The sequence below is a fragment of the Nelumbo lutea genome, chromosome 3, assembly GCF_056320005.1.
Source record: "Nelumbo lutea isolate HS-2025 chromosome 3, American lotus-T2T, whole genome shotgun sequence".
In the NCBI taxonomy this organism is placed as follows: Eukaryota; Viridiplantae; Streptophyta; class Magnoliopsida; order Proteales; family Nelumbonaceae; genus Nelumbo; species Nelumbo lutea.
This window is the reverse complement of record NC_142686.1, coordinates 3490473-3562273: the sequence shown is the minus strand read 5'-3', so window position 1 is coordinate 3562273 and position 71801 is coordinate 3490473. Positions and strand designations below refer to the sequence as shown.

Genomic DNA, 71801 nt, shown 5'->3' with positions numbered 1-71801 from the left:
CCTTGTACAGGTATCTGGGTACCATGGTATCTTACATTAAAATTCACATGAAAAGCTGTCGTATGGATAGAAGGAGCACAGTGCAGGTGCAGAATCCGAGTCACATGTTGTTGACACTGAAAAGAGCTTGAAAGATGCTCCAGTGATGGTATTACATAGAAAAGGGGTGAGGGTGGGAGAGAGAGTGAGAGAGAGAGTCTAATTAGTATTTTTTTTTTGATAAATAAATCTAATTAGTAATTACCCAACCCACATTGACATTGGAGTCTCACTAAAATATATTTATTTTGCAGCAGTGAAGTATGGAATTCTATTAAGCCAAAAAAGAATAAATAAACTGAAAGAAATAGACCAAAATAATTTAAAATAAACTGAAGTCATTGGAGTCTCACCAATATTAGGATGGGGACAATGGACTCCCACCATCAGAGGCAAAGAATCCCTTTTTACAGCAAAAGTTGCAGAGTAGTACTTCAATATTTCATTCACTAAAATGGAAATGGAAGTACAATGCCTCTCATCAATGTTTATCAACTCAAACCAAACTACAAGGTAAAACTTTGAAAACCGGGAACTGGTTGCAATTCTGGTTTCTTAGATCATCAGTTTTTAAATAAAAAATAGGTTGATCAATTAGAAACCCATGAGAACTGTAGAAAACCATTTGGATTTGAACAACCCAACCACTTTTCAACGACCCACCTGGGTTACTATTTTAATACAACTCATAAAATGACAATGGTAAAATTTGAACATGTAACCTCTACTTTATGAAAAATAAAGTATTACCATTGATCCATCATGCCACTTGTGTTAGTTTTTGGTTTTTCATCTATATTGATTAAATATGAATATATATTTTTTATCAATATGATTAAATATGAATATAGTATATATATTTTTGACAAAATATTATTTAAAAAACTTGAACTCTAGTCACTTGAATTAAAACCGGTGGTTTAAAAGGTGTGGGAGGCATAGCCAGAGGCATTAATGCCTCTGAGGCGTACACCTCAGGTGCAAGAGGCATATGCTTCATACAACTTTTGCATGAGGTGTGCTAGAGAAGTATGCCTCATGCACGACTCATACAAAAAGACAGAAAGGAAGCTTATGCCTCCTTCCTCCTCATCCCCCTCCTCTTAAGGAGGCTTACACCTCTTACATTCAGAACTATGCCTCATGCCTCCAAGTAGTGGAATGCCTCGCATCACACCTCTGGATTTTAAAACACCTAACAACTTACACATATAATACAACATACATAATATTTTATATTTTCTATATATGATGTCACAAGTCACTAGGTTGACCCAATTGTCAAACCATATATCTACAATGTATATACTTCAAACAGTAGTTTACTACTAGTTAAGGAGGCTTACACCTGTCACATTCTGAACTATGACTCATGCCTCCAGGTAGAGGAACGCCTCACATCACACATTTGCATTTTAAAACATCTAACAACTTACACATATAATACGACATACATAATATCTTATATTTTATATATATGATGGCATGAATCACTAGGTTGACCCAATAGTTGAACCATATCTCTACAATGTACTTAATACAATAGTTTATCACAATTATCAGAAAAATACAATAGTTTACCACTAGTTAAGGGAGATCATTTCTAGCCTGGCCCAACCAGGCCCGCAATATATGTATATATTATATTATTATATGTAGTATACTATATTATATATGTGTGTGCATTATTGTATAAAGTAATAACATATATTATCTTCACCAGTTTTTTTTTATCAATTACAGAATTCACCAGTTCTATTTTGTTCACTCTCAAGTCTTAATCACTTTTTGTTCAGGTAACCTCTGAATCTGAAACAAAATATCAAATTTTTGAAGTCTGCATGAAATTTAAAAACTCAGTAGGTGTCCTTCCTCAAACACTATTGTAGAGTTAAGGTAGATGTGTGCGTGGCTCCATGCATGCAAGTTAATGAAAAATAAAAGGAAAAGACTGTATTCTACAGTAATTGTGAAGTGACAACTGACAAATTGTTCAAATCCAATGAAAGATTTTATATACAGCTTCTGATGCATGCATCTTAATGAAACAAAGCTCACAAGTTTGGTAACTCCATTTTCTTCTTTTGATGGTCAGTGTTAAACAATGGTGATGAATCATATCCTTTGAGTTTAAAATGCTGAAATTTTAATTGAAAAATACAAAGAGAAATGAAGTTCCACAATTTCCTTATACATGTCAAAATGAGTATTCAAACTGAAATAAGAGTCCAACCAAACAATTCATATGGAAATTCTATTCTTCTTCCCCAAAGTGCCACTACAGAATACTTGATGCAGCAGAAGCATGATAAATTGGCTTTAAAAACTGGCATTGTCATGGCTTCTTCCCTCATGAAAATGAACTAGAAATATGTGTGCAGCCTCTTCAAAACAAAGTAATCTTTGGGTCCCTTAATTAGGGTTGCAACTTGGGCAGGCCCAAACCAACCCAGCCCGCAATTTTACATGGGCTGGACTTGGATTTTTAGTCCTCGAGTTGGGCCTGGCCCAAAAGTTTGGGTTTTTCAATTTTTCAGGCTGGGCTTGGTCCTATCCCTTAGGTAGCCTGAACCCGGCCCAACTTTATCCCAACCTGAGTCTAGCCCAATTATATACATGTATATATGCATATAGAGACACATATTTGCACACATACATGCATATAGCCCAAGCACAACCCAAGTGCACCAAATTTTAGTGCAGGCGAGGCTCAGGTGGACAGTTCGGGCTTGACCTTGGGCTTGAGGTCAAGTACAAATACAAATGTTCCCAATTAAATATATTGTTATATTCCTTTTGTCCATCTTCATGCTTCCATTTATTTAATTTTTTCTGGCCATTCTTTTTCCTTTTCATATAGTCTTGCATAAGAAAAATAACTTGTAAAAATAAGAAACTTGAAAAGAGCATATACATTTCCTTTATCGAAGTCTCCTCCTTGAATCATGAAATCCTTGATGACACGATGGAAAGTGGAACCTTTATACCCAAAGCCCTTCTCTCCTGTGTAATATCAAGTGCAATCAAAATCAAAACCATAGTGTCTTGAAGAACTCTTTGAATTAAACAAAACAAAAATTATGTTCTATATAAGTATGAATAAAGAAGTTCAATAACAAAACCTGTGCATAGTGCTCGAAAGTTCTCTGCTGTTTGAGGCACATCATCACCAAACAAACCTATTACTATCCTCCCAGCTAGCTTTCCGACAGGATTCCCAATGCTTATATCAAAATAAACTTTGTTGGTGACTTTAGATTGCAATGGAGCTTCCTGCAACACCATTAAACACATAGAAAAGCATAAGTCAGAAATCCAAAACCCACAAACATGCAAACTACTGCATTTACCACTAATAACTGCTTATCAGATGACCAAACAAATCTAAGCTTTTGAGAAACCATCAATACAGCATCTGTAATTGCATCAATTATAAGTATAATTCCGCATATGCAGCCCCAAACAATGCAACTCAATAACTCAAATGTGGATGCATAAATGGAGCACTGGAAGACAAACAAACACGCAAGCTACTGCATTTACCACTAATAACTGCTTATCAGCTGACCAAACAAATCTAAGCTTTTGTGAAACCATCAATGCAGCATCTGTAATTGCATCAATTACAAGTATAATTCCGCATAATGCAGCCCCAAACAATGCAACTCAATAACTCAAATGTGGATGCATAAATGGAGCACTGGAAGAAAAACAAGCATATTAAGCTACTAGTGCTTAACCTTAAAGAACTATAATAATCAGAGCATTTCCTAATGAACAAGAGATATGGAGAAAATTAAGCAAAATAACATAAATAAATACTAGATTAATTAGTACTTCATATAATTAACTAAATCATGATAGTTTGAAAGACGAATTACTCACTGACCTGGGCTGAGGCTCGAGTGGAGCTAAAGAAAGCATTTCTCCTTTGAGAAGAAGGAAATGAAGAAGATCTGAGAGGGGGACAAAGAAGCGAACCGGATAAGAAGGTCGACAGCGACGAGATATCGGACGGCGAAGTACATTTTTGAAGTCTAAGGGTATTACAAGAAGGGCTGATGACCTTGCGCTGTGAAATAGTTCTTGGGCCTGAAACCCTAGTGCCTATGTTCGCCTGCGCGAGCAAATTAACCCCAATTGTCATCTACGTAAAGACATGCTGAAAGAGGAATTGCGAAGAAATGGAAAAATAAATGTATATAAATAAAAGTTCTTACGATGGAAGGAAAGGAAGTCGCCATTGATGAAGGTATCGACACTCTTCAGTGTGAGGGATGGAAGCTGATGAGAGCACTCCAACTTGCCGATAACTGATAAGGGTTTATGTATGGGTTCAAGTTGAATGCTTGAAGTCTTGAAGGGACGGTTAGGGCCTAAGGGGAAATCGCTTCCGTGCTCAAAAGACAGTGCACACACCGTCCGCACAGTCCCTTCAGCCTTACATTCAGAATATCTACTCATCAAACAAACATATAACTACGGAGATATTCGCAATGCACGAATGTTAAAGGCAGTGCGAACGGTCTGAGCACTGAAGCCGATCCTAAGAAAGGTATGATAACTCTCCCCGCGCCTATCCACAATACACCATCCCCGGGTGGATTTAACTGTAAAAATCTCTAAATTTTATTACTGGCGTGGAATCTTATGGTTCAACCAAACCTTGTTCTTGAGAAAAACATAAAATTACGAGAATTTGCTTTGCTCTCGCTTAAATGATGGCTGTCTCCTTAGAATATGAGAAATATAAGAAGAAAAGAATCGGAATATCCGAAAATCGAACTAAAAATTACTTTGGGTAAATTACAAAGATTCCCTTATATTATAGGGTTAGTGACAAAGATATTGTAACAAGACCCCTGAACTTTTATGTTGCAACAAATACTCTTTAGCCGTTAAATCAAATAACGGAAGGCATTAAATTATCAAAATACCTCACTAAATTTAGGTCTTATTTGGCACGTCTTTCGGTTGCTTACAAGGTGGGAATACCGAAAATCGGTCTATTTTTGTTTGGCACGCAAAAGATCCCGCCACCAAAAGATGGGGCACCGAAAACATGCGAAAAGCCCATTTTGGGCTAATTTCAGGAATCTGCGTCTTCCGCATTTTAATCTCATGCATAAAGACTTAAAATGACATGCGAAAAGATGTGCATCTCCCAAATAATCTTTGGGCTGCTCAGATCTTATGTCAAAAGCTCAATGCACCTTTTGACCGTCAAAGCTACGAAAAAATCTTTTCAAAAAGAATTACCAAACGGGCCCTTACTCTATTTTCTTCTTCTTGTCATTCTTCTCGTCCAAAGTCCAAGCCGAACGAACGTTGCTGAGAAAGCAAGTACCCAACCTTAGCAAGCGTTAAAATAAAATAAATAAATAAACAAAAGAACTGAGAAAAAGGAAAGAAATCTGAAATCAAATGTGAGCGATTTGAAGGGGAGGATTCACCATTGCAATTATCGAATTTATCGTTTCGTGCTCTGAATTAAAATTGTATGGTTTTATTATTAATATTTATTAAATAAGAAAAATAAATACCCTTCATCAGCTCTTTGCCAGATGTCCACTGTGTATATTTTTCAAAATCCCCCTACTAAATAAAATTCTTCCCATCTCTGATGAATATTTCTTACGGAGTTTTAATGGCGGAAACGTAGTGCTGCAATCAGATAAAAGAAACAATCAATCTTCTTTTTTTTTTCTGAATTTATGCCTCCCCAAGACAAACTCCCTGCTAGCCCAATTTTAATTGAAGAAAATTTATTCAAATGCAGATGTCAATGGAGCATTTCTCCTAGCAAATGGAGCCCACCTACGACCAAGATCCCATCTTAAATCAAGTCCGTCGGTTCTTACCCAAGGAATACGATACTTTTAATCACGACCTTACAGTCTTTTTTTTTTTCCACTGTTAATTGATTCTTGCCGAAGGAATAGGCTGCTTTTAGTCGTTGGAGGAAAGTAAGAACCGCAGAACACCCATATGCTAGGACCGAGCCATACGTGGACATGTTCGAAACAAACTAGACTACGATTGGTCAAAACTGCAAAATACTTAAGGAAGGCAAAAGATTCTTTTTGTTTATCATCATATTCTCATTAATTCTTGATGGTGCGCCATCTAAATACTCTTAGTTGGAGGGCAACTCGGATGCCAGTTTCGCCGGCCGGTCGAATTGCAAAAGAAGAAGGTTCAGAGAACCCAAGGTGATTTATCCGGTGTGAGTACTTTAATGCTTAAGTTAATACTTTGTTGAGCGAGCTGAATGCTTGTATGTTAGTAGGCTAGTGAGCAGTAAATCACGCATAGTTTAAGACATTGGGGTTGGTGCCCTTATATAGATGAACTATTGTGGGTTTCACGAAACACCCCTGAGATCTTCGGCCCATGCTGTTAGGAGTCCGTTCCACGCCAAGAGGTGGACTTCGTGTTAGCCAATAAGGCTTATCGAGTTCATCCAGTTTAGGCGGAATAAGGATAAGGCTTGCAGACGTGCATCATGATCCCAAAGAGGTCAGAAATAGCTGGCTAGCTACTAGAAGTTTGTTACGTGTCACCTCGGTAGGTCAGGCCATCATGAGCTACTTGGACCTCAGTCCTGGCCGAGGTGCCCGAGGTACCCAAGGTGACCTAGCTCGCTGAGGTGACAGGGAATGCCAAGTTAATGTCCAATCAGCAGGTTGCTTCCACGTGTCCGTGCATGAATTGGTCGGGCCAAATCACCTTCAAAACTCTTCACAATAAGTATTGACCATAACTGTAGAATAGGTGGTGCAAGCACATAACTTTAGAAGATTTTCCTTTTCTTTTGCAATTCTAGAACTACATAATTGAAAAAAAAAACAAAAGATAAAAAATGACCAAAATGAAACAAGAAAAGATCGAAACAGAAGCTAGAAGGATCAGAAATAAGAAATGGAACATATTTTTCGTCTATATTCTTTAATTCCATAACCCAAGTTAGTGCTTCAATCGAGTTGAACTTTGGCATGTCTTGGCTCATCTTGACTAAAATACTACTAGGTTTGAATTCAACTCAAACTATATTTTTTGGCTCGAGCTCAATTTGATTAAATATTCAATGAGTTCAAATTTAACTCTAAAGCTCAAAAATAAATATATATTTGTAGATTTTATATGTATGATATTTTTTATAATATATAGTATATTCTTATATTATATACAATATAAGCATATATTTCCATGTATAAAATTAAAATATATTTTATAATAAAATATATATGATATGTTTTAAAATATATAATATACATTTTTATGTATGTATATACATATTAATCGAGCCAAGCTTGCAAGCTTTCAAGCCAAAAAAGTAGTTTAGACATTTAAAAAACTTATATGAGATTTTTTGAAATTAACTAATGAAACACTAACGGAGGGGAGTCTTTGTCTAACGGCCAAAGTTTAGGGGGTCTTCATTAAAAAAAATATAGAGGTCTTTGTTATTGAACCCATAGTACAAGGGCCTTTGTAATTTACCCAATAATATTTGTTGGTGGCTCATGAAATTAATCCCAATATTTATGTATTTTGCAATTTTTACCGGTTGAGTGCGCTGAAAAGGTGAAAACTGAAGTAGAAGTAGAAGATCCAACCAAAAGAAAATTGGAAATAGATGGTGCATATTCTAGATTTCCAGCTGTAATTAGACATGTTCATGGGTCGGGTCAGGCTTTTATTCTTCATAAACAAGATTTTGTTAGGCCCGAGCCCGAGCCCGAGCCCGGCCTGACCAACGGGCCTACAACTTGGGCCCGTGCCCGGTCCTAATAAAAAATCCAAAGCCCGACCCTAACAAAAAGCTCGAAGCCCGACCTAACAAAAAGATAGATCGATGCTTGTGTCTGTGTTCGCCGCCGACCAAACAATAAGAGAGGAATAGAACAAAAGGGCAAAGAGAATGGACTCGTTGCCGGTACCTCTGTTCGCCAATGCTTGAGTTCACGTCTGATAAATGAAGTGAGCTGAGATTCTGAGAGTGTGAAGGAGAAATAAGAAGAGGAACAATCGAACAATGAAAAGAGAGAGAGAGAGAGAGAGAGAGAGAGGATTCATAGCTGGTGCCTGAGCTTGCATGACTAGCATCTGATAAATGAGCTTCTGAGATCGATTATGAGAGAGAGAGAGAGAGAGAGAGAGAGAGAGAGAGAGAGAGAGGGAGGACTCACCAATCACTGCTGGAGTTCACTGGTTGTGCTGGTTTTGTCTTCTTGAGAATGTTTGGCTATGTGAGACTATGACTGAGAAGGGAGTTTGTTCGACTAAGAAAAAGAGATGAGTGATAATAGAGGGGTTGAGAAGAGAGGGATTAATATTTAGGGTTAGGGTTTAACTTATACAAAAGTTGGGCCGGGCTCGGGTCGGGCTTTTTCAACAAATCTCGAGCCCGGCCCGTAAAATAGTCGGGCTCGGGCTTTTAGGCTCGAGGTCAAGCTCGCGGGCTAAAATACATGCTTAAGCCCATTCGGGGGCCGGGTCGGCCCGTCGGTGGGCTACTCGGCCCATGAACAGGTCTAGCTGTAATTTGTAAACTAGTGGGCCAGGCCCAGGAGATGAGGCGAATCCCTATGTGATGGGCTTTGGGCCCAGACCACTACAAACATCAGCATTCCTGGTTGCTGCTGCCCCCTCCTATCAGATTGAAGTGTGAAAGCACAGATGTACGTCTAAGTAGAGACCGAATTCAATCAAAGCAAAGTCCATTCGAACAGCCATCATAGCTTTGCATTGGGAATATCTCTCCATGAAATAAAGTACAGAAATATGGAGATATTCCCGATGAAAGGTTTTAAAGGCTGTTCGAACGGGCCTTGCTCTGACTGAAGCCGATCTAGTCTAAGTAAATGAAAGAAAATAACCCATCAGTCATGGTGATAGATTGTAATGGATCACTTTGCAACAATGGAACCACTCTATTCGGGAATAGGGGTTTGGAATCAGAATCAGAATAATTTGTTTTAATTTTAACTGTTTGGTTGAGTGGAATGAAAATCTCATTTTCAGTCATACTGAAATGGCATTTTTCCATTTAAGAAAATGACCATTCCCTTTCCCTTCATTGAGAATGAAATTCTATTCTGGGATTTTAATTCTCATTCTAATTTATGCTTGAATCAAATAAACTATGAGAATAGATCTTTTCAATTTCAATTCTAATTACAAACCAAACAGATCCTTACGTTGTGCAACAATTCGTTAATCTAAACAAGTTTACTTCGCTTCTCTTCTGATGAGTGATGACGCTTATCCTCTAATTCTTGCTGCCAGAGCCTTCAATTGTTACTTGGTTATCTTTCACGTGCCCAATGGGCAGTATGTAACTATGCTAGCCCAGGCCCATTTTGGTTGTTAGTTTGTTATTTTTGCTAGTTGATGATCTCAAAGTTGAGCCCATGTTGGACATTCTAACCTTGGCCCAGCCTGATCTATACAAGAGTAACAAATCAAGACTACCTCAGCAGTCAGCACCATCACACCGACGCACGCACAGAAACAAAATACGGATAAAAGAGGTTGTGAATTTGTATCGGCACCAAAATGGAAAAACCTGCTGATCTAACCCAGGCGGATCCCTTTTTTTTTTGTCTTACGGTCTTACCACATTTTCGCTCTTTGATTAGTTGATTAGCTGAACTTGAGCTGTTTTATGGGATCTGAGATCAATCGTTTTGGCTGTGTTTGGTTGTAATGCAGTTTTATTTGCATTAGTGCAAATACATAAGAATGCAGATGAAAGAAAACGTAAATTTACGTTTAATTTTATTTTGGGATTTATTTTATTCTCTTTCATGTTTTAATTTACTTTATTTGTATTGTAATCAAACAAAATAAACTAAAATTTAAAATAAAAATTGGTCAGAATTTACACTCAAATAATTTGCATTACAACCAAACAGAGCCAAATTCCAAACCCTCTGTGAAGTGCATATGATCCATAATTACTCAATCTCTAGTTGCTTTTATGATCGATCTAGAGCAAAATAATTGGCCCTGCAGCCCCTAAAACAGCTATCAAACTCTGCAAATCCTTAATTCATTTTTGTTTGGTATTATATAGCACACAATACAGGTGGAACAGAGTAGGGAGCATACAAGGTCTACCAACCTTAGCACACAGAACCTGCGGTTCTATTTCTATGGGCTTGGTCCCACACCTCCAAATGTAATATGATGGGTTTTCTATTTCTATCGGCTTGGTCCCACACCTCCAAATGTGATAATGATGGGTTTTGTGAGATTGGACGGCTTAGGGCCTATTACTTATTTGGGCTGAGTGTGCACTCATGACCCACCGACATTTAAGGCCAAAACACGTACCCATAGATGATGGGTAGTTTTAAATTCATATATATTCAAAATTTTTTATAAATTTTATGTATTTCTTTATTTTTTATTATTAATCAATTACAAATTGTAAAAATTCAAATATGATTAGATAAATACCTCATCTAAATATATGATAGTCAGATCGAATTGTGAATTTTCAAGTATCATTGACATGCTTATCTATTTGGTTAGACTATTCTTTTTGTAATGTTTTATCTTTTAGATACATCTTTTTTTTTTTATACATTTGCCAAAAAATGTAAGATTTAAATAGAAAGAATTGAATGATATGAAAAGTAGTAGTTCAATTTACAATTTAAACCTTACGATTAAATAGGGATTAAATTCAAAAATAAGTATTTTACTCACTATTTTAAAAACCAGACCAGATCGAATGGTTGAACCATTTGACCTAGGAACCAGTTAGGTCATTGGTTCCATTTTGGCCTTGAACCGCTACTTTATAAAAATACCGTTAAAATAGTTAAAGAATCGCTGACCCAAATGGTTTACCATAAAATGTTCGACCCAATTAACGGTTTTTGGGTTATTTTCATACTAATTCCAATATATTTTCATTTTAAAATAGAAATTAGAAACAAAAAAAAATGTAAAAAGAAACTTTCATATATCATAATTTTATTCAGTTATTCCCAATGGCCAAAATTAGTTAGCGTTTTTTGTTTTTCCATTTTGATTTTGAGTTTTCTCATTTATGTGATTCTTTTTAAGTTGTAATAACTAGCAAAAAAAATGCAACTCCAATAAAAAAAATCAAAAAATCAATGCAAGATATGAGAAATTAAACATTGATATTATATTAGAAATCTGACATACACCAATGAAGCAAACAATTTGGGATCTAAGAGAGATTTAGACAAATGAGATAGATGTAAGAAAATGGCAAATGGTGTTGTAGCGGCAGTTATGGTGAACATGGAGATAGTTGCCACTGACAGTTCCTTCTTATTCTTCTCTTTCTTTTTTGTCACTTCTCAACTTTAAGCAACTAACTCCTTTTCAAAGCCTCACACTCCCCTCTTATAATAATGTATATATATGTTGGACATTAACCTAATAATAATGTAATGATCAAAATAAAAAGTTACATTATATTTTACATCTTATTGGTTTGACACGCTTAAATTAGAGACGATTGAAACACTAACCTAGAAACTAAAAGCCAAAGCAATTTCATTTTCAAGTCAGTTTTAAAAATCTTGATTTTAGTCAAAATAATGTTCCACAATCTTATTCATATTTTTAGTAGTATTGTAAATATAGAATTATATATGTGCTCATTTTTTCTATATATATATATATATATATTGTATTTTTGTGTGTAAAACTAATTTTGATATGCCACACTTACTTTTTGTTTAATATGATAAATATATGATATTATACACGTGCTTGAATGCTTTGTTTTTTGCAAAATTTATGTACTGTTTTTATTTTTGTATTTTAAATGTTATTATTTATTTGTGACATTAAAGGTTAACCCCCCATTTAACCCAAAAGTTGAACTATATATTATTAATTTTTATATTTCATTTTGGTTAGTTCTAAATTATGTATTTCATTTTCATTATAAATAAAAATAATTCTTGTTTATTACACTTATTTTTTATTTTGATTAATAAAAATATTATAAATGTGCCTAAATTTTCTACATTTTTTATATTTATTTATATTTTAAAATTTTTATTACCTAAATACTACTTCATAGGTTGATCAATTTGATTTGGATGTTTGAATTGCTTAGCCACCACTTGGATAAAGAATGGTTTTGCTTTTGAGTCAGTTTTAAAATATATGAGCTTATATTGTTAAAAATATTGATATAGATCTAATTAGTTGCATTTATTAATGAAAAATAACTTAAAAATATATGATTTAATAAGAGAAAGTGGGATTTAATACCTTAAGTATAATAATTAATTAGAGGGGATTAAATGATGTGAAAAGTAATAATTGAAGTTACATTTCAACCATTACAATTAGAGATTGATTAAATACATAAATATGGCCATTTTAGCAGCCATTAAAGATAACAATAAAGATATAATAATATGACTTTTATACCCTTTTTCAAACAAAGAAATAAATGATAATTTTTATTAATAAAATTCTCATAAATTAACATTAATAAAACAAACAAGGGGGATATTGAAGTTGAAGGCTTGAAGCCAAGAGGAGCGCTCACAGCTCAGAGGAAACGTCAAATTGATTGATGTGGTTGGCCAAAATCCACTAAAAAGTTACAATTATCTCCTTCTCTAGTATAGGCCATAGAATATGCTTATGGGAAGAGCACCACTTCCAGCATTCCTCACAGTGGAAGTGGAAGGGGCACCAACTTACCGACTATTTTGCAACAAGTTGTTGGTTTCGACCCTAACTTAAGGATGTGGTGGCCTGGTGGGTCCATGAATTATAATAAATCAGGCATGGTGCAACAAGGTTCAAAGTATTGATACGATACGAGTTTCGGCCGTATTGTATTGGTACTTAGAAACAGCCGAAATATTTATTTTTTTAGTTTTTTTTCAAACTTTGTTTTTTTGGAAAGATTATAAGCTGTTTTTTATTATTAAAAAAATGGGAATCCAAAACACTTGGGAACAGACATTTCGAATTGTATCATTTATAAAAGATACAATACCATACGGGGCAAGGGACATATCATATCGATACTTTGAATCATAGGTGCAATTGCAATCTAGTTTATAGCTTCTTGTTGTAGCCAGGATCTGTTGCAATCTAATTTGTGATCAAAGAAGAAAGGATAATGCAACATGGAAGGGGGAACGAATCTTCTTTTCTTTCTCTTATGATCTTACAAAAAAGAACCATAATCCAATTCAATAATGTTATCCCTCCACAATCCACATTCCACAAATGGTTCAACTTGCATCCTAGAATCAGATACTTTTCTTTACAAGCATTCTTTTGTTTATGACATACCACTGCTTTTATTGATTGGTTTAGTTTGGTGTTTGGATTTAGGAGGCTGTTTCCTGTTTTTACTTGGAGATGGTCCATCGTATTTCGTGTGCATAAGAGAGAGATGGTGGCCGTGGCCCCTGGCCCAGCGGCCTGAGGCCCTGAACCTTCTAAGCCCATAACTTGTGTTGTAGCCTTGTAGGTCCCAGCAAGTGTCACATTGATAAGATAATTGATGGGAGTTATCAGCTGCGCTTTCCGGGCTATGAGGAGCCATGATTCAATTAATACAATTAGCCGACTTAATCCGTCGTTCCAAGAAAAGAGATTATGTCTCAATCTAACCAACATGGTAAACATTTTTGTCCACTCAATTCATTTCGTTACCTCTTACATTAAAAATTCAAACTATTATTTGTTAAGATTGGGGTTACGTGTAGTTCACACCATTCAGTTTCATCTCATCTCCTTCTCCTGTGCGACAAATTATATTATTAAAAATAAACGAAAGAAAAGAAAACGAAGTCATCAAATTCGCATCTTGGACTTCATTCACTCATTTATTAGGGAATCGATCAGGTTGCAACTAGGGAGGCCGGATCACCAGATTCACCACGGCTCATTAACCGACTTTGGTTGGGAACAAGTTAGTTGGTTAGAATTACATTAGCTTAATTAGTGTTACTGACTTCAAAAATAATTGTAGCAGTAGAATTTGGGTATGTTGGAACATGGGAAACCAAACCTTCCTGACTTCAAAGATAACCATTGTCAATTGGAGAAGGGAAGAAATAAGGCTGTCTTAATTAGTACCTTCTGTTTTTTTTTATAGCTTTACATGGTCTAACGATGGGCAAAATGTTCCTGATTAACTAAAACGAATTCATCATCATTAATTTGCTGGAGATCATAGATTTTATATAATTGAAAGAAACCAAAAGTTACGGGATCGATCAGATGATATCAAGCTTAATACGGATATTTATAGTCTTTTAATTCTTTTATGCTGTATTTGGTTTGAAGGAAAAAGTAGGAAAAAGAAGGATAAGACAGGAAAACCTTTACAAACCCTATCTTTTCCTTCAAACCAAACATAACGGCCCCAATCCCCATGCATCCAGTTGAGACTTGAGAAGATGCTCTCCAACTGCTATCAATCGATGCCTTGAGAGACTGGTATACGTATACCTAGCAAATAATGCCATGGTGCAAGTGCAAGTTGTGTCATTAATAGATTTATAATTAAGCCGTATTGGTAGCGATTAGCGACTGGGTAATCGATCATCCAGTCGCTAATGGACTCCCAGCAAGTTTACATCTGGGACTAGATGGACCCCTTCACACCACACGTCGAAGCTATATTTGATTTGCGACAATTAATACGGGTTTGAAATAGGTATCGGAATAGTATATTTCAATTACAACTGTTTGATTGAATGGAATCAGTATCCCATTTTCATTTCTGATAGAATAGTCATACCTTTTTCTTTTCATAAATATGAGAATCCATTTCGATCAATTCTAATTTTAATTCAATCAATTGTCAAAATCAGTCATAATCTGATGATTAAACACATTCAAGTAGAGATTCAGAAATGGGGCCTGCATCTCCTTGGGTTCCTTCTCCCCTCTTCCTTAATTACTTTGTTTACTTTTGGAATTTCGCTTCCCATATGGATAATATCTTATGATATTTTTGGATACACACATCAGGTAGCGATGTAACATATCGACAAGTTTGAACATACGCGCCCAATGCTATGGCCTAGTGTTTTAACCGTAGTTGATTTCGGACTGTTTGAACCATGATTATTCGTTCAAACAACTGATTCTGTATCACCCTTAATCTGGTGTTTGGTTAAAAATCGTTAACTTGATAGTGATTTGGATAATTGAACCATGAATTTAACCTGGATAATTGTTTTAGTCATTTTTTTTATTTTAATTATTATTATTTTTTAATTTTTAAGTCGGTATAGATTATCTGTTTGAACTGAATGGTCGAACCAGTGACCTGAAAATCCTTGGTCGAACAGTCTGAGCATCTGATTCGGACAGACAGCCTATTCTGACTCAAAAAATATATATACAATAATAAAACAATAAAAAATGGTCAAAACTATTGTCGGGATCAACAGTTCGACCACCTGTCAACAGGTCATTGACCAAACCAACAGTTCTATGGCCAAAAATTGATTTTAAGGTGAAATGGAACCGATTACTTGATCGGTTCCCGGGTTTTTTTAAACCATGGCCTATACTACATACAATTCCTTGTGACTTGTGAGTATACATAAAGCAACAAGTCCCTCTTATCTCACAAGTCACAAGCAAAACTAAAAGCACGCGAGAATATATTATTAAAGAAAAGAAAAGAAAAGAAAAGAAAAGCACACTCAGCGTCTCTTTCACACCGCCCACGTCAAATTAAGCCTTGGTCCTCTCCCGGATAGGCCCAATGCCCCAATAGGCATTTATTTTTACTTGGAAAATTGAGTACTGTATGGGCCCAGGATTGGTTCGGTTCGGGTAGTATAGTTGGTAGAAGTAGCACCCTCAATTTAAATATCCATCTTTTTTGGTGGGCCCCACTGAATAAGTGAGCATGGTCCTCTCATGCTAACCACACCAGTTCTTACACAGTTACACCCTATCTTTTTTCTTTTTTTTAAATCCATGCTTCTTAAGTTGCCGACGCATTACGCTTACTCTTTTATTCCCTGTCAACCCTTTTCCCTCTAGCTTTTGGGAAGTTATGTAGTACAAGGACAAATGACAGCTGGAAGGGTGACGTGGATCAACTTTGGTGCTTCATATTGGATAGCATCAGATACGAAGACAACAACAATAACAACGACAGTTAGATTTACAGGGAGGTCACTCTCATCATTGTAACAGTTATGATCAGGTGCCCCACCTCCTCTTCTTCTTCTTGTATGAGAGGGGATCCTCAACAACCGTTAGATTATCATATGTCAGATCAGGACACGCAACCAACTCACAAAACAGATTCTTTGTTTGCACTCTACTCTGCTTTGCCTGCATTACAATTACAAGCCGCTCCCTCGTGGTTGTTAAATTTATCGGTGCTGTGCGGCCCATTAATGGCCAGGCCGTTCAGCCGTTGCAATCATGGACTTGGGCTTAAGCTTGGGACTTGGGTTATCAACTTACCATCGCAGGAATCAGATCCCCTGAAAGGCTGAACTGCCCTAGTCCCTCCCCTAGTCTACTCCAACCCTCGCTAATAGTCCAACACAGTGTACAACCACCGAGTACTATCAACTTGGATTACTTAAAGTATCTAGGCCACGCGTCTTGTAAACCTGAGTTTCGTATCTCCGGTTCCAACTTTCAAGGAATCTAATGGCTGAAGTCAATTCTATCAACATTTAATGCTTTGAGCCTGAGGACGTCACCACTCAGTCTCCCCCCATCGAATTCACATCTGCCCCAAAGCGAGATCAGCTTCGGTCAGTGTAAGACTCGTTCGAACAGCCGGCAACATCTCCTTACTTGTGTCTTTTATTTCATTTAAGAGGCTTTTATGATTCAGTCCACCTAGGATATTCTTGGGGAGATATTTTAAAGGTTGTTGGAACGGACCTTACACTGATTGAATCCGGTTTCTCTCAAAGTGCTCCATAAACGCCTCATAGTGCTCCATAAACGTCTCTTTTTTGTAAACTAAATTAATTGTATTGGTTTTTTTCATTTTGCCAAACAGAAACTAAATCGGTACAACTAGTTAATCGATTCATCGGTTTTGATTTTTTATCGGTTCATTTCTTTGGTTTTTCATTTTTTATATTTATAATATATATCATATAAATATATGTATAATATTATTAATAAATAATAAATGATATATAATATATTATAAATATTTTAAAGATATATAATATATTTATAAATAGATCATTATAAATATAATATAAGTATATATTTATATGTAATGAATATATATTTATATAATACATAGAAAATATGCAACATATATTAAAAAAATATAAAATATATATATTGGTCGGTTCGATTAATCATTGGTTTATTTGTAGGTTAACCGAAAATTAAACCGGTCCTTCGATTTTTCAAAAATTATGAATCGAAACCAAACCGATCGATTTGATTAACTGCATTTTGCGGTTCGATTTTCTCGATTTGGTTTGGTTTTTCGGTTTTTCATGGACACCCCTAGGGAGATGTTCTCAATGCATGCTGAGATGTGCATAGAGAGCGTTTTGGGTATGTTTGAGGGTGCCAATGGACCAATTTTGGATTGGACCCCATCCAATCCAAAATCAAATTGGATGGATTGGACGGGCCACCAAGACATATTGGATTGGACCAATCTGGTCCAAAATATTTATTAGATTGGATTGGACTTGGTCTGTCCGTAACAAATTTCATATTGGATTGGGTTGGATTAAGCCAATATCTAGTCCATTGATATAAAATAAGAATATATGTGTCAATGGAACGGGCTTAGGTTGAAACCAATCTAAATCAAAATGAATTTGAATAGATTGGATGGTCTAGGCATTGAATTGGACCGATCCAAATTGGTCCAAAACATTCATTGAATTGGATTGGACTTGGTCCATTTATAATGGACTCACATTGGACTGGATTGGATTGGTCCAATCCAATCAACACCCCTTGGTACATTTTGTGGGAGCAAATTTGAACTCCTCCCCACCGCCTTGATTCTTTTACTTGGCTTCGATTGATACTCTTTTCGCTTTTCCTACTACAAGCGAGAACTTGTGTGATGCATGGGTTTTGTTAATAAGAGTGAAACAATCAAAGATTTGTAAACAAATTAAAAGAATCAAAATAATGGTCCGATCAATTTGCCAAAACAACTAAATTAAATTATAATATGAATGGCTAAAACAAAGTCAATTGCATAGTTTATGGAAATAATCATAAACAATATAATTCATGGAAAAGAAAGTTAATGTAGCTCATTAATTATTAATTGTTATTATGATTAATTTTTAATAATTAATCATAATAATAGTTTATGTATTATTATTGTTATTGTTGTTAGTAGTAGTATATTTTTTTAATTATCATAATTATTTATAATAATAATAATTATTATTATTATTATTATTATTGTTATTATTATTATTATTGTTGTTGTTATTATAATTATTATTATTAGTAGTAGTAGTAGACCCATATTGTGTACAGACTGGATCAGCTGAATCAATCGCTTCACATTCAGTTTTTTTTTCAAAAACGGTCCCTCACTACACCATTTTGTTCATCTTCTTCCCCTGAATGGTCATACGGGTCATGCGTCCACCAGATTAGATTCTAGGTATTTTGGGTGTTTTTTACTCATTTTTTTGCTAAATCTTCATTTTTTTCAATAATTTATGCATCTATTCATAATAGAGAAGATGTTTGACCTCCTACTTGTTGTTTGGAATCATTTGAAAGAGCTGAAACGTCTGCTCAAGCCAAAAAAAGAGTTGAAACGCCTCCTCAATCCAAAAAGGAGGTGAAACGTCTAAAATGCCTGCAACATTTGAAACTTCACTCCATATCACAGCTGAAATGTTTGCAATCCAGAGTCTCAAAAACCATTCAACCTAAAAGTTTAAGCTGTTAGGTGAGGTCAGCCCATTGAGCTTGAAGCGTGAACAAGCACAGGCCCATCCATACGTTGTGCTGAGAGGAGCTGAAACCAAAGAAGTTGGAGGAAAACCTATATAAGAAACAAAGACGTGAGATGAGAAGAGAATGCAAGGAAAGAATGAATAAAAAAAAAAAAGTGGTTGAGACGATCAACCTTTTGGTCTCCTGAAGGTGTTCTCGATTTGAGACTGAGAGGGTGTGAGTGCTGGACATCTGAGACTAAGAGGGTGTTCTCGGTCTCCTGAAGGCCCTGAAGTTGTGTTAGGAAGTTTGAATGAAAATGTTGTTCTTCACGTTTGTAAATGAAAAGGTTAGAGAGGAGAAACGTTTGGTCTCCCACCGTATTTTGGGAACCAAAAGCCATTAATGTGATGTTAAAACAATGAAAATAAACCTTAAAAAATCCCATAATGCAGATAAGTGCGTTCTGAGAGCAACGTGAGCACAGGAAAGTACGCTTCCAAGTTAACCAAAACGCAACAATGTGCCACATCAGCACGTTGCGGTTTAGTGTGTGTATAGTAACGGTGACATAATAAGAAAGGGTGATCATGCGAGGGATGACACTTGATGGTCAGCCCCATGAAGTTCGGTAATTATAATCACTTCTTTTAAAGTTTTTGACATAGTTGAAGGAAATGTTGAAAATATCTATGTAGTTATTTTTGATCAAAATGTTTATTTTTTAAATTTTTTCTTTATTTCAATCACTATCTCAAATACTTCTAATTTATAAGGTGCCAACTAGCAGGTTGATAAGGTCTTCAGTTAGTCATAATAAACATTTTTGGACGGACTATTCCCATTGTATAGCCCTTTAAAAAAAATCCCTTTTCTCAAATTAATTTATTTTTCAAATTTGTTACTATTGAGACTAATTTCTATGGTAAAAATAATACAGATTTTATAAACAACAAAAAAAAGGAAGCTAATTGTTTAATTGTTGATTACAATTGGACTGATAAAAAAAAAGGAAAAGAAAAGAGTATGCTAAAGATAAAACCATTGGACTGATGAAAATGATAGGAGGATTAATTGTTTACCGTTTTCAAAAAACCAGCGGTACCCAATCGAGTTAAGAAATGGGTAATCGAGCCGTGAACACCCCTGGTTTCAACGATTCAGAGATCCTCTACTAACTCAACCACCGTCGGTTAACACAAATTTTAATCTTTATATGAAAGATTTATATCTTGTCAAAATTTTGCAAGATTTCATAAATTTGCCAAATTTTCAAATAAAGAAAATCTTAAAGATTTATTGTGATGAACAGTGATTTGGCCTGATCTAGCAAAACGGGGACACGTGGACACGACTTGACTAAGAGATGACAGTTCAGTCTAGCAAGTCTAATTCGCAACAATTGAGCTTGGGTATTCAATCACCTCGGCACAGGGTCACTTCGGCACAGAGTCACATCGGCATTCAATCTAGTTTGGAACTAAAAGACTGAAGTATCAGCTCGGGGCAACCGAGCTGGACCGCCACGTAACGATCCCAAAAGTCTTTCTAGCAGACTCCGAACATCACAGGATCATGCCGCGTAACAACAAGCCTAATCTTCTCCCCGCTTGAGTTGGGCGGAATTGATAATCTTTATTAATTGATACGTTACTCCCCAATTAAAACGGGAACGGATGCCCTCAGGATGAAGATCCCGAAACCGATTCGCAAAACCCATGATGGCTCAACTATATAAAGCACCAACCCCAATGACACAAGGTACACATTATTTTTTTACTCCCTAGCTCTCTAGCTTTCAACTCGCATTACAGTTTACTAATTTAAGCATCGGAGCAACCTCGCCGGGTTAGTCACCCCGAATTCTCTGATCTGCTATCTTGCAAATTCACCTAGCTCGCTGCTCGACTGGAAGTTAGATCATCCTCTAGCAGAGAGTAGTCAAATCACGCTACATCATATTATAATATCAATTCAGATGAATGAAATTCACATCAATCCCCACATCGGGAGATGTTTCCCAATACATAACTGAGATGTGTCGTGAGACATTGTGAGGTGCCCCCTTGTGGGGCGCTGATGTGAATTCAGATGAATGGGCCAATCGGGTTTAGGTATGCGAGTTCACGTCTCTTCCCTACAAGGGGCCGCCCACAAGACATCCTTACGGTGTATGTATTGGAAATATCTTCCAATGATGATAGCATCCGATGATAATCATTGGGAGATATTTCTAATACACAGTGTGGATACGTTATGGAGCGTTGTGGGGCGGCCCCTTGTGGAGAGTAAATGTGATCTCCAGTTCACATTAATTAAATTTTGATGCGAAAAGAAAGAAAACTCAGGAGAAGAAAAAGAAAAAGAATAAGGAAATGGCAAAATACAAATTGGAATAAAATACATTTTGCTTTTTAGACAACTTTTGCACTTTCCTGGAAAGGAACTTCTCGATTAGGTTTTGATGATTTTGATATACCTGAATGTAATGTATTGTAAGTGACAAAAGGTAACAAAAGAGCCGATTTACATCATCCAAGCCATGTCTAAAGCCCCGCGTTCGTCACTTCTCTTTTTCTTGCCAATTCTAGATATTTCTTTATTGTAGTTATCAGAGGCCCCAAATTCAAATTGACAGGAGATAACAAAATCAACACACCTCACATGTTGCCACCTGTCCCATTTTTCAGGAATTAGGGAAGATCGTGAACTGGGGACCACATGGGCTAAGAAATAAAGCGGGCTAGAAAATCTATTAAGAGTGAACATGTCTGTATACATAAGCCATAGGGTGTGGGTCACCTGTGAACCCATTTATACAAGTCACTAGCGTATTCACTCTTGATAGGTTGTCAAGCCAACTTTGTTTCTACTCCATCGGAACTCCATGAGCTGAGCCCCAAATGAAATTATGTCTTAGAATACTGCAAAGTCACTTCTTTCATATCATTTTTTTTATATTTCTTTTTTGAAATGAAAAAAATATACTTAGCTTAAAAATGAAAAAAACATTTTTTTATATAGTTGAGAATTCGGAGGGTTGGAACAATCTGTACAAGCTGATTTTGGCTTAGTTGATCGTGGTAGCACACATCTGATAACGGATTTTGGATAGAGCTGTGAATGGGAAATCTGAAACCCCATATACAATAAATAAGTTTAACATTTTATTTATATAAATTTATTATACATGTATAAATTTAGAAATAATTAGTTTTTTTTAACATTTCAAGATTCTTTATTTTAAACTTAATAATATAAAGTCCAGTATATTGGATTTTGGATGGGAATCAGATGTGAGCTGATACAAAACCCACTCAATTACAGTCCTAATTTCGATGCTCCAAACATGGGATAGGTGGCAATATCTTTATACCCAACTTATTAGCTTTATGTTTTTCCATTTCAAATGCCAACCCAAAGCTTCATTGGTTCTTAAAATTCCAAGTTGCTACAATGTCTTATTAAGTTCAATGCCACATAAATAAATGACAAAGCGAGAGCAAAAGAATTCATAAGCTCACAAAGATGAGAAAAAGGAATGATAGAGATTAAAATAATTTTAGACGCATTAAAGAAAAAGAAAAAGATCAAAGAGTCTTGATAAAAAGATGAGGAAATCAAAAGATGTAAAATTATTTTGAAAATTAATTATTAAATGAAAATTTGTATAGGGCACTAATGGAGGGATGATTAATAATATTGATTGTATTAAAAATAACATGTACCTTCATAAAATCAAAACTAATGAAGTGAAAGAATTGTTAAATAAGATGAGCGAAGAGAAATGCGTCAAGACCTGCATTGGTATTCTAATATTATAAGTGTGGAAAGGTATGGGAGTCTAAGAGAGGTAGTCTTAGTATGACTAACTAAACTATTTAATAAGATAATGAAAGAATGAAAGATGCCTAATGAATGGAGAAAAAGAAACATAGTGTCTCTATTTAACACTAAAGGTGACATAAGAAGTTGTAATAATTATAAGGGATTAAACTCATAAGCCACATTATAAAGCTTTAAGAGAAAGTAATTAAACAAAAGTTATGACATGAAACAAGTATATCGAAAAACCAATTTGATTTTATGCCAAAAAAATCAACCATGGAAAATATCTTTATTTTGAGATGATTGATAGAAAAATTGAGAAGAAGAGAGATTTTCTATGGTATTTGATGAAGCACAAAATAGGCCCACCAATAGATGATGCACAATCTGGATGCTCCCTCATGTGTTGTGACTCGGACTCCGATTAGCAGCAATCTGGCTGGGCTGAGCTATGTGGATGAGCTGCGTGGACAAGTCGCGAACTAGGTATCCGAGCTGAAGCGAGCTATAAAAGAGAAGAAGGTGAGAGTGCCCAGGTAGCTTTTACCCAGGGAGGGCACTCTGATGCTTAAGTCAGCGAATGTGTAGGAGTAACCTCTGAGAATGTAAGGGAGCTTGAGAGTATCAGTGTACATACATTTCTAGGTGGATCTAGATGTCTTATATAGGCTCTTGGACTCAGGTAACTAATTGTCTTGAGCTCTTTGTGGGGCTGTTTCCTTATTTTCAGGTGCATTAAGGTGTCACTTGCTAGATTTGCGCGACAGTTACAGATCATCCGCGAGTCTTGCGGCGTATTGCTCGGCGAGCTGTTCCTGCAGTCGCGGTAACGGTGTTCGAGTGGGCGCGGCGCGCGGGACGTTTTCGGGGCGAGCTGTTGTTGTCAGTGGGCCGAGCTTGCTCCAGCTTGGCCACGCACCTGATGTCGATTGCCACGTGTCGATCTGTTGAGTTGTCTTTCTGAGTTGGACACTGCATCGCTGACAGCGTCCACGTGTCTACAACCGTGTGGGATAGTTGTTGTTGTCGGCGGGCCAAGCTTGCCCCAGCTCAGCAGTGCACTTGGTGTCACTTTGGTGAGTTGTTTCGCTATGCTGGATGTTGCATTATCACCAACATCCACGTGTCGGTAATTGTGTGGGGTGACCAAAATGCCCTCATCAATATTCATTGATTTAAAGAAAGGTTATGATCCCTTGAGAGATAATATGGTGTATCTTAGAAAAAGGGTTCCAAATGGGTGTATAAACATAATTAAACATACACATGAGGATGCAACAAGCAATGTTAGAACACCTATTGGAGATACATCAACTTTTACGGTTATGATAGGTCTTCACTAAGGTTCAACACTTAGCCCTCATTTATTTGCATTTATTATAGATGAATTGATTAAACAGTTTCATTATGCAAGTTATTTTTTTATGACATTGTTTTAATTGATGAAATTAATAAAAGATTAAATACAAAATTAAATTTATGGACAAATACCCTTGAAACAAGAGATTTTAAAATAAGACTAAAATAGAATATATGATACGTAAATTTAATAATATTAAGAGTTCAAACCAAAGTATACTTAGGATCGAAAACCAAGAGATAACTCAATGTAACCTTTTTTAATACCATATTTTGATAATTCATAACAAGGGAGTAATTACAAAGAACATCACTCAAAGAATTACACCAAATTGGGCAAAATGAAAAGATGCATCTAGAATATCATATGATAAGTAAATACTACTTAGATTAAAAGAAAAATTTTATGAAACAATTGTAAGGGCAATTATGCTATATAAAGCAAAGTGTTGGCATTCCAAAAATAGCATGCCTAAAAAATGAGTATGGTAGAAATGCATATGTTAAAATAGATGAATGGAAAAATTAGAAAGGATAGGGCCAAAAATAAAATCATTTCAAAGGAATTTATGAAGTAGCTCCATCAAGTGATAAAATGAGAGAAAGCAGACCAAAATGGTTAGATCACAAGCATAGAAGACCATTGACAACATTCATAAGATGAAATGATTTGTTGCATGTTAAAGGGATTAGAAGGGTTAGAGGTAGACCAAAAAAGATATGGATCAAAGTAGTAAGAAATGATTCAAGTGCTCATAATTTAACTTAGATATATTATAAAAAGAATGGAATGACAAAATAAGATTCATGAAATAAAACCCATTATTAGAGGTGAGCAAAAAAAAAATGAAAAACCAAATCGAAAAATCGGTTAACCAAACCAGTAGGTTTGGTTTCGGTTAACCAATTTAAAAAACTGATGGTTAACCAAACCGACCGATATACATGTTTTTCTATATATTTATGTACATTATATATATTATATATATTATAAATTAATAAATACGTATTATATATATTTATAATTTTTATTATATATTTTTATAATAAATATTATAAAGTAAAAAAACAGAAAAACTGACAAATTGAACCGATCAACCAGTTAATCGACTGGTTTCAATTCGGTTCTAAATACCAATTTTCTAAAAACTAATACTACCAATTCGATTCACAAAAAAGACCCACAGTTTATTTACCCAAACCGTGAACACCCCTACCCATTATAATTGGGATAAGGCTTAGGTGATGATTATGATAAACAAAAAAAAAAGCTCACAAATATTTAATGAGTATTTAATCTTATGGGTATAAAACATAGGACTCATAAAAGAGTTTCGGACCTCTTAGAACCAGCTGTTATCTGTCCCATTTTCAAAATTCAGGACCCATCATTCAATGTATCCCAACTAAAACTTTGGTAGATGCACAACAAATTAATTATTTCATCATGTGACTTTGACAATTTGATTGTAGAAGTCTCCACCATCCATCTAAATACTTGGTATCAAAAGGTTTAGAGGCTTTCCATGTAAGCTGATTTTTGGGATGGTTTATAATTAACCTTTCAATTAGATCCATCTTATGGCATGTTTCAATGTTTCAAACATAGGAAAAGTGGTGAAAATATGGACGCTATAACAATATGAATCTCCTATAGAGAAGGATTTGCACCAAGGCTAATTAACCAATAAAAATTCATCAAAATTCACGGTGTAATTTTGATTGGTCAAATATGTTATCATATCCGTTCACTCTAGACATTTGAGTGTTTAACCAATTCTCAATCATTACTGTACTATGAAAGAGACTCAACATTTTATTTTTTTAAATTTCTTTTTTTTTTGGTGGGGTGGGGTGGGGGGGAAGTGGGGGGAGGGGGTAGGTGTATCCATACAAAAGATTATAAAAAAAAAAAAAAAACTGAGAAGTATAATGCAGCCCACTCCAGAATTCTGAAATTACAGCCTCCCAAACTTTATTAGTAGCATCTTTATTGTGGATTTGACATTAATCCATGGTTATGATTTATCTCACATATTCCATGAGGTTAAGAATTTTGAGGTGGGCTGAATAATCATTCTTCCAAAAATAAAAGGGCAAATTATTTAAATATTTATTTTACCCTTAAATCAAATTTGACTATGTTTTCTTTTAGAGTTTCCCTTAAACCGTCGCCGTTGTTTTCACTTATTCCAAGGATTCACACTCTTTTATTTCCCCTGTTCCACCACCATTGCTGCAACTTTAACCAATGGCATTAAATCTTCCTTCCTCCTTCCTTCTTCTTCTTCTTTTTTTTTGTTCTTTTTTTATCCCCTGTTATACCACCATTGCTGCAACTCGAACCGGTGATGATAGCAACTTCCATCCTCCCTCATTCTTCCATCTTCATGGCTGTTTCCGGAAGTTGCAGAGGCAAAAGTGGTTGAATTTAAACAAAGAAAAGAAAAACAAAAAATAAAGATAGGAATGAAAGGGGCGTTCATAGACAGAGAGAGGGGAATGCCGTTTCTATCATTGGTAACAGAGTTGTAGCTTGGGAGAACACCGTTTCTATCACCGGTAACAGAGTTGTAGCTTGGGAAAACACCATTCAGCTCAAAATCTCATCGTCTTCTACTGTCCGAGGTTGTTGGCCCATTGCTAGGGTCTCCAATCCGAGTTTGCAGGCCTGCTACAAACCTCCTACTCTTCCCCATCCTATACCTTGGCGACCGAAGAGGCAACTGCGGTGGTGAAGGTGATGGTGTGTTGTGGTCGTTGCTGCTTGATAGCTGATTGTGCGGGTGCATTTCTCTATCCCATGCTCTTGTAACCCTTACAAAGAGATCTCCCATTCCCACAATTTTTCTAAAAAGTTCTCCATCAGATTCTGCAGCAGAGAACGAAAGTAAATGAAAGGGAAATTATCCAAAACCTACCATCACTTTTTATGAATTATCTTAAACTCATCATAACTTTTTAAAACGTCCAAAATTCAACATATTAGTAAGATATTATTTTTCTAAAACTCACCATCCGTTAAAACACCGTTAAAGTTCAATGACCCAAGTTGTCCATGCCAACCTAAATGCATGTTTCATGACTAAACTGCCCCTGAATGATGAATCAGCCTATTAAACATTTTATTGACCGAAATACCCTTAAGCGCCCAATCCTATTTCATATATAAGATTCCTCACTAAGAGTCTTCCTTGCTCTCAACATCAAAGGAAGGCTCTTCTTACTCTCAATGTCCAAGGAAGGGTGCATAGATGAGTTTTCTTCATTGTTTTGGCATTCCAATTCCCCTTTCTCTGTATTTTCTGGTGTATCTTCTGGAGCATGCAATCCAATTGCTTCTTCATCCCCTCAACCTCTCCTCCTACTCCCACAAACACCGCGATCTCCGACCATCTCAACACGTCCATGAACGGAAGATCCAGAATCAAACGCTCCGTAATCACCACCGGCACGCAACCGAACCGGTCACCGGTTCATTTTTAAAACCATGATGTAGACAGTAAAATTTGCAAAATTGAGTTAGTTGTAATGGATGCAATGGATACAAACAGGAATTCCAATAAAACATATTGGAATTTTAGTTATAATGGATGCAAACAGGAATTCCAATAAAACATATGCATTTTTTTATCAAAAGCCCACTTGAATACAAATTTACTTATTTTTTAATGATGTACTTTTACATCTTATTATCAATGTAAATATACATGCGTCTGTCAACTGAAATTATATACTGCCAATTATAATATGGAATTCCTAATGATGGCATCAAATATAGTACAGAAATAGCAAAAGATTAGTGTTAAAACATTTTATTGCTTTGTTGATCCCAGCTACAAAAAAACCGTACCATCCAATGCGTTTTAGCAAGATATCAGTTTTAATTCAAGATCTCCAGAATGTCTTCACTAGACCCTTGTGACATGTTTTCTCTAAGTCACATTTAGCACTCCTAGTATCAGATGACATTAGAATTTCACTATGGAGAAACAAGGGAGAAGTAAAGCAATTGCCTATTGGTTTGAGGAAATTAAAAATTTCAAAAATATATGAATAATTAAGTACACAAGTATAGTCAAGGCAAATGGAAGACCTTGGTGAGGCATGGGCTAGAATTCAGCACAAAGCGAATTGAAACCGGCAGACGTGCCCCTGGTGGGGTTCAACGGTGAAGAAGTTAGATCTCTTGGCCGGGGTCACAGTACCAGTTGAGGCAGACACATGGCCAAACATCGTGCGTTCGTATACAGGTAAGGCTTATCGTTCCACTTCCGACTCCGGCAGAGTCGGGATGAGTCCTCATTGTAATCTCGGAAGAGTCAAGATCTGTTAGTTCATCATGATCTCGAGAGATTCGGGATCTATTGGAGAGACCTCTGGAGTTGGTTACGCGGGAGTCAGTTGCGTGGCGATTCGAGTTGTTGGTGCCGAGCTGGTACTTTGGTCTTTTAGTTCTGAGCTGGATTGAATACCGAGGTGCCTCGACACCGAGGTGAGCCTTGTGCCGAGGAGGCCCTGCACCAAGGTGAGCCTTATGCTAAGGTGACTGAATACCCGAGCTCAATTGTTGCAAACTAATCTTGCCAGGCTGAGTTGTCATCTCTTGGTTAGGTCATGCCCATATGTCCCCTTTTCGTTAGGTCGGGCCAAATCACCCTTCATCAATTGCCCCCCACTCCCCAAGCCAGGGGTCTCAACCCGTTGTGTAGCCCTTCAAAAGAAAAAAAAATCCAGTTTTGTCAATCCATTCTATCTAGGGCCATATCTATGGTTAAATTCTCGATCCTCAAATCATTTTCCACTACCTCAATTCTCAAGTGAAATCCTTAATTTTTTTAATCGGTAATGTGCATATCTTTGTATCTAATCATGTTTCTACCTTTTACATTTAAACTTGGCAGATTACATTATGCAAAGACAGCCATTAGGTGGCCTACTACTATTGCCTCCCCAAAACATTAGTTCAGAAAGCAGAGAAGAGGCAGAGGATGGTGACCGTAATAATGGAAAAGAGCTGATAAGAAGTGAACTGGCTGAACTGGAAAAATTACTTGTACATGTCAACATACCAGTAAGAGAAGCAGATATCATTTCTTTAGTCTTTTATTCTTGTGGCGTAATTAGCATCATGGACATATACACCTGATAGCTTGCCTTCCATGAGTTAGGGACTAGAAATGTGTTAAGTGTTTACATTGCATTTCTGTGAGTTAAGTTAATTCTCTACTTACATGCTGGTTTTAACAGTTCTACTTCCTTGAGTATTAATTCTTTCTACAAATTCCTGTTCAGGGCATTATAATTGCTGATTGCTCTTGTACTTGTAATATTATTACTGTCATTTTAATGATAATGGCTCTAAATCCTTTGGTATCTGCCTGAATCCCTGGACCTTCAGTAGTTGCTTCTTATTATATTTAGCATTTAGGTATTTATGTGTGGGTCTATAATATGTGTTTGTGGCACATAATTCTTCAACTTTTCTGGTTTGGTTCAAATCATGTCATTATTAAAGATAAAAAATGCAGATACATGGTACATTCTTACTCTGTTTTTAACCATTTTATACAAATGGTTAAAGCTGTCCTGCATGTTAGAAACTTGAACCCATGATAAAGCAATGCGTCATATAAATGAATTTTTAATTTTGTTAAAGCCATTAATGTTAAGTATACCTTCTGAAATGAGAACTAATGAAAAGTAAGTAAATTATACAATATCTTAATTGATTAAATTTTATATCACAATACACCATAGTTGGATTCATATTAGAGATGTACCCAAAATTTTCTATAAACGATTTTTTTTTAGTTTTATAATATTTTCATTAGTTGATTGATGCACTAACAGTGGATCATCTCATCCGTAGAAAAACAAGCAGAACTTACTGCTCGACAACCTCTCTGCGTACAACGCGGGATCAGACGGCTCAGATTCGACCAGGAACTGGAGATCGCCATGCAATTCGTTCGAGAACGTCGATTTGAGCTTCCCATTTTGATCCCCACTGCCGTTTAGGTTTAAGTAGCCCGGGTACTTGGCAGTTCCGTTGCTGGGCGGCGCGTGAAGATGTTGGTCGTTGAGGTGAGGAAAGCTGACATCTTTGTGAGGGATAAACCTACCTTCGGCTGTCGGAAAACATGAGATTTGAACGGAGTTCTTCTTCAACTCGACGATGTTCCTGTCGAAGTTCATGCCAATCCCGCTACAAGAGACGTAGATGTGTGGTCAGCCCCGAGTGTAAGGTTCCAAAAGGGGATGTCCATCCACAGATTCCTGATCAATCGGACGGTCCCTCTGTAGTTACGGGAGGAATTTGGGGGGAAAGGCAAGTAGAACAAATGGGCATCCTTGGCGTTGGTCATTACGAAGGAGCTTTTCAGGAGAGAATCGTGGAAGAGCGATTCGACTGCGGTACCGAAGGGTTGGGGCTTCTCTGGAGTACAGGCGAAGATCTTGAAGGTTTTGAGCATCTTTTGGTAACTGCCTAACTGGCGGGGAACGTTGCCGGCAAGAGATAGGGAGAGGTTAGGTCGGAGAAAGGTTTTGCCTGAACCACATCGTGAAAGCAGAGAAAGAGAAAGGATAAGAAGGAGAAGAGGTGCACATAGAGCCATGAAAGAAGCCATATGCCTTGATCGGAGATGTCCCGCCATGGAAGAGTTGAAGCAGGAGTTTGTTTCCTGCTAGGTGGAATTGTGGAAATGGACTAATTGACACGGTTTCCTGTTTTATCTGTTCGGACGGTTATAGAAGTAGTCAAGTAAAAAGTTCGTCTGGAGTCAGGAGTCAAGACCATTGAGCGTGGGGATTAACTGGTAATACAACGCCCATCGTTAACTCCATTGACCATTGTACGGAAAGAAAGGGAAATAAGAAAGGTTTTGGCGGCAGAAGAAAGGTATAATAGTAAATTAATGATGCCCTTGATCAAAGTTATCATTGATGTATGGTGAGTTTTGGTCGTTTTAAAAAGTTATGGTGAATTTAAGATAATTTATAAAAAAATAATGATAAATTTTAAATAATTTATTATTTATAAAAAAAAACAATTATACAACGCTTCATAAGTACAAATCTTTTCTATTTAAGAGATCTCTCGTTCCCCCAGGTCTGTATCTATCACACAACCGGATTCAAGGAAGCATTCCGGAAGATATCACCAAATTGGAATTACTACGTATGTTTGATGTGAGTTACAATCGTTTATGTGGAAGGATTCCGGTGGGTGGGAATGTGCAGTAACTGGATAATTACTCACACCACACCTCATTTGTCATCATCCCCGGAGAATAGATCTCTGTCGTTTCCCATGAACTTGACTTAATCTCCCACGATCAAGTTCAATGATCATCCTGTTTCTTTAGCAATGGAGAAAAAGGAATACCCTATTGACCCATCTCTCTGCCTAGTATTAAGAATAACATCTATGATATATGAACAAATTGATATCGTCCACATTTTTCACTAACTCTGGGCTCAGCCACCGGGAAACCTTCGATGTATTTCTTCGATTCACCTATCTCGTGAGGTTGCCTTACGTCGTCGGCCCCACAAATGTATCTACCACCGATGAAAACCCTAGGTAAAAAGAACAATTTCAAGACATTTCAGCCAATCAGCATGATGAGACAAGCTGCGCAAAGGGGAGATAAAACGAAAGGGCCGTAAGAGTACATTTATTCGATTAGCTAGTTTAACAAATTTATCCAAAATAAAAATATAATTAATTTTTTATCAAAAAAATGAAAAAAAAAAGCATAATTATCATGATCTGGAAACCGGTTGGGCATGCGACCAAATGAACCGGCAAAGGTCCGTACATGTGTGTGTGCCCCTTCCTCCTTGCAGGATGCCAACTAACACTTCCAAAACTCACGTGCTCCTTAAATTCCCGCGCTGCGAACGGACAATAATGGATGAGCGAAGTAAAAGGGGAGAGAGAGTGAGACCCATTGCATTGACGCACTCAAAATTTCATCTCACCGTGTGAAGGGGCAGCTTTATATAGTTCGGGCAAATGCGTAACTGTTTGAGCGACCAATCACTGACCTACAAGTCACCTACCGCCGGGTGCGTTACCATTCGGGCAGGATGACCAAAGCTTCATGAAATCTGGTTAGCGTTGAAAGACTAGAAGTTGGTCTTCCAAGGGTTAAGGTCCTCAGTTCCTCACTTTCTCGTTTTGTTTTATTCTTTTTTTTTTTTTTCTCTCTAAATCTAAATCTCTTTCTCTTCTTTATTCTTGCTTATATGTTCTGATTCCCTTATCTCATCACATCTATTCTCCTTCCTTGGACTTGGGAGGGATCTTCATGCACCCTCTCGATAACACTGACTATTTCTACTTCTGGATTTTATTCTTAATCTGTTCTTAACTATTGGGTTGTCTGCAAATATTAGAAATTCAGAAATGGACAATGAGTATGCTAAGCTTATCAGGAGGATGAACCCGCCAAGGTCCTTTCTTTTTCTTGTTTCTGTTTTCAAATCTCCCCTTTTTTTCGCATTAGATTACTTTCTGTGTTTTGTGGTAGCAGTTTGAATTTTAATTTTTAGGAGCTATTAAGATAGTAATTTTTGCAAATGTTTATCTGAAAAGCCTCTTTCTGAAAGTTGCCTTGTTAATGCCTTTCTCTTGACTTCCCCTATACGAATTATTTTCCGTGTGCTTGATATTAAGTATGGTGTGTTGAAATTTAAAAATTTTGAAGTAGGCCAGTTTCTAGGTTCTCCTTTTTTTTCTGTTGAAATTAAAGTTTTAATCTTTTTAGTTTCTGAGTTGTTGTTTTGTGTCACATCTAATCTCTTGTGATTGTTAAGAGTTCCAGCAGAACTTTGCATAGAGGTGTGAATTAAAAATTTCCCTTGTTTCTTTGGAGACTTCCGTTTTCCTTTTTAGTTTTGCTTTGCTGCATCCACCTTCTGAGATACATAGAGTAAACAACTATTAATATTTCAAGGATGTGCGCCTCTTTTTATCTCCCTTTACTATCTTCTACTTTCTTCTGGGGTTCATTGTTGCCATTGCTTCCTTGTCTAATTTTCTTCTGTTGATGCAGAGTTGTGATTGACAATGATGCTTGTGAGCATGCCACTGTAATTCAGGTAAATCCTTCATTCTGTTTACTCTTTTTTTTCTTCCTTTTTCTCGGAAGAAAGTTGTTAGTATTGAATTGACATATGGAATTGCTGAATTCTGTGTCTCTCCTTACACGCCTCCATGAAGTAATCATCCTTGGAAATTATTACTCAACTATGTTTCTTTAATTAGATTGATAGCGCTAATGAGCATGGAATTCTCCTGGAAGTTGTCCAAGTTCTCACAGATCTGAACCTTACTATAACAAAAGCCTATATATCTTCTGATGGTGGATGGTTCATGGATGGTACTACTCTTTCTTCTCTATCTGCCTATTTCAAATTTAAAAGTACTCAAACCTTCTTCCATTTGTTCCTCGGCTTCTTCTTCTCAATCAGAAATGTTAATGTTTCAGTGTTCAATGTGACCGACCATGCTGGTAACAAAATCAGAGATGAAGGAATCATTAATTACATACAGAAGGCAAGTACTTATTTACCAAGCAGTTCAACGTTCAACCTTGCAATTTTTTTTTCGACTAAAGCATTTGCCAAGTAATAGTTGTCCTAGCACCCCTATTGAAGATTTCCATATTTTTGCTCAATTTATGTCTCAAGTCATATCCAAACGAAGAAAAAATAAAGAAGGAAAGAGAAGTTCATGACGTTTTTGGTTATATATACACTCATTTTTTGAAGAGTTTCAAACTGAAATTAGTAGCTAACAGAGAATTCTATGATATGCACCTTTTTTCTGAAATTATTCCTCTCAATGTATAATCGTTGATTCCTTATTGTAAATGTTGCAGACTCTTGAAACAGATGCCTGCTTCTTACCCTCGTTGAGAGGCTCTGTTGGAGCAATGCCCTCTAATGAGCATACCTCAATTGAACTAACAGGTGCTGATAGACCTGGTTTGCTGTCCGAAGTATGTGCCGTGCTCAAAAATCTTCGATGTAATGTAGTCAATGCTGAGATCTGGACACACAATGCTAGAGCAGCAGCAGTGGTTCATGTGACAGATGAGATGACAGGGTGTGCAATTGAGGACTCAGAAAGACTTTCCACAGTTAAGGAACTTTTGTGCAATGTTCTCAAAGGAAACTATGACCTGAACACAGCAAAAATGACACTTTCATCTCCTGGGGTGATGCACACAGAGAGGAGGTTGCATCAGATGATGTTTGCAGTCAGGGACTATGAAAGGGTTGGGGTAACAGGGATGGGGAGAACTGATGAGGATAGGAGTTCAAGGCCCCATGTTACCATATCAGACTGTGTTGAGAAGGACTATACTGTGGTTACCATGAGGTCCAAAGACAGACCGAAGCTCTTGTTTGACACTATATGCACCCTAACAGATATGCAGTATGTGGTGTTTCATGGAACAGTCAACACAGGGAGGTTGGAAGCTTATCAGGTAAGATGAAGTTCAGTAAGAGTTGATTGCAGATTGCAAAGAATGTACCCAGACATGAAATTTGACCTCACGAGTTTAATTTGTTTAGTGTTGATTCAGACAAGTACATGCCTCCTGCAAGAACCAGGCAAATATGGCCAATTGATGGCTAAGCTTTTAGGCCTTGTTGGTCCTGATTATCTGTTTCTTGGGCATTGGCTAAAAATGATCCTATTCATTGCAACACAAATGCCCAACCCTGTGTTGCACGTATTTCAGTCTGTTCTTTGCTCTATATAAAGATATTCCTTGTTTAATTGTAGGAATACTACATCCGACATGTTGATGGTCTCCCTATAAGCTCAGAAGCTGAGAGACAACGTGTTACACAGTGTCTTGAAGCAGCCATTGAGAGGCGCACTTCAGAGGTAATGATATATCACCTCCCATCATCAAGAGAATCCCTAGGAAATAGAAACAGTTTCTCTTAAAATCTATTTATTGGTCTTGCAGGGACTGGAGCTAGAACTGTGCACAGAGGACCGGGTTGGACTTCTCTCAGATATTACCAGGATATTCCGGGAGAATAGTTTGTGCATCAAAAGAGCAAAGATCTCTACAAAGTGTGGGAAAGCAAAAGACACTTTCTACGTTACAGATGTGTCTGGAAACCCAGTTGATCTCAAAACAATTGAATCCATCCAAAGAGAGATTGGGCAAAGCATACTGCGAGTGAAACAGAACCTGAGTTTCTCTCCAAAGCCTCCCCAGGAGACAGCAGGCTTCCTCCTGGGGAACTTCTTTAGAACTAATTTCAGATTGATCAGATCGTACTCTTAACATCTCTGTACATAATCGTTCAACAAGAAACTGTGCAGAAATATCAAAAGTTCAGCCAAACACCACAGGAAAAACCTAAAGCACTGTAACTGTGTTCTTCCAACTAGCATCATGGAGGGGTTAAATATTGTATCATCATACAGAAAAATAAATTTAGAGAATACCCCACTGTATACTGTAAAATACAGAAAAGTCTGGTAAATGCTTCTCTTTGTAAATAACATGTGTATAGAACAGTCTGTATGTTGTGATTTGTGAACAAAGTAAATGTAAAAATAGATTTTGTATATTCCCATACATGTTTCACTTCTCTTAGCTGGAAGTTATTATGGAAGATGCTTCATAACCCATCCATCACTGAACCCATGTCTAATTTCCTCATTGGGTTAGGTTGCTAGACCTCAGATGGGCCTGTGCTGCTGCTGATGATGATTTGGCTATTACAACCACTTCAATTTACCCGAGTATCACTAGGCCTAGCTTTTTGGCTGACGGCAATGCCTATGTAATCATCATCTCAATAGTTTTCTAGGCTATTTTATGGAAGGAAATACAGGTTGAGTACATTGACATTGAAAAGTCAACTCCACTAAACATATGAGCAACAAAGCTGAAATCTGATCTGGACTCCTCCATCCTTTCTAAGATATTAAAAAAGGCCCATAAAATTCCAGACAAGAACTTTCTCCAAACAATTTATCCTTTTAGGGATCTTCCACTATAAATATAGGCCAACAATAGCAAACATAAATTGGCTCTGGGACAGCAGCGCCTGACCTTGCATTTATGTGATTTTTGGATGATTAAATATGCCTTGGATGAGTTCCATTTAAGGATTAACCAGGCCAAAAATCAGCGTTTTAACTTTTTAGCGTTTAAGTGTTTCTTGTAAAAACATACTCTAGAGTCAAAACACTTTTAAGCCCCAAAACACAAACCCTAAAATTAGGAAACACAAATCCTGAAACCTATTCAAATGCAACCTTTCTTCCTAACTCGCATGTTTATCTCAACTTCCTTCAACAAAGTTCATCTCTTTTTTTTTTTTGAGAAAAGCAACAAAGTTCATCTTGAGAACGCCTTGAGAATGATCAACTCATCACACGCATTAAGAACAATTTATGCTTTAGAAACCATCATTTTGATATTTGTTGTTGTCAGCCCATGGAATATTGAATGGACAATTTATTAATTTACCATCAACCCTTATAGTGGTGGTAAACGTGCACGTGCAGGTCTACTGGCATTCACATTTCACAGCATGGAAAGCTTCTAGGCCTCTCGAATGGAGAATTGGGATAGGCTCCTTGCAGAGCGCGCTTCGCACCGATCTCACAGCCAAATCTCACCCTGTATTCCCTTAATAATAATTACAAATATTGGAGATATTCCTGATGTGTGGCCAGGATATACAGTGAGGTTGGTGTGAGATGTACTTTGAGGAGTAGATCTGGACTCTCAAATGGAAGGGATGCAAAAGTGACCAATTAAATTCAAGGTTTTTAAAATCGGACTGGACAGGTAACCATTCTGGGGACCGATTCTCAGGTTGAATGGTCCGATCATTCTATTCGAACCAATGACCCATTCTGACTTAAAAATAAAAATGAATAAAAAATAAAAGCGACCAAAAACCGTTGGCTGGGTGACGGTTTGACTGCCCAGATCAGCAGATCGCTGACAAAATCAACAGTTTTGGCCAAAAAAACGATTTTAGGGTCAAATGGAACCAATTACCTGACCAATTCCTGGCTTTTCCGGTCCGACCGTCCAGTCTAGCCTGGTTTTGAAAACCATGATTAAACTATTGGGTCGTTGGCTGAGCTTTATATTACCGCTTTTTTGACAATGGACTACGTAAACCGGGTGTAATACCAGAATAATTTGACCAATCGGTGTCCCTTAACAATGCTTTGAACCATGGTTGTAGACAATATGGTAAAATTACCAATACACCCTCTCATTAAAGTCAAAAGTGTAAAACATTTTCACTTGGGGCATACTGATAATTTTACCATCTCCACCTACACCAAACTAACAGAAGGAATGGTCGTTCCAATCTTCAATACGCAAAGAGAGAAATAAAGCTCATAGTACAGGGAAGTTTAAGCAGTTCTCAGAAACTGAAGGGAAGGGTTTAATAACCTTAAAACCAATCCCTCCATTGCTCCGAAGAAGACAATTGCCCGGGTGTTAAGGTCATTTGTTCATTGAACTGAAATATGGGAAGCCGTTGGACCCAATTTCGGAAAATTGACATTGTCCCAGTCTCCCAGAGCTCATAAAATAGATGGCGTCTATAAAAGTTTTACAACTCAGATCAAATATGGAGACAAAATAAAAATAAAAGTGAATTATTTGCTTGGGTAGAGCTGTTGATGGGTCGAGTCTGGTTCTGGACAGGGTTGACCAGTCCCGAACCAAATATTGTTTCTATTAGGCTTTCCCAGAACAGAACCAAATATTAATGGGGTTAATCAGGTCTATTCGGATCACATCCAATTATACTTAACATCTACAATTACCTATAACAATAACAACTTACAACCTCTTTTTTTATAATATTATATATCCTTAATAAAAATGATAATAAAATAATAAATTATTTATATGTTGATATAACAATTGTTTATCCATCTATGAAAATTTCCTCTTGGCTAAGTTTGGAAAGAATATATACAACGCAAATACAAACAACATAATACAAAATATAAAATTTTGCATTCTGCGTATTTGTATTTGTACTCATTCCAAATTGAGCCACGGTCTGGCAGTCTCCACTCCATTTATTAATCAAAGCACAAACCACAGAACCAGAACGAACATAATCAGTTAGATCAGTTTAATTTTGTTGGGTTGGTCACTTGTCCCAACGCATTGAGAACTCCATACTTGAGGGCTGGTGACACTTAACACCCTGCGACAAAAACTCCCTCTGAACTTTTGGACTTCAGCACTTTACCCCTTTACCCCTTTACCCCTACTCTGTTAATGGGGTAAATGCTAAAGGTAAAATTACAAAATGGCCTATTTGAGATTCAGCAGGCTAAGAGCAGAAGCTATCAAATGATGAAAATTGGGTTATTGCACTTCAGCCCCTCGATGATGAACTATGTTTCCTCTTTGCTAAGGATTTGGAGGCAATGTAACCCAATCCAAAAGAGGTTATACTTTAACATGCCCATTTTATCATTTTGATAGCTTTTTATCTCAATGCATCAAACTCAAATGGGTAATTCAATAATTTTACCTTGATCATCAAACTCAAAGTATTGAAATCCAAAAGTTCAAACGGGTATTTATCACAAAATAAAGTTCAGGTGACGGTCTGTAATTTACTAAAAAATAAATCAATATGGCAATAAGTCTATCAGTGGATTCTAAAAATACACTACCCAATTCAACTCCAAATTCAACCATCCCTGATTTGGATGATATCATCGGATTGGATGCAGATTTAATGCCACGCAATCCAATTAAAATCTGAGCCCAATAAAACATTACCATTATACATATCAAGTTTATCAGTTAAAAACATACATAGTACAATTATGTATGTATATATCTATGCTTCTAATCAATAAATTCATTATTCTATATTTATTTACATTAATTAATTATTTGTGTAAGTTAAAAATAATTAGTTTTTAAGGATTTTTAATTTTTTTTTGTCAATTTAACCACATGAACACAATTATGTATGTATATATCTATGCTTAGGGTGCATCTAAGGTTCTAAATATTGATACAGGCGTTAGTGTTTTTTTACTTTTTTCAAAACCGATTCAGAAGAGCCGGTTTAAGACTCCTCCACCCCCTGAACTGGTCAGAACCCCGATACATCCTCTGTAGGGGCGTATTGGGGAGCTCCCGAAATGATACGTATGGACCAATACATGTCAATACTTTGAATCTTGCATCATCAAATTGACTGGAATAGTGATTGAACTTAGCACTGATATTGGAAAGAAGAAACAGATTCATATCACATAACTTGTTCCCCCCCCCCCCCCCTTTTTTTTGGCCCCATGAGACCTAAGGCTTCATCAAAATATGCTACCTATAACAGATTTTACAGAAGTATGATCCTTCCATCTTGAGATGCCAACTCTAAGTGCTTCACATATGACATTGATCCGCTCTGCAATGAAATACTCCTTTAGCTCCTGTATATGGGTGTATTCCTTCTCCATTATCAGCTCCAATTCTTCAAAATGTTTGATTTTGCAGTGTATCTTCCTAATCTATTAATCCACACGGAACAGTCAGTCATACAGAATATTGTGATGCTTTGATTCTCGGATGATATACAAGGATAGATGGCAACAAAGAATAAGAATTGGTAAATACACACACACACATGGATGCCATGTGGGAGGAGGATAATCGGGTCAAGAGAAACCCACTAAATGTACCCTCTTTTCTGCCAATTGGAGGAATTCCGTGACTATCAGTCACTACCTGAATCTCAAAAATAGAGACTAAAGTAGAGAAAGGAACAGCAAGGAATTGTTGGTTCATTCAGACTTTCCAGTAAACCCAACTAATAAAAAATGTCCCCTCCATGGACACAAATGCATGCATGCAAATGATCACAAACAGACTCCCGGGGGAGAGAGAGAGAGAGAGAGAGAGAGAGAGAGAGACCTGCATCTCTATAATAGTTGCCACTAAGCGTTCAATCTCTCTATCCTCCTGATCTGCTAATAACTTGGCATGAGCAGCAGCTGTCCCTAGAGCTGCTGCAATTCCAGTTCTAAATCGCAAAGCTAAAGGTACCACCTTCTCTTGGGGAGTTTCCTGTGGTTCTGCAAAAGAAAACTACCATTAATGTTATAACAACCATCATCCAGAAGAGACCAAAGGATTGGTATTATTTCAACCCATGCCAGGGTATTTGTTTCAATTTATTTAACAAAGCTTTGCATTTTGCATCTCCTAACTGCCGCTGCCACCACAGACATGTAAAAGGCCATTACCCCACATTGGTCCCAGATGTGTAGGGTCTTGGAAAGGGTAGACTGGATAGCCTAACCTCTGGCTTTTTTATGGCACAAGGTGGACACGCTCAGACTCATATCCACACTCTCACTTGTCAACCAGAGATTTTTTTATAGGCCTTGTCAACCCAAGATTTTACCGTTACACCAAGCAGTGGCCCTTGCCACCACAGACGTGTTTGTGCATGTTGTCAAAATCATCAAAATCTCACGATTTTATGATAAGGATCATACTTTGAATCACGAATTCCAAGAGTTTCGATTTGAACCTTATGTCTGAATCCTTTTCTACAAAAATTTTAACAATTTTAGTTTTGAATCCTACAATTAGATTTATAAATCTTACAATTACGATTTATATGATTCATGTGATTCACTATGATTCAGAAAAATTCAATTAAGAATTAGCTCTTTACTTTTTTTTATATATATTTAGTTTTGTCAAAGGAGACTTGTTTCAAAGCCCTTAATAGAAAACGATTTATTTACGTTATTTAAGACCAAACATTGAGTTTACTTTCCAGCATATGTTAAGATTAAAGACCAATTGTATGTGGATTATTTCAATTTCAAGTCAATTTTTTTTGATAAGTGGATTATTTGAATTTCAAGTCAAATTTGATGATATCATCTTAGATTTCTATTGTACAAGTGATAAATTCTATTGTTTTAGGTATCATATAAGCTAGATACAGATTAAAAATAGGGTAAACTCACTTTCCTCTATGTATGGCCTTTTAGCACATCTATTAGAATATAGTACTGCAACTCTTGCACATTTCCTTTTGCTAAGGCAGCCAAGATGAACAACTTGTTCAGATGGTTATCAAAGTTGCCAATTCATTAATTCAAGGGATGGGTTACAAAGAGAGTGATTGTATTGGAGGGTGGGGAGGCTGGCGTTTTTACTGTTTTGGTCCTCTCCATAAGTCAACTGCCATTTAGTCCCATCCATATTCTTCTGGCCTTCTGGGAGAAGGTTTTCCACTCATTTGCTTATACATTGATTTTTTTTTTTGGATCAATGATTTGCTTATACATTGATTTTTTTTTTGGATCAATGATTTGCTTATACATTGATTTACACTTTTGATGTTTCTGATCAAACAAAAATCAAGGGTGATCTTACCTGATTGTATGCATTTCTCCCACATTTCCATGTCATCAACCTTACAGACCCTACAAGGGATAAGGTATTATAGAGGGAAAAACTTTGATGTCCAAACACAATAACAAAATAAATTCCTTCAGGAAAATCTTAGAAAAGATTATTTACCTGCCTGGTTCATTCTTTGACGTGAGAGACCCAAAATAATTAGTGACACTAACCTCCTCACCCTCAAACATCTCCTGTGCATACTCATTTTCATTGCACAGTGTTGCAATAGCAGCCTTAGTTCCAGCAGCTGCAATATGTGGACCCATCATTGTGGCCAATAGAGCTACCTAACAGAGACAGTCCTAGATTCAATTTGATGCATACAAGGAGAAGAAAAGAAGTTGGCAAAACAGCAATTATCCAGAAAAAATAAGCTAGCAAACAATTCCTATCATCTGCAACAATATCTATTATCTTTTTAAAATACTTTGATATTTAAAATGATAAAAACTAAGTAAATAGTTATGTTGCACATTGCTATTCTTGATAGGTTTTCATGGCAGGACACTCATGTGATTCACATATTATATGAGTGTTGAAGTCATTTTTTTTTATTCAAATAATTTGTAATAAGTGGGCTAGCTAGTCTACTAGCCAAATCATTAAAATTATAAAATAGTATCCCGTATGGGAGTTCCCCCTACTAAGTGGGGAGTTCTCTCTCTTTAAGTGGGAGGGACAGGGGTCCTTCACCTAGGAGGAGGGGGTAGTTACATAACCACCCCACTCTCTATCTTAAGGGGAAGCTAGAAACATGTACACACGGAGAGACTCTTCGGAGAAAATTTTCACAAGAGATTCTAAAGAAAAGCAAAGATAAGGAGAGAAGAAAAGAGAAGTGCTCAAGGGAAGGCAAGGAAGGAAAAGTCTCACTAATACAGGTAGAGAAAAGGAAGGTCCTCTCTGTGAATACTTCCTATTTATGTTTTCTGCTATGTATCCTTCTTTCTCTCTCTTTTGTTATTACTTTTGAGAAAGGAAAAAGAGGGAAATAAACCATCTACAACCAGGTGCCTTTACTTGGTTGATTATGGTCCCTCTTTCAAGACAAAGTTAGGGATTAAACCATCTACAGTCTAATTCTCAAAGACTAATTATGGTTCCCTTCAAATGAAGATGAAGAGTAAGGGGGAATGAACCATCTACAACCAGGTGCCTCTACTAGGTTGATTATGGTCCCTCTTTCAAGACAAAGTTAGGGAGTAAACCATCTACAGTCTAAATCTCAAAGGCTGATTATGGTTCCCTTCAAATGAAAATGAAAAACGGAGGGATGAAAATCGTCTACAATCAAATATTCAATTTGATTGACTATGGTTCCCTTTTTGTATGCAAAATTCCAAGGAGTAAGGCTGTCTACAATCAGAATTTCATCTGATTGACTACAACTTATTATAAAGAAAGGAGTGAAAGGAAATTTTCTTTGTATTAAAGAAAAGAGAAATGTATTGCTGTATAGTTTCTCAATTGTATTTTCTTCTTCTTTCTTCTCATTCTTGTACACCTGATTTAAAAGAAAAGCAAATGAAAAGTTCTTTTTTAAGTATCCTATTGTTCTTTTCTTTTGTTCTATGCGTTCATTTCTCCAAATCAGAATCAAAAGGTGTTCTCTACTTTCTTGTGGGGATGTAATTAAGGGGAACAATCCATATGATTCCCTGAATGGGCCTTACCCAAAATAATAAAAACTCAATCACTTGATTGAATAAATTATGTTGCATGAGAATTTATTAAAATTTTCACACCAACAATGAGACAAGCATTTCTTATTATTTACAAAAAAAAAGTGTTAAAAAGCATCATCAACATCTAATAAAAATTTGATGTTTATGCTTTATGAGTAGTTTTCACTCTTTTCTAATAGTTCAACAAACAACTTATCTTGGAAATTACCTGAAGACCTCATAATAAGAATATGATAATGAAAATATGCTAAAATCTCTAAAGAATTTCCCCTGCTGGAAAATACTAAAGACTAAGATTCTTACCTGTTTCATCAGTGACCCACCAGAGTCTGCAAATGAACCAATGCATCTTCGCTTTAACAGAGGGTCTTGGGTCTCATCCTCTCTGATCTGCCTAGTCTCATCCATATTTTCATGACATTGGTTCTCTGTTTTGATTGGTTCTTGAGTATCAATTGAATTGGCCTGAACTTGTCTGTTGTTGATATTGTTGCCAGAAGAATTGCTAGCACCACCCTTTCCATTGGTTGAGCCCAACATGAGCTCCCCAAAAGGCATCTGTATGAGTCTTAATATGCAATCAAGTTTACTCTTGGTTTGAACATTTTGTGCAACAAGATCCCAATCGTCTCCATGCTTCAACACAGTTTCTAGAAGAAGTAATGTCTCTGCATCAGTCCAGACATCACTTCCATGATCATCACTACTACTTGTGGAATCACTGAACTTGAAATCATCCGCTGTCTTGCTTTCTCCATAATTTTCATTTTTGAAGCATCTTACACAAATTACAAATCCCCCCTGCTGATAACAAATAAATGGGGAGAAGTTGCAAATAGAATATCGCAGAACATGGGAATATAAAATTTGCAAGCAAGTGAACTGCAAATCCTTTATAGCAGAAATGAAAAGAGTCATTTAGAAATAAGTCCTTGGAATGATGGAATCTTGGAATAATAAATACCAGAATCAAGAATTTGCAGTCAAAATAATTAAGTGGTAAGACAGAGAGAAAAATTTAGTGTCATAGAGAAGTATTGTCATCTAAATGTGCAACATGCATCACAACCCAATCACTATATTGAAAAATATTTATAAAACGGAGGTGATAATTGAAGGGAAAAAAAATAACAGTAATGGTTGAAGAAAAATTTTGTTTTTGTTTTTGTTTTTTTTTTTTTTTTTTGATGAATGTTAACTTCAATTGAACTTAAAAGAAAGTGCACAAGAGAAAGTGAGTGAGAGACAAGCCATCTTATCTCTCCCCTTTAATTTTAACAAAAAATTACATCTGTACCCAGAATGTTAGATTTCTCCCAGCCCCTTGCTTGGCTAGTGCTTCAGCCATCGAATTAGCAGTTGAAGAAAAATTTTGTTAAGGTATAGGCCTTCTTATGGGAAAGAAGTTTATCTGAAGTTGGCAGGCTATAAGCATTCAGAATACAAGCTTCTTTCAGAGCCTAATAGCATAGCACAGAAAGAAGTAGATTAGCTAAATCTTTTTCCATCTGCTTCTTTTTCATTTCCACCCCAATCCAAGGACAGCCTCAGTGTTACCCCCTAGTTCCTAATTATGAAATATGGGTTTTATTTTATTTTATTTTATTTTATTTATTTATTTTATATCTTCTTAAGGGCTACACAAACAGGGTGTAGCCCATCCCCCACCAACCCAGTTGCAGGCAGGATTTGATCCCAAGTCTCTGCTACGACCGGCAGGAGACCATACCAACCAGCTGGTTGGCACCTTTGCAATTATGAAATATGGGTTTAAGACCTAATTGTTAGTTATGACCTACAAACTAACAAGGTCTTATCTCCCTTTCCATATTTGTTATGTTATATCCTACATCTCCTATTACCCAGTTATGAAATATAGGTAATATTAACTTAAGAAATCTACTTAAGACAGCTAGGCAATGCCTAGGCATTTCAACCTAGAAAAGCAAGTTGACAACTAAGCAACAATAGGTGTTGCTTCAGCAAAATACAAAAAATAAATAAAAGCAATAAACATACAAAATTTTACAATATATATACAATTAGAAACAAGTATTTTACAAGTACATGTTATATATTACTAAACCACAAAATGAATCAGCAAATGATTGAATTTAGACCTGATTTCAAAGAATTAACAAGATTTTTGAATAATTTAATGTAAAAGTACACATACACATATACAAACAGGGATTAAGAGCGCTAATTAGCTCTGTCACTTTGTGTACACTCGTAATAACACAAAATTATAAAATGAGGCTTAACCGCACCCACTAATATGCTTGTAACTATACCAACTACCTAGTTGGTTGCCTATGCAAAAGCCCACCAAAACTCCCAAGTAGGCTAACTAAACCAAACCCATATCTGCAGTACTTTCCCTCTTTCATGTATTAGTTGTAACTTTATGCGCTAACCAGCAAGGCCCTATCAAATTACAGTAATCAGAAGTCTGCTTTTTAGATGAGGCAAGCATCTAGAGAAAGAAGGAAGAGAAGAGAAAGGGCATCTTCCTTCTTTCACTGAGGAGATTAAGGAAGCAATCACAAGTCTGGAGTCAGAGAAGTCCCCTGGACCAGATGGTTTGACTAATATGTTTTACTTGAAATGCTGGGATTTTATAAAGCATGGCCTGCTGAATGTGTTTCAGAACTTTTATTTCTCTCATTCCTAAGATTATTGGAGCAACAAACTTAAAAGACTTCAGGCCCATTAGTCTCCTAAATAGATTTTACAAGATTCTTTCAAAGGTGTTGACAGAGAAGATGACAAAAGTTCTATCGAGTGTAATTTCTGAGAATCGGTGTGCTTTTGTCCCTGGCAGACAAATGTTGGACAGTGTCTGCAAACGAGTTGATTGACTTTAGAAGAAGGGATGGAAAACCTGGTCTGATCCGTAAACTGGATATTGAGAAGGCGTATGACCATGTCAACTGGAGATGTTTGGATTTAATCTTGGCAAAGATGAATTTTGGCCAGAAGTGGAGGAATTGGATAAAGGTATGTGTCATCTGTCCTCATTAATGGACAAGTGGTGGGCTTCTTTGAGAGCCCCAGAGGAATTAGACAGGGGGATCTTCTCTCTCTCTCTCTCTCTCTCTCTCTCTTTTCATTTTTTTTTTTCATTAATGGACAAGGGGGGGGGGGTCTTTGCTTTATTGATGCTGCAGCTGATCAGTTGGAATTCTTTGTTGGTTTGAAATAGTGACTGGGCTGAAAGTAAATCTGGGGAAAAGTGTTGTCTTCCCTGTTGGCCAGGTTGATAACCTGGAATTCTTGGCTGAAGTGTTGGCCTATCAGGTTAGCTATCTCCCAGGAAAATATCTGGGGCCCCTTGGAACTAAATGTAATTCTGTGTCAATCTGGGATTCTGTAATTGAAAAGATGTAAAGGAAGTTGGCCTCTTCGAAGGCCAAATACTATCGGCTGGTGGTAGAGTGACATTTCTGAACAGTACTCTCTCAAATCTCCCCACCTGCTTTCTTTCTCTCCTTCCTATCTCTGCCAAGGTGGCTAAAAATTTGGAAGCACTTCAAAGGAATTTCCTTTGGAGGGGGTGGGAAGACAAAAAAGAAAATCCATCTTGTGAAGTGGGACCAGGTGTGCTTGCCTCTAGAGGAAGGAGGTTTGGGTTTAAGAAAATTAAAAACTTTTAGTACTGCCCTTCTTAGTAAATGGTTGTGGAGATTTGGAACAGAGAGGAATACTTGGTGGAGGAGACTAATTGCACTAAGTTCGGGGTGGATTGGAGTGATTGGAGGTCTTTGTACCCTCTATAAAACTGGGGTTGCTCTCTTTGGAAAGGAATTCATAATAACTTTTCAGTGTTCTCTTCTGGTTTAGGTTTCAAAATTGGTAGAGGAAACAGACTAAAGCTCTGAAGGACCCTTGGTGCATGGATATCCCTCTTGCAGAAGCCTTTTCCCTGCTTTATCAGTGTGATGCAGACCCAAATATCTCAGTTGCCGATACCTATGATATGAGTGGTAATTCTATCTCCTGGAGTCCTCTATTTAGGAGAAATCTTTTCGACTGGGAGCTGGAACCATTTGTGGAGTTCATGCAAGTACTACAAATCTGAGTTTTGACCCTTAAGAAAGGTCTTTCAAGAGTCATCTGGGTAGGAGAGGGGGTAGGAGAGGGCTGCAGATCCCTGATCTGAATTGTGGGATGTGTGGATTAGCACCATAGACAAGTGACCACCTTTTTCTCCACTGCCACTTTGCTACAAAGTTTTGGGCTCATTTTCTTAAAGTTGCTGGGGTCGGTTGGATCATGCCTAGTTCCATCAAGGACTTGCTCTACTGCTGGAAATTGATGGGCCTTAAGAGAAAAGGGAAGCTGATCTGGATCACTAATACCTACGGCTATTATTGTGACCATTTGGTCTGAGAGGAATAGTCACATTTTCTGTAACAGATCAAAAAATATAGATGACTCGATACAGATTTCTGCTTGTAAGATTGCATCTTGGTTGTCAGTTAGACCTGAGTTTAAGCATCAAAATGTAATTCAGATGCTTCACTCTCAGTGAGTCTGGAGTATGTAATGAGTTTTCTCCTCTTTTTCAGGGAGTTGCTGTTCCCTTCTCTTTCTTTCAATAAATTCTTACCTTACCTTTCAAAAAAAAAAAAAAAAAGAAAGGACCTCTTCCAGAGTTATTAAACAAATACAACTTCTTGGTAGCTAATACAAGGAGAATGGTGCAAATGCATGAAGCAGTTGGACAAATATAAAACAATATACTGCATAACAAGGATTTCAATTCCACATTCCAGTCATGGGAAAAGCAAAAATGATGTATTCTATCATTTCTGTGCAAAACAAAAAGAAAGGAGCAGAAATTGTAGGTAATTAGACTTGGGTGTTATCTGATTAAGAAAAATAGAAGATTAGCTTTAGGAAAAGAGAAAGAGAAGAGAAACTATTTTCTGTGCAAAATAAAGAGAAAGGAACAAAAATTGTAGGTAATTAGACTTGGGTGTTATCAGATTAAGAAAAATAGAAGATTAGCTTTAGAAAAAGAGAAAGAGAAGAGAAACTATAATAATAATAATAATAAAAAAGTTTAATACATTGCATTTTCCTGAAATTTCAAAAGAAGACCCATTTCAAGCCAGGTCAAAATACAGCTCAAAGTTGAATTTTTAACCTGTGCAATACAAACAGCCAATTCAGAGGGACTATTACCAGATAATTGCTCTAGATTGGCTGTGTCATCAATTATGTAAAGCTCATAGAGAGCCACATCACAGGCTTACAAACCCATTGAAACAATCTGTGTGAAAAAAAAATGTAAAGAAGAAAAAGAAATAACCCTCCGTATGTTTGGGTTTAACACCAGACCAGGCTGTATGTGGAAGCGTTTCCTTGACAATTTTTGGAGTATTAGTACCCAAACTGTGTGCAATGCAGACACTTCATTCATTTAAGAAAGTCCTTATGTAACACTGTCATGTGACAGTTAAGCCTGATGTTTAAAATTAAACATTGCAGAACACATTTACGATGCCACTGATTCATCCCATTAAACAAAATTTGTTCCTAGCTGGTTATTTGGTATTTCAACATCTACTTTACTTACCAAATTAATATCTCAATAGTAGAATCAAGCTTTCCACTTTTCTAGAGCTGGTATTAACATTATTCTTGAGGTCAAAGTCATTTTTCAGTTGGAAGTTTACTGTTGAATACAAAAGTAAGTTGTATGCAATCAGTTGCCAAACCAAACCATTATGGTTGATCGCAAATAGGAATCCCCAATTTTGCAAGACACGTGCACAAGGGATAGAATTGCCTTCCCATAGTTTAAAATTACTGTGACCACATAGAGAAGATTATTCCATACCTGACTTGAGTTTTCTACAAATTCATTAGATTTCTATTTTCTAATACAGGGAAATTTACATCATATACAAGTAATTACCATAAGAGTAATATCACTGTGTATAATGCACCAGAGTATTAATTGATGCATCAGCTTCTATTGAAGCAAATCTATATTAAGACATGCATATCTGGTTCCAACTACAACATAAGACACGATCATTGACCAGATTACTAATAAGCAAAAGGTCTTGAACCAATTGAGAGTTTTACCAGAAAAAACCAAGCAGATAACTGAAAATAAAATGAAAGAAACCTCCTGGAATGAAAGTATTTATTTCCAATGCTTCATTGCATTAGATGCATAAAGTTACCATGCCAAAGAGATTCTTTCGGGAATGTTAACCAGGTTTGAAATGAGGTCATTCCAACATCTTGCTCTAAATTCCAAATTTAATAACATTACAAAATATGGCTCAGCCGTAAATAATGAATTCAGATGTTCAGATGCAATTGAAGGTTAAAATGAGAAAATGGAGAGAAAAGAAAAATCCTTCTCGTGGCCTCCAAACAGATCATTAACAAGCTAATTACAAACTCAAATTGCAATACCTTAGCAGACACATAGCGTCCGGAAGCACAACCTTCCCCGCAGTTCTCACAAATCAGCCCTTTCTCACGCATCAAGTCACCAAAAACATCCAAGTAAGACGCCAGAGGCGGCAGTCTGAAGCCGCCTTTCTCGACCGCTTCATCCTTCACATTTGGTGTCAAAAGAACAACTTTATTGGGATTGGGAACAGAGACCACTCGAATTCCATTAGGCACTCCATCCTCCAATCTGACCTTCAACTTCTCATCACCAGACGAATCCTCCGTCGGCACACCAAAATTAATCAATCCCCATCTTTCCAATAACCGAAACACCTTGTGAATCAAACAGACATCACCGATCAAGTACTTACGAACCTCCGTAAACGTGAGCCGCCGCGAAGGCTCTTCCCTGTACTTGTTGATGATGAAATCCCTGTACTCCTTGTAGATCTTGGGTGTTCTTGAGATGGAGCTGCCATCGAAGAACTCCTTCAGGGCCTGTTTCTCGGTTTCGTGGATTTCGTCCCAGGTGAACCAGCCTGAAATGGAACAAATTAGGGTTAGGATTTTGGTGGATGTAAGTAACAGAAATAAGCAAAGAAGAAAAAATGGGGGGGGGGGGGGGGGGGAATCTTTGAAGGTATGGGCAACTTACTTGAATAGCTTGGTATGGTGTAAAGGTCCTGCTCTGGTTCGTTGGCGGGAAAGGATTTCGAACTCGCATCCTCCATCTCGCATTGGATGTAAGAGTAGAGGGGCGTTAAAAGCTTTTCGAACGGATCAATTATATACTTCAGAGTAAAAACCCATTCATGCATTACAAGCGTGAAGAATTATAAAAACCTTATTATAAAATAAATTACAATTAAAAGTAATATTTACCATGATGGCAAAATCGTAAAATAAGCGCATTCAAATAATATTTAACTTAGTCCGAACCCATGCACGTAGGTAAAAACCGAAAAATCGAACCGAATTGAGCAAACTGAATCAGAAAATGAATCGATCTGAGGTTGGTATTTTAGAAAAACCGAAGGATCAGTTCAATTTTTTGATTAATCAAATTGACCGATATATATATATATATATATATATATATATATATATATATATATATATAAAATATATTTCACATAATATATTATGCATAATATATATATTTTATAGTATTTATAATAGATTATACGTCATTTATTATTTATAATATAATATATATGTTTATTTATACTATATGTTATAAATATAAAAAATCAAAAAACCAAAAAAATCAAACCAGTCAACCAATTAACTGATGGTATCATTTTAGCTTCAGTTTGGAGATATGGACAAACCGGTAGGACCAATTCGATTTTTAAAGAACCCTCATGGTTCGGTTACCTGAACCATGAGCACCCCTACATGCATAGACTCTATTAAGTGAAATTTAAGTAGAAATAGCCATGATATTTCTAATTAGGTTGAGTCCGTTCAAGTTCAACCCAAAATATTATTTTTTAGTTAGTTAGTCTTTTTTTAATTTTTATTTGTTATTAATAAAATTTAAGATTTCATTAATCTTTTGTTAATAATTTAAAAATTTATTCGTTTTAAAATTAAATTCATTTTTATTAATTAATTAATTGATTTTAAATTTTTATAATTAATCTTAAAAATAATTGTAACCATATATCAATTCCATATTTTCATTTTTTAAATGGAGTTTGTTTCAAATAATTAAAGGGAATTTAAATTTCCCTAAATTTTAATTAATTATAACTAATTTCATTTTTATTAATTAATTAATTGATTTTAAATTTTTATAGTTAACCTTAAAAATAATTGCAATCATATATCAATTCTATATTTTCAATTTTTAAATGGAGTTTGTTTCAAATAATTAAAGGGAATTCAAATTTCCCTAAATTGTAATTAATTATAACTAATCAATTTCAAAATTACTTATTATAATAATATAATTTAGCACCCGTGGTGGAACCCGCATATTATAGGGATAAATGAGTACCATATACTATATGGGTCACTTGTCACTTGAAATGGATTTTAAATAAACCATTTTAACCCACACCCGTACATGATATGGGGCCATCAAAAATGGGTACAAGGAAACCCATTTCACTTGTTTTCAACAATTGAAAAAGCAGGTTTTATGAAAAATCAATTGCACAAAAAGGCTGCATTAACAACCTCATTGATCGGAAAGTTGCCAAATTTTTTTAACCATTTATGAACATGCGTGGTTAATGGAAATCCCAACCACTGGTTGGCAAGTTACGAAGGGTTTATCTCGGTTCATTTGAATGAGAAGAAAATAGTTCATGTGAACGAGAACGTGAAAAACTGCTCATGAAATAAAGCTTGGCAAACTTATTTTACATAACGAGACGTTCATGATATGTTGTTTGTTCAATTTTCATGGCAATAAAAAACTTTGAATAAGTGCTCATGAAGTTTTTTTTTTCTTCTTTTTTTTTTCTTTTTTGACACCAAAAGTTATAAGTTTCAAAGTATTGAAAATAGAAGGAGTATTATAAAAGACAAGTTTAAGAGATATATTGGAATACACATATAAGATGTGAATTGTGAAAACTCAAAAATAAGTCTCAAAAGTTATGTCAATGACACTAAACTTAGGTTATAAATAACTATAAATGAGGTACATGGACACACAAAAAAAAAAATTTAATAGTTCATGTGAAGTATGAACAAGAAAAATGTAAAGTATTGTTGATAGTTCATGAGAAATGTTACAAATGATAGAATAACTAAAATATACATGTATATCTTAATTCTTAAGAAATCAATACATATACATATACATATATATATATATATATATATATATATATATATATATATATATATATATATAACTCACATAAATATTTCTTCAAATTTGTTGATAAGCATGCATGAGATATACAATTCATATAAATGTAATAGGTGGTTAAAACATGTTGCAGTGATAGATTTGTTTTCTTTCAATCTAGATACTTGGGTTCAAATTTTTTCTTATAGTTTTTAAGACTATAAATTTTATTGGGTATGGTATAAAGTAATAGAATTTTAGGCACTTTAATGAGTAATTTAGAGGAGAGGGAATTAGCATCATGAGCAAGGTTCAAAATATCAATATGCCCAATACACCAGTAGGGGCGTATTGGGTGAATTGATACACATTTTTATTGTGTTTTTTTTTTTTCGTAACTGGTTCAGGGGGGGTCAGTTTAGGTCTCCTCTACCCCCTGAACCAGTCAGACCTCCGATACACCCACTGCAGGGGCATATTGGAGGGGTCCTGGAACAATACGTATCAACCGATACAGGCCGATACGTGTCAATACTTTGAACCTTGATCATGAGTTATTGGTGAGAACTAACGGAGCAATTAATGAGAAAAGATAATAGGAGTTGACAGGAAAGAAGGGAGAGTTAATGGGAAAAGTCTTTAAAGTGATTGGCTACTTAAATTATTTTGTTCAATTTTAAAGAAATACAAAAAAAATAATATAGAGAAGGGGTTGGAGAAGAAGTAGAGTATTGCCGACATGGGCATCTTTGCACGGGAGAAAATGAAGAGGATGTTGACCCTAGAATTAGATCAAAATGGCAAAATGATGGGGTGCATATGGATCTGATCTAATGTGATAGGTGAATACCCTTTAGGTTAAAAGTAAAATTCTACAATGCAAGGCCAATTATGTTGTATGGAGGAAAGTATTGAACAGTCAAGACATAATGTCCAAAAAATGAGTGACAAAAACACATATATTGAAATGGATTAATAAAAAAAAAAACTAGAAAGGATAATGTCAAAAATGAAATTTTAAACTTATCCAAAAAAAAAAAAAAAAACATTCGGAGAAACCTAAGAGAAGCTCTAATAAGTATAAAAATGAAAGAATATAGATGAAGATAGTTTGGCCATGTACATAGAATACCACCTATGACACCCACAAAAAAAAAAAACAATCTACTAAAGTTGAAGAGGCAAGAAAGGCTAGGGCAGATTAAGAAGGACGGGGTCATAGTAGAAAATGATTTAAGCACTCAATTTAACAAATGGACATGGCATTAAACAAAATGAAATGATATGAGATATCACAAGCTGGCCTACTCAACCCAGATGGTTGAGCCACTGGACCAGGGAGCCAGAAGACAATCAATTCCATTTCCATAGCCAGAAGACAATAATGAATGTAAAATTAATCCATTCATAACCTGCTTGGATATGCATCCACTCTCCTATACAATTAAATTCGATTTACAAATACTAGTAGCTTTTAAACTACGCAAAGTTATTTTTACTACATTCATGATCCATTTATAGTACAGCATCGATATTTTCATGGGTTAATGGTACGGATTGGGAGGTCTAGGGAGGCGAGTAGGGTCTAGAATTTATTAAACCCTTCCTGAACCTGCCCCATTGTCTTCCCTATGTTTATCCTTTATAGAGTTGATATTGATGAATTTGTTAAGAAGAGACCCATGAACCATGGAAGAGCTGCATCACAGTTTTGCCCATTATCCACTCCAAATCAGCCTCAGGTAATGACGCCTGATGAGCAATAAGTGTAACTGCTTCTTTTGCTCCTTTGTACCCACATTCGGGAACAACATATGGGAAGTCACTGCAATGTTACATTCATAGTAACACAAAAAATGAGATATTTGCTCATTTCCTCTGTTCTTTTATTTTTCCTAATTACCCCCACGCCACGTGCAAATGCTGATTTTCTGTTTCTCATGGTAGGAGCAGCAAAGATAAATTAAAAGAGTCATTAACTACCTGCCCCACATGACACGGTTGGCACCAAAGCTCGAGACAACTTGGGAAAGAAGGTGGCATGTATCTTCATATGGGAATGATTTTCTTGTCACTCGGAACAATGCACTAAATTTCACATGAACCTGTCCATTTTAAAACCATCCAGCACAATTAAAATCTTACAGAGCCTTGGGTATATTAAACTAAAGTAAAATTCCTCTCACTATTGAAATTAGTAGCAAAAGATATACAAACATCATCACCTGTGGATATCTGGAAAGGTTTAAAAGCCTAGAGAAAGTCCTACTTTCATCATCATTCCTGTCAACGAAATGCATTAAAAAAATGATTGCGTTCATTGCTTCATCTTTCCATGATAATTCAATATCAAGGAAAAGGTGTGCCAAAAGATAAAAAAAAAGTAGTAGGAAAAAAAAAACATTATATGGAGCTGACAAGGGTGGCTTGCAAAAACCCAAATGATCAAGTAATACAACTGTTGAAGGGAAGTCTGAGCAGAGCTCCTCAATTTCTGAAATATGAAGATCAAGACCCTACAAAGCACCATCTTCAATTCAATATTTGTTAAATGTAATTAAAAAAAGATAATAGTATTTTGAAAGCCATCTTCGATGAAATTATCTCATTGAAATACCTTCATACACATAAAGCCCACTGGAACTCCAAGTTCCCCTGCTTTAGAGAACATTGCCTTTCCAATTTCATTTGTCATCTGCATGTATCAATATATATATCAGGATGGAGTAACTAGGAAGAAGCCATTCTTTGCACCTGAAAAAAGGATAAATTATAGCAGGAAAAATCTAAGATAATCAAAATTGACTTCTCCTACAACCTAAGATCTGCATATTTTTGACTAATTTGATTTAAGCAGGAAAATATACTTTGTTCTTGTTGTAGCATTTGATTGATGAAGAAAATTAGGTTTGAAAATATTTTCTAACATCCACAATCTAAAGAGGCCAATCGATATCCTCTAGTGAAAGTCAAACTTATTGTCTAATGCAGTTTATGCACTTAAGCATCTAGGGCCGTGAGATACAATAGGGATTCCATCTCTTAAGGGTTAGGTCTAGCAAAGACAACCCTATCTCTCTGCTCTTATACTGGAATCTCCATTCGAGTCTCTCTAATCAATGATGAGGATTAGAAAAAAAGCTTCCTAAAATTGCAAAGAGGTCAAGTAATACATTTGCAATTATATCCTTAAGTGCATGGAAATTATCACTTAGGCCCTCTTATGCAAAGTCAAATGTTGTCAGTTATGTCCTACACAACAATGTCAGATTCTGATTGGGGTACCACAAAGAATCACCCTCTGAATCAATCACCACCACATGGGATTTATCTAAGAGATGCATAACCACTGGGGCAACTCCAGCAAATCGATTTTCAAAATATCTTCCAAAAATAAATATTTATATACAATAATAAGTAAGGTTTAAAACTCTTTTAAAGCAATACACTGAAAAATACACCCGGTTGTAATGAGATCCTAATCTGATCATGATACTCCGAGGCAAGCCCTATGAAAGTTTCTCTAGAGTTCTAGTGCAACAAAGATTCCTATATTCACTCCAGAATCACCGAGAGGCAGAATACTAGAGTCCTAATGTAACTAGGATTCCTTACCAAGAGTCATAGTTCAACCAAGAATCTTGCAATACGCATCCCAGTGTTATCAAGGAACTTATAAAGAAGTCCAGTCTAATTGGGATTCCTCTATCAAAGTCCTAGTCCAACTATGATTCTTGGCAAGTATCCACATCAGTCAAGAGTCTTGGCAATGAATCGAATCTAATTCTAAGGGTGTAGATTCTTTTCTAACATTCCCAAAGTCCTAATCAATCCTAGCTACCAAGCATATGGAATATGCTATTCATGTAAGTTGCTTCATCCATGGTATATCAAAGTAGCTAAGTATGACCCTACAGCCTTGAGAACTCCCTAAGTCCAAAGGATAGACAATCCTTTGCACTTGAGTGATTCATGCAATTGATAGTGAAACAATTCCTTTAATGAATCAATTAAAACTGAATCATATCAATGTGTATCCCAGTACTCCCTCATGGTAGTCTAGAGTACCGCCCCAATGGCTAAGATATCACCATATCTTCATGCCAACCATCCATATGTCAACCGTGCAAGTGAGTCGCCTAGGCTCACCCATGGCTGATATGTTTCATGTCTATAAGGAATTAGGTCAATTAGATGCCCTACGATATTACTTAGGGGTGTTCTAGTCATATAAAATGATAATTGTAATTTTTTTTATCAATAACAGCACTTTTATTAAAAGAGATATGTAAGATACAACCAGAAAGGAGGGGTAAAATGTCTTAACCCTCCCTTTCAAACCCGAAAAATACATATTACAGAATAGCCCAAAGAAAATTAGATCTTCCCACCCCCTGTTTAGCCAAGGAGTCAGCCATGGAGTTGGTACTCCTCTTAGCCCATTGAAACCTTATAGTCATGTTCTGAGTTAGTTGCTTGATTTTCTTTCTTTCATTTGAGAACTTCCACATGTTGGAGTCTTCCATCTACAACCATCTAACAGTCAGTTGGGAGTGGCCTTCCACCAGCAACTTGCTAATATTCAGCTGCTTAGCCCTTTTGACTCCTTCTACAACTGCTAGGATTTCAGCTCTCAGAGAATCCCCCCAGCCTATAGGTCCTAAGAACATAGCAATAATTTGCCCTTCTTCGTTCTTGAAAATACCACCTATGCCTGAAGGACCTGGATTTCCTTCACTACTACCATCGAAATTCAATTTGATGAAACCCAAGTCTGGTGGAGTCCAAACAGGTCTGATATCACTAGACATAGGAGCTGACCGAGCCGCTTCTTCCCAGTTTCTAATGATGTCTCCTACTGAACAGGCTTCAAAAAGCTTCAAAGACTTGACCCAATGAGCCACCCTGACATATACAAGTTCTATGAGGGCTTCCCTGCTTTTCTCTTTTTCATGAAACAATCTTTGATTTCTTTCTTCCCAGACCATCCAACAAACAACAGCTCTAGCGCATCTCTACAAAATTTTACCTCTCTTCTTTAGGAGTGGAGCTGAACAAGGTTTGCACACTTGAAGGGGAGGGCCACTTGCAACCAAATAAAGAAAAGAACCAACACCAAATATCTGAAACAAAAAGGCAAGAGACAAACAAGTGATAACAGCTTTCACCATTCTTCTTACGTAAGATGCACCAGTGTGGGGATAAACACCAATTAGGCCTTTTCTTTTGAAGTAGGTCACAAGTGTTACACTTTTCTAGGATTGCTTCCCAACAAAAAGCACCTACCCTAGGAGGGATGGGGCTACCCCAAACTTCCCAGACTAGAAAAGGAGGCCCACGTACCGGACTAGACTGTGTCAATGCTTTGAAGAAGGAGGAGCAAGAGAAGATACCCAAGGGAACAAGAGACCACACCCTGGAGTCCACAATGGAAGGTTCAAGGACTACCTCGTCCAAGACTTTAAGCAAATTCGAAATGGGTTCCAACTCAGAATCTCTGAGAGCCCTTCTGAGACCCAAGTTCCAACTAGTAGCGGAATTAGACAAGTTAGCAAATGCTGCTATTGGTTCATTTTTAAACCTAGACAGAGCAAGCAAAGAGGGAAACTGCTCTTTCAAGGGAAAATCCCCCACCCAAGTGTGTTCCCAAAAAAGTACAGACAAACCATAACCAAGATCGTACCTGATAAATGGAAGAAAAGACTACAGGACAACAAGAATCGACTTCCAAGGGGAGGCTCTTGAAGTCCTAGATGATAATCCCAGATCCCAGCCATCTGCCTCTTGCCCATGAATACTTAGGATTATTTTAGCCCACAAATTTTCTTTTTCTTTGGACCATCTCCATAACCATTTCCCTAAAAGAGCTTCATTCTTCTTCCGTAGATTTCCCAGCCCCATTCCCCCTTCACTTTTAGGTCTTGTAACTAGATCCCACCTAACTCTATGGTCCTTTCTCTCCTCCCCAGGTTCCCATAAAAAGTCCCTCATTAATTTTTCCAACTCCCTACAAACTCCTTCTGGGATTCTGAACACCAACAAGAAATATACTGGAAGGTTTGCCAAAGTTGACTTAATCAGTGTTATCTTGCCCCCCAAAGACAAGTAGTTCTTCTTCCAGGAAGCTAGCCTTTTAGTGAACCTGTCAATCACCGGATTCCAAAAGCTCCTTTTTCTGGGATTGTCTCCCAAAGGAAACCCTAAGTACTTCAGTGGCCAATGAGCTATCTCACATCCTAACACTCGAGCCCTTTCCTCCACCTCTCCCTCACTCATATTAATACCAATCACACAACTCTTACCCAGATTTACCTTGAGGTTGGTCATTTGTTCAAACACCCTAATCCCCATCTTCATATTGCACACTCAACTAATCTCCTCTCCATCACAAAACAGAATTGTGTCATCTGCAAATTGTAGGTGAGTGACCGGAACCCTATCCCTCCCCACTCTCCAACCACCTTATCGGATTTCTGGAGTCTGACCTCTCAATAAGCCTCCCTAGCACTTCAGCAATTAGGGTAAAGAGAAAATGGGAGAGAGGATCCCCTTGCCTAACACCCCGCACAGCAATTAGGGTAAAGTGATCCACCACCTTGCCATTTACTAACACAGAATAATGGCAAGTCCTAATGCACCCTTTAATCCACTTGCACCACCTCTGCCCAAAACCACAAGACTCTAGTACTTCCAACAACAGAGACCAATTAACCAGATTATATGCCTTCTCCAAGTCCAACTTACACACTAGCCCTTTCTCACCTCTACTTCTATAGTCTTCCACACTCTCATTTGCAATTAGGATTTGGTCCACAATTTGTCTATTCGTCACAAAGGCACCTTGGTTATGGGAGATGATCAAGGGGAGCACCTCTCTAATTCTTTTGGATAACACCTTAGCAATGATCTTGTAGAGGCTATTAACCAAATTGATGGGTCTGAACTCTTTAGGATGAGAATCCCCAACCTTCTTCGGTATTAAAGCAATAAAAGTAGAATTCAAGCCTGGGTTTATCATACCTCTTTCAAAGAATTCCAAGAACACTACTTGAATGTTAGCCTTAATTATCTCCCAACAATCTTGATAAAAGGCCATCGTGAAGCCATCAGGGCCCGAGGCTTTGGATCTATCCATGAGAAAATGGCTTCCCTGATTTCTTCCAAGTCAAACTCTCTTTCTAGCCACAACATCAACTCATTAGGGAGCTTAGGCCAATCCAACCCTTCAACCCTTAATCTCTTCTGTAGAAGCTTTCTAAAGATGGATTTCAAGTGTACCACAAAAGCCCCAACAATCTCTTGCTGTTGTGTTAAAATTGTCCCATCAACAACTAGCTTAGATATGGTGTTTTTCTTTCTTTTGCCATTGGCTATTGCATGGAAAAAATTTGTATTCCTAATTCCTTCCTTCACCCATTTGTGTCTAGATTTTTGTCTCCAACTTAGTTCTTCTTTGAAGATTATGTTCTTCTTTAACTCCCACAAACGATAATTGTAATAAGAAGCCTGTGGAACAAAAGTCTCATTTTATTAAGCAAAAGAATATATGTACAAAGATAAATCTAGCTTTAAATGAACACGTCAATTTCCAACAATAAAACCACCAATAAGATAGATCCTTTTATGATCTTCCAGATCAAGATAACATGATTGTATCATGCATCCAATAGCTACAGTTTCTTTTTCACCCTTCACCCAAGACCATGGCTTCTTACTTACTTGGACAACCAAACGAAGTATAAAAGTTCATTTAGACAATAACTTGGATTAGTTTTTGATTTTCATGCAACCAATTAAGTGGTTAGTTAACCCTGCACGAGTTCCATGTACAAAACATACAAGACATAGGGAGGGAAGGCAGCTTTTATCTCTTTGAGCTTTTATATAAATGTATTACTTTCATGATCAAGATGGACACTACTATCGATGCTAAGAGAAGATTTAATTCAAGCATTGGCGCTGCAATGGTGCATCAAGACTTGTAAGTCTCCATAACATTTTTCAAAATCATTCTGACAAATCAAATTGAGAAGGAGATAAGTTCTTGGAAAAACATTAGCAGAATCTGTGTTAAGAATAGCAAATACCTGTTCACCAGAAGGCCATAAATATGGGTTGAAGCGAACGGCTCTATAACCATCCTATTGAAGACAAATTCTGTGTCAAAATGAGTTTTACAATGTGAAAATAATCTTGAGATACAATAACATTAAGTTCTTCCAATGACCTTCAAGACAAGATGCTCTAACTGGTTAATCCCACTTCCATCTTCTGAAGGATTAGCAAGACAACAGCCAACAAATTTGGATGGGTACTTCCTCAAAACACTATCCATCCACAAAATTTGAGTAAGCCAACTAAGCCAATGATCCTTTCTATGTGCTAGCGAAGAAGAAATAAGTTCCAATAATAAAAAAAAGATATAATTAGATGTGATACACCGATTCATAAAGTAGTTCTAATGATTCAATCCAAACACAACCTACTGGAGAACCAATTAGTGCTTTAAAATGTGAACGACTGAAGAAAAAATTAACTCTCCACGGTTGTTCTTGGCTGAGTGGCATGTACTTCTATGGTGCCCTTTTCCAACCATGAAGCATGGCCAAGCAATCCTTCTCAACTAGGACCCAACACCAAGGTGGTTTGGCCAACACTGGACAAAAGAAATATTGAACGACAACGTGAGGACTCCAACTTGAGACCTCATTTTTTTTTAATGGGGACACCAAACATGGATTAAAATAAGTATGAAAACATTCATAAGAGTAAATTGCACCTCTCCGTGGTAAAAATATACAAGCAATTTAATTACTATATAAACAAATAAATTTAAGATGCAGAAAGTTCCTCAATTAATATTATGTAATATTATATGGACAAATTAGGTAGCTCCTGGATTACTATACTTCAGATATCAGTATATCATTGATAATCTTGAAAAAAACATGAACAATTTTACTGATCTGAAGCATTTAGCTTGCAATCCATATAAGATCTTTACACAGAAAATCAACCCAATTGAATAAGTTAATCAACTACAAGGTTTAATCTTTTTTAATGGTTAGAAGTACCAAATCAAGCTGATTTTGCCTGATAGATCTCCTATATGAGGTCTAAAATGTACAAGGTTCAATTTAAAAGATCTTCCACTACTTGTCTGGAAATAAACTAGGTTACCATACTTGTAGTAGTACAAGGGCTATTGAATGTTTCTCCATATTCATATCATACTGTAAAGCCTTCTGCGACAGCTATACTCATTCCCCCAGTTCATGTCAGTCCTATCCCCATCATACATTGGAGATTTTTCTAGCTGATAATATAGGCACCAGTCTCTGACTTCTGGTTCCAGGAGTTCCAAGAAAGAACAGTTCAGCTTGGATACATGGAACAGACTTCAGAGCTGAAACATGGCGTGTAAATAGAGGTTGTAGGGGGAAAATTGCACAGAGCCTCAACCATGTTAGCACATGAAAATTTACGGTTTGCTTAAACTACCTCTCTAAATGACTTAACTGGTAAACACCACAGTCCCACCTTATATACACATATATGCATGGAAGATTTTTTTCCTAATTTCATTGTCAGATGTTCCTTTACTATAGTCTCTTGGAAAGATGGTAAATAAAAGGTAGTTTATGATGAGTATAAATTCTGTATTATCAAAGGGCTCAAAACATATGTAGCCCTTTGCCAGTTAGCCTGCTAAGCACCAGTCATTGGCTGTCTAAGCTAGCAGGAAAAAAGGAAAGCTGATATGAACTGACCTCGTCACCAAAGAATGGTCGAACTTATGATTAATGGGCTGCACAATTAGGGCACCATCTATTCCTGCTTCTTCCATGCACTGTGGCAGCATGGAAATAAAATATCAGACCATCTATTTTCTACATAATGTAATATTTTACATTATTTTAATATTTGTCTTGCATATTATTACCCAAAAAAGAGAAGGTTAGAACTTAGATAACATTTGGACATTGATCCTGAGATACAGAAAGCATGACACCATATGTGAGACACATTGAATCAAATCATAAGCAGGGATTATATATTTTTTGTTTTTCACATAAACAATATTTTAGTTCTATGCCTAAGAAATGCATAAAATGGTATTTAAAAGTTAAAATCCAAGATTAATTTAAGCCAATGTGCCATATATACTATTATCTATACCACTATAGAAAGTATGAATAACCTTGTGGAACTTTTTTGACTAAAATACCCTATTTTTTAATTTAGTCTCTCTCCTATTGTGTGGGAAAAAATGTAATCTGAACTACTACTTTTCACCCATTTCAATTCCCTCTCATTTAAGTCTTATATTTAAGGTATTGACACCCATTTTCTCTCATTAGATCCTATATTTAAGTTTTTTTTCTCACCAATAAATTATATTAATTAGATCTATATCCAATACTTTTGACAATATAAAACCTATGTTTTTTATAACTGACCCAAAAATGAGAGCATTCTTCTATCTAGGTGAAAGGTAATCAATTCAACCATCTAGGTCAAATGGGTCAACCCATGAAAAGATAAAAACACAAAAAAAAAAAGAAAAATACATAAATTTTGTAGGTATTTGGGCACATTTCTAATATTATATATTCATCATATTAGACAAAAATGTGATAAAAATTATTTTTGTACACAGAATATAAAACATGTAGAAAAGTTTGGACACATATTATTACTATCATCACCATCATCTAAAGTTGCCACATGCAAAGCATGTGCACATTTGCTAGTATATTTAAAAAGCAATGAGTGGTATAGCAAGTAGAGAAGAAACGTTACTATGACTTGACTTCCATTGGTCACATGTCTCTTACATTCATATTGATCATTTTCATAACTTTAGCATGACAACTATCAATTTCTCTGCATGACCTGTAAGACTAACCAACTCAAGAAACATCTAATATTAAACTAATGAAACCACAAATTTCTATAATTTAAGTAAAAATCTCTAGCATATATTCTATTTATTAATTACAAGCATGCCAAGCTATTGTCTATCCCAACATGTACATGTAATTCAATAGTTTTAAAAGTTTGAGCTCAACAGTAATGGAGTCAGCGGTTGATGTATATGCAAAGTGAACATACAACATCTAAAGTAACAACTACGGTTTAAAAAGGTGTGCAACCAATGTAACAATAATATAATTGGAGTGTAATAGCAGGCATTTCGCCCTACAACTTCTGGGATCAACATCTCAAGAGAATGGATTCCTCCTGCTATGAATCAAATCAAATTCATTGTTGATGGCTGTAGTCTTAGAAATTCAGGTATTTCAGGCATAAAAGTATTTAGATACAATTCAGGTTCAATCATTGCACTCTCTACTTGGGAGCAATAGGTGTGAGTGACTATTATAGTTGAACTGCATGCCATCCTTCAAGAATTAAAGCTATGAAAGAGGCTAAATTTACATAACATAATGATGGAAGAGAATCTTAAAACAGTGGTGGCAGATATGGAAAAATAGTCACGGAACATGGCAACATCCAACATCTGCAGATATTGAGGGAAACCAAATAGATTCCTAAAAAACTAATAATGACATGGCTATGGACTCACAGATCAGCAAATGGCACGGCTGATTCATTAGCAAGATAAGGGATTAACAGGGAACATGTACTGGGGGTAATCACTTAATGCTACATGTAAATAGCAGATATGGGGTTAGGTGGCAAGATAAGAAAAACATCAGAGTTCTCTTTTCATTGTAATTTGTAAATAGTACTCTTTTCTCATTATCAATACAATTTTCAATTTTACCAATGAAAGAAGGTGTACACCTCAAGGCCAGGCAGAGCCAAAATGCCTCAAGACTAGCCTAAAAAATGGACAACTAAGCCTAAGCCTTGCACTTGTGAGATATATTCCTTGAGGTAGAAGGTGCAAAGGTGCACAAAAAGGATAGGCCTTGCAATTCTAAACCAGACACATATCCTAATGTGAAAAAGAAAAAGACATGACTATTTTTTTTGATAAGTAGTAAAAGTTTTATAATGATCAATAAAGAGGGCTTCCCATACAGAGGCACGAGATGCAGCCTCAATTACACAAGCAGAAATACAATTGAACCCAATATAACCAATTCTTATGCATCCCTTGCTTGGATAAAAAGTTTTGCCACCCCTTTAGCCAATCTCCTTTCCCATTGAATTCTTATGGTCATGTTTGTGGTCAGCCATTTAAATCTTTTCATTGCTTCCCTATAGGTCTGGATTACTGTATCCAGTTCCTTCAACCACCCAAATACCAGTTTAGAATCATCCTCAATTAACAATCTATCATAGTTCAGCTCTCTAGCAATCTGTACTCCCTACAACAGTGCTTGGAACTCAGCATGCACAGAATCCCCACTCCTATATGACCTGAGAATTACACAAGAATATGACCTTCCATATTCCTGAAGACTCCCCCAATAGAGCTTTTGCTGTCATCAAAATTTAACTAAACGAATCATTCTTGAGGGGGCCATTCAGACTGTAACAGGTCTTTCCTTCACAATAGAGCTTTTGCTACCAATTCCCAATATTATCCTTTTTTATATTCATGAAATATTATCTTTTCTTATTTCATTTGTTACAAGGCCACTAAATACGACATAGTATAGTTGTATTCTGTTAAAAAATCAGAGAGATCAAGACCCTACCTCTCTCTCTTTTCTCCACATCATGAGATAGAACTCTGTAAAGCCCCTTTATTTGAGTTCTCCATGGTTTTCTCCCTATACAGCTATACCCAAGAAAATCAAACAGGGTTTCTTGCATTGGATTCCAGATCCTAAGGTGACATACGATCTACTGTCTTGGTTTTTTACATGTATGTTAACCTAAAACATAAAACCAAATTGGTCAAAATTTTAAAATCTATATGTTGATAGGTCAAAATTTTAAAACAAAATTGGTAATTTAAACATTGCACCAACATTAGGGCATGCAATGTAGATCCATTGTATTGGAAAGTACAGCCACAGTTAGGACTAAGTACTTGTTGAGTTGTTGTAAACATACACAAATAACTGAACTCCGGCTTTTACACAATGACCTTACTTGAATTCCAATATATGCCATAAGATTAACAAAATCGAACGGGAAGGACTCAAAAAATACAAGATTTGGCAAAACAAGAAAACTCATAGTGTTCACAATTACTACAACTCTTAGAACTATTTTCTTATTCTACTCGAACATGAAGAATTAAAATTTCCGAAGTTTGTTCATTTGGGCTTGTGATCACGTATCTGCCGTACGTTTAAGAATGATTGAGGGAAACAACCCAAAGAAACGAAATTAAGCTTAAGCATATCTCGAACGCTCATCGTTGTTCACAAATATTGCAACTCATATGACTATTTACTCATTCTACGCGCACATAAACAGACAATGAAACAAAACTATGGATTTCCTCCATTCTGGCCTGCTTGGGTTTACTTATTTTCTCTGAGATTAACATTATTTTTTGTGGGCGGGGAGAAGGGGGACACGAAATTGAGTAAAACGGGCCTATTGGGCTCACATATTTGCACTGAAGCTAACAGAATTGAGAAAAAAGGCAAGAAAACCCCGAAATTCTATTAAAAACAACAAATTTTTACCAGGAAATGTGAATCTCCAGGAGTTTCAGAAGTAAAACAAATATGTAACCCATAGGAAAATCAGAAAAAGGCTGAGTTAGCAACCATACCTGGAGCAAAAAATCGACGTTTCCAGGTAACGTTGGTTCTTGGCCTGGAAAATACGGGTACTTATGTGCTGCCTACAAAGAGAGAAAAGAAAATGCAAGGAAACGAAACCAAAATGCCCAAACATGCAAGAGATTATAAGCCTGAAGAGGTTAGCGTAGCAAGAGATTTTGGTTGTGTACCTCTTCGGGAGATGCCCAAACATGCAAGTGTGAGTCGATGATTTTGGGAGGAAAAGAGGCTGCTTCGGACCCAGTCGTCTCCATTTTTATTGCAGAGCTTCGGAATTGAAGTTTCTTCGGCAACAAAATTGGAGGTCGTGAACAAGAATGACAACATAAGAAGATAGCCGAGATGGAACCTGATGTCAGAGGCTTCAGTGTCACTGCCATGAGACGGAGACGTGATGATATGAAATTATCGTGCTGACTCGCTGAGTACCTTTTTATCAATCTTTTGGTCGGACCAGTCCGGTGAAATGAAATTATTAATTATAATGCCATAAATAAATACCTTTTTATCATTCCTTTGGTCGGACCAGTCCGGTAAAATGAAACTATTGTACTAAATATCCTTTATGCCCCGTTCGTTTTCACACTTATTTGGGACGCATTTAAGTGTATTTATCCATGTTCTTTTATTTAAATAAGGCAATGACTATCTTAGCCATAAGAACTCTATTATTAAAAGGGGCATTTTTGTCCCATCTAAGTATTAGCAACTTTCCCTTAAATGGGAAAGTTAATTTATCCACCCAAGAATAGGTATCACTTACCGGAATATAAGTGATACCCAGAAAAATAAACTTTCACGGGTCTCCAAATAAATCTGAAAAATGAACATGTTCCCACTCTCAAAATCCAAAAAAAGAACGCCACCTTAATCATTACCATGTCTATGAAACAGCATAGATTTATTATTTATACAGGGTTGAGCTAATGAATTTTTATATAAGATATGTGATCATTTTGGATGCCATTGTTGGGCATCTGACCGGAGTGGAGAGTAAACTCTTGCTACGAATTATGGCCTCAGATCAAAACATCACTTCCTCTAATTCAAGTTGGGGCCATGGCAATACATATCAAAGGCTTTGATTTGGAATGTGATTTGCTGGTAGGATGGGTGAAGTTCTCATGGCTGGATAAGGGATTCCCATCACTTATTAACAATTTTCTATGTGGATGGATAAATGATTTACTTAGACTTCAAGAGAACATTACTTGCTCAGATAAATGAGTTGATTGAAAATCATTCTTTTTGTGAGACTACTAATACCAAAATATGAACAGGGATTTATTTCTTTTCTATAGGACTTACCAATTTACCTGCCTCAACTTCCTGGAAAACATACGAGACCTAGAAACAATTTTGTTAGGCTAAAACCACAATAGAAAATCACTAAATTAACCAGAGTCTGAATTTGCTACTAACAATGCTTCCAACATGATCTATAGCTGCAAATCTCATACTGATTCAATAAACCAAACAGACTGAAATCTAACAATAGTACAACACTAATTAGGATATCGGATGTAAGTATCTTATTGAAATTTCAATCCTCAATATTGACACTTTGCTCCACTGAACTTTGCAGACACTTAACCCCGTAAACCATGAACTTCTAGATTCTAACACTTTGCCCCCACTCCATTAGGGGGTTGATGCCTTGATTGACAAGAAAATTTTGTTAAAATGCCATTTAACTTGATTCAAAAAATGGGCATTGTTCATCGTCTTCTATGTTGGAATAATGCAAACTAGGAAATGAGGTGGCCGTCCAACCACTTTTATTTTATTCTCTCTCTCTCCTTATTCTTACTCATTTCCCACTTCCGACAGTCATTTCATCTTTAACCTTTCGATCCTCAAATCAGAGAACAGTAGCCACTCCCTCCGCCCATATCTCTCTCTCCCCCTTTAGTTTAAGGGAAAGACAATCAAATTGATAGTGTTCGGTCGGCCTATTAGACTGATAACAGTCAAGGAAGAGAGAGAGAGAAGAGAGAAGGAGAGAAACAGAGAAAGGAGAAAAGCAGAAGAGAAATAAAGAGAAAAGATTCTGGTTCGATTAAAAGAAAAAGTTCACTCTCCCATTTGGCCATATGTATTTTATATTACTAAAATAATGTGAAAAAGTCACATATGCCCCAACTTAAGTTAGGTACATCCTTTAGTAAACAAATCTGCCCACTGGTTTCCTGTATTGGCATATGCAATGTCTATCACTCCACTCAGCACCTTCTCTCTAACAAAGTGATAATCAACATCTGTGTTTGATTCTCTCATGAAACACCGGATTATAGGAAATGTGAACTGCAGCTTGATTGTCACATTAGAGCTTTATTGGAGTATCAATAGTCTATCTCATCTCCTGTAGAAGGTTCCTTAGCCACACTAATTCACAAGTAGTATGTGTCATAGATCTATATTCTGCCTCTGCACTGTTTCTTGCCACCACAGTCTTCTTCTTGCTTTTCCATGTCACCAGATTACCCCCAAGAAAAGTGCAATACCCTGTGGTAGATCTCCTATCAGATATAGAACCAGCCCAATCAGCATTAGTATATCCTTCTACTTCAAGTTTTTCACCACTTTTGTATATCAAACCGCGACCAATAGCCCCATTTAAATACCTTATAATCCTTATAATCGCATCCCAATGTGGAACCAGAGGTTTCTGAATGAACTGACTTACCACACTAACTGCGAATGAAATGTCTGGCCGAGTGATGGTTAGGTAGTTCAGTTTACCTACCAGCCGCCGATATCTGTCAGGTGTTCAAACACTGCACCCATATCACTGCTCAGCTTAGTGTTTGTTTTCATAAGAGTTTCAGCTAGTTTAGCACCTAACAAACTTGTTTCTTCAAGTAAATCAAGAGCATATTTCCTTTGATACAAGTTAATACCATGCTTGGACCTTCCTACTTCTATCCCCAAGAAATACTTCAATTTACCAAGGTTCTTTGTCTGAAAATGTTCTTACAAAAAGATCTTCAACCTGTCAATGCCCATTTTATCATTCCTAGTAATGATAATACCATATACATACACCACTAATAGGATCTTCCCTGCTTGAGAGTCATGACTGAAAACGGAATGGTCAACTTGGCATTGTTTCATATCGAACTTCTTTACTACCTCACTAAATCTGCCAAATCATGCTCGATGAGACTGTTTAAGCCCATAAATGGCCTTCAGTAGTCGGCACACCTTACCATCCTCCCCCTGAGAAACAAACCCTGGTGGTTGCTCCATATAGACATCCTCGAATAGATCACCATGCAAGAAGGCATTCTTGATATCAAGCTGATAGAGGGGCCAATCATGCATCACAGCAAGAGAATCACAACACGGACTGAACCAATCTTAGAAACCGAGGAGAAAGTCTCTATGTAATCAAAACCATAGGTTTGAGAATACCCTTTGGCAACCAATCTAGCTTTCAGCCGCTCTACACTACCATCAGGTAAGTACTTAACCATATAAACTCACTTACAGCCAACAACCTATTTACCAGGAGGAAGAGTGGTAAGTTCCTACGTATGATTATGAGCTAGAGCTAAGAGTTCTTCTTCCATCGCATGGCACCATCCTGGAGAAGCAAGGGTGATAACACTTATACACTTTTTGAGTCCAGGAATGAAGAGGCAATAAACATCCCCGGACCCAAAGAAGAATGGAGTAGACTCAAAAAAAGTAATATCAATACATACAAAGGAACGTCAAGAGCTAGGGTGATAACACTTATACCATTTTTTAGTCCAGGAATAGCCAAGGAAGATGCACTTAATAGACCATGCATCTAACTTGTCCATTCCTAGCCCCAGATTATGAACAAAACAAACACATCCAAAAACTTGAGGGAGAAAGGAAATGGAGACAAGGTAGGAAACAATGTGGTGAATGGGGAATGACCATCAATGATTGACGTAGGCATCCGGTTAACCAAGAAGTAGGAAGTAAGCATTGCATCACTTCAAAAGGATTTGGAAACATTCATATGATGCATGAGGGACCGAGCTGTTTCCAAGAGGTGAGATTCTTTCTCTTAGCCACCATGTTTTGTTGTGGGGTGTAGGTACATGAAGTCTGATGGATAATGTCATGTTGGTCTAGGTAGTCCTGAAATGATGAAGAGAGATATTCACGACCATTATTAGAACGAAAAATTTTAATGTGAACACCAAATTGGTTGCAAATCTCAGCATAAAACTTTTGAAAAATGGTAAATAATTCACTTCTTTCTTTCATTAAATAGAGTAACGTCATCCTTGAATAATCATCAACAAAAATGATAAAATATGTATATCCATTGTATGACATCACTTTATAAGGACCCCAAACATCTGAATGAACCAAAGAAAAAGGACTCAATACACGATTATCAACTCTAGGACTAAAGGGAACACGATGATGTTTCCCAAACTAACACGACTCACAATCCGAAACAGAAAGATGACTCAATGAAGAAACCAAAAACTTCAAAACTTTTAGTGAAGGATGACCAAATTGACAGTGCCACTGGAGAGGAGAAAGGGATGATTGGAGAGTTGTTGGTGTACTTCCACCACCATCAAGATAATACAATCCACCAGCTTCATGCCCTCCATCAATCTTCATACCCGTCTTGAGATCCTAAAAACACACGAAGAGGGGTAAAAGGTAATGGAGCAATTAAGAGACTTTGTCAACTTATTAACAAACATAAGATTAAAAAAAAAATTTATGGACATACAAAACTGAGGATAGGGATGCAAGGTCCAGGTCAACATTACCAACACCACAAATGGAGGATGCAGAACCATTAACAAGAGTAACAGATTGTGATGTTGAGCAATGAGAGAGGGAAAAAAACACACCTGAAGTTCCAATCATATGATTGGAGGCTCCAAAATCAATAATCCAGGGATGGGGTGTGGATGTCAGACAAGCCATACCTGGGTGTGCGAGAGTGGCCATGTTCTACTAAGATGTGGCATGTACTAACCTCTCATACTCATTACAGGGAATACGCATCATCTCATTCCCAACAACATCTATGGATGTAGGAGGTACTTGATCGACTAAATGGCTCTCCTGTTTGAAGCTATTGTCACTGGTCACGGCATGATTGACTCAAGTTGAAGGTGGATCATGCAAGTCATAGCAATAATTGATGGTATGTCTATCCATACCACAGTGTGTACACCCTTGAACCCGAACTACGTCCTCTACCATGGGCTCCCCTAAATCTCAACCTCCAGTATAACCACCACCACGGTTATATGTAGGTTCACTACCACCATTCCGGCCATATGCCGATCCACTACTACCACTACGGTCAGACTGAGTACCTGAATGTTCAAATGACCTCCATTAAGCTGAATGGAGAAAATTATGTACATTGGGCCAAATCTGTAGAAGTCTTTCTTAAGGTAAAGAAGAAGGTGAAGCACATAAGGGATGGAAAACCTTCCACCAGTTCTCCTGAGTATGATGATTGGGAGCAGGCAGTTGCACCGTTAGACTGATAATAGTCAAGGAAGAGAGAGAGAATGAGAGAAACAGAGAAAGGATAAGAATA

General features: G+C 36.6%; 4 protein-coding genes and 3 long non-coding RNA genes across 13 annotated transcripts in view; 2 read left to right on the top strand and 5 right to left on the bottom strand.

The window, feature by feature from the left end:
- LOC148862417 (uncharacterized) overlaps nucleotides 1-242 on the top strand; it is a 4589-nt gene extending 4347 nt beyond the window's left edge. Inside the window, exon 3 of the long non-coding RNA XR_016110313.1 lies at nucleotides 11-242. This is a non-coding gene — a long non-coding RNA (uncharacterized LOC148862417). The remainder of the gene's footprint in view (nucleotides 1-10) is intronic.
- Nucleotides 1-4637, bottom strand: part of PNSL5 (cyclophilin 20-2) — a 6840-nt gene extending 2203 nt beyond the window's left edge. The window contains exons 1-4 of the mRNA XM_088979641.1: nucleotides 4260-4637; nucleotides 3929-4156; nucleotides 3162-3312; nucleotides 2954-3042 (exon numbers count right to left, since the gene is read on the bottom strand). Coding sequence (XP_088835767.1) covers nucleotides 2954-3042; nucleotides 3162-3312; nucleotides 3929-4156; nucleotides 4260-4283 — 492 coding nt within the window. The 5' untranslated portion in view covers nucleotides 4284-4637. The remainder of the gene's footprint in view (nucleotides 1-2953; nucleotides 3043-3161; nucleotides 3313-3928; nucleotides 4157-4259) is intronic.
- Nucleotides 4638-26539: 21902 nt separating this feature from the next.
- LOC148862415 (uncharacterized) lies at nucleotides 26540-27285 on the bottom strand. The gene is made up of 2 exons (XR_016110180.1): nucleotides 27148-27285; nucleotides 26540-27004 (listed from the first exon to the last, which is right to left on the bottom strand). It is a non-coding gene; the product is annotated as an uncharacterized LOC148862415 (long non-coding RNA).
- Nucleotides 27286-27925: 640 nt separating this feature from the next.
- LOC148862414 (uncharacterized) lies at nucleotides 27926-30853 on the bottom strand. The gene is made up of 2 exons (XR_016110179.1): nucleotides 30024-30853; nucleotides 27926-28846 (listed from the first exon to the last, which is right to left on the bottom strand). It is a non-coding gene; the product is annotated as an uncharacterized LOC148862414 (long non-coding RNA).
- Nucleotides 30854-32097: 1244 nt separating this feature from the next.
- Nucleotides 32098-35751, top strand: LOC148862413 (ACT domain-containing protein ACR6-like). 3 transcript variants are annotated; one of them, XM_088979203.1, is made up of 8 exons: nucleotides 32098-32295; nucleotides 32539-32595; nucleotides 33198-33243; nucleotides 33410-33524; nucleotides 33633-33700; nucleotides 34026-34637; nucleotides 34940-35044; nucleotides 35130-35751. In XM_088979203.1, exons 2-8 carry the CDS (start codon nucleotides 32549-32551, stop codon nucleotides 35454-35456), a joined length of 1320 nt encoding a protein of 439 aa, XP_088835329.1. In that variant the 5' UTR covers nucleotides 32098-32295; nucleotides 32539-32548; the 3' UTR covers nucleotides 35457-35751. The 3 variants fall into 3 exon arrangements, with proteins under 3 accessions (XP_088835329.1, XP_088835330.1, XP_088835328.1); XM_088979204.1 differs by lacking the exon at nucleotides 32539-32595 and having other exon boundaries at nucleotides 32175-32295; XM_088979202.1 differs by lacking the exon at nucleotides 32098-32295 and having other exon boundaries at nucleotides 32300-32595.
- Nucleotides 35752-39383: 3632 nt separating this feature from the next.
- On the bottom strand, nucleotides 39384-50528 carry SWI3A (SWITCH/sucrose nonfermenting 3A). Of its 3 annotated transcripts, none has more exons than XM_088980056.1 (7): nucleotides 50376-50528; nucleotides 49739-50259; nucleotides 43604-44101; nucleotides 41733-41902; nucleotides 41586-41635; nucleotides 40104-40264; nucleotides 39384-39700 (listed from the first exon to the last, which is right to left on the bottom strand). In XM_088980056.1, the coding sequence occupies exons 1-7, from the start codon at nucleotides 50449-50451 to the stop codon at nucleotides 39503-39505; spliced, it is 1674 nt and encodes a 557-aa protein (XP_088836182.1). In that variant the 5' UTR covers nucleotides 50452-50528; the 3' UTR covers nucleotides 39384-39502. The 3 variants fall into 3 exon arrangements, with proteins under 3 accessions (XP_088836182.1, XP_088836181.1, XP_088836180.1); XM_088980055.1 differs by having other exon boundaries at nucleotides 43604-44104; nucleotides 50376-50525; XM_088980054.1 differs by having other exon boundaries at nucleotides 43604-44191; nucleotides 50376-50518.
- Nucleotides 50529-53911: 3383 nt separating this feature from the next.
- LOC148862411 (catalytic/ hydrolase) lies at nucleotides 53912-66655 on the bottom strand. 3 transcript variants are annotated; one of them, XM_088978297.1, is made up of 10 exons: nucleotides 66415-66655; nucleotides 66235-66278; nucleotides 62297-62376; nucleotides 60754-60853; nucleotides 60614-60667; nucleotides 55144-55221; nucleotides 54945-55042; nucleotides 54752-54809; nucleotides 54510-54631; nucleotides 53912-54351 (listed from the first exon to the last, which is right to left on the bottom strand). In XM_088978297.1, the coding sequence occupies exons 1-10, from the start codon at nucleotides 66569-66571 to the stop codon at nucleotides 54195-54197; spliced, it is 948 nt and encodes a 315-aa protein (XP_088834423.1). In that variant the 5' UTR covers nucleotides 66572-66655; the 3' UTR covers nucleotides 53912-54194. The 3 variants fall into 3 exon arrangements, with proteins under 3 accessions (XP_088834423.1, XP_088834422.1, XP_088834424.1); XM_088978296.1 differs by having other exon boundaries at nucleotides 66235-66306; nucleotides 66415-66654; XM_088978298.1 differs by lacking the exon at nucleotides 62297-62376.
- Between the last annotated feature and the right edge of the window lie 5146 nt (nucleotides 66656-71801).

Bases quoted from the DNA above. Each gene is read 5' to 3' on its own strand.
- SWI3A (XM_088980054.1), bottom strand. From the start codon at position 50,451: ATGGAGGATGCGAGTTCGAAATCCTTTCCCGCCAACGAACCAGAGCAG. The intron at 41,903-43,603 runs GTAAGAATCTTA...TGTCTCTGTTAG, and splicing joins GTGGGTCACTGATGAAACAG to GTAGCTCTATTGGCCACAAT. The intron at 41,636-41,732 runs GTAAATAATCTT...TATCCCTTGTAG, and splicing joins TCAAAGAATGAACCAGGCAG to GGTCTGTAAGGTTGATGACA.
- LOC148862413 (XM_088979203.1), top strand. From the start codon at position 32,549: ATGGACAATGAGTATGCTAAGCTTATCAGGAGGATGAACCCGCCAAG. The intron at 32,596-33,197 runs GTCCTTTCTTTT...CTGTTGATGCAG, and splicing joins AGGAGGATGAACCCGCCAAG to AGTTGTGATTGACAATGATG. The intron at 33,525-33,632 runs GTACTACTCTTT...TTAATGTTTCAG, and splicing joins TGGTGGATGGTTCATGGATG to TGTTCAATGTGACCGACCAT.
- LOC148862411 (XM_088978296.1), bottom strand. From the start codon at position 66,624: ATGGCAGTGACACTGAAGCCTCTGACATCAGGTTCCATCTCGGCTATC. The intron at 62,377-66,234 runs GTATGGTTGCTA...ATGCTGCCACAG, and splicing joins ACGTCGATTTTTTGCTCCAG to TGCATGGAAGAAGCAGGAAT. The intron at 60,854-62,296 runs GTCAGTTCATAT...GTGGATGGATAG, and splicing joins GACCATTCTTTGGTGACGAG to TGTTTTGAGGAAGTACCCAT.